General features: G+C 36.2%; 6 protein-coding genes across 11 annotated transcripts; 2 read left to right on the top strand and 4 right to left on the bottom strand.

The window, feature by feature from the left end:
- The first annotated feature begins 16855 nt into the window (after positions 1-16855).
- Positions 16856-18824, top strand: LOC121250929. 3 transcript variants are annotated; one of them, XM_041150191.1, is made up of 2 exons: positions 16856-17083; positions 17489-18824. In XM_041150191.1, the coding sequence occupies exon 2, from the start codon at positions 17515-17517 to the stop codon at positions 18739-18741; it is 1227 nt and encodes a 408-aa protein (XP_041006125.1). In that variant the 5' UTR covers positions 16856-17083; positions 17489-17514; the 3' UTR covers positions 18742-18824. The 3 variants fall into 3 exon arrangements, with proteins under 3 accessions (XP_041006125.1, XP_041006124.1, XP_041006123.1); XM_041150190.1 differs by having other exon boundaries at positions 16857-17083; positions 17483-18824; XM_041150189.1 differs by lacking the exon at positions 16856-17083 and having other exon boundaries at positions 17091-18824.
- A 4253-nt stretch (positions 18825-23077) lies between these two features.
- Positions 23078-30925, bottom strand: LOC121248986 (purple acid phosphatase 15). 3 transcript variants are annotated; one of them, XM_041147623.1, is made up of 7 exons: positions 30415-30922; positions 28666-28809; positions 26365-26698; positions 26027-26244; positions 25524-25714; positions 24141-24425; positions 23078-23671 (listed from the first exon to the last, which is right to left on the bottom strand). In XM_041147623.1, exons 1-7 carry the CDS (start codon positions 30743-30745, stop codon positions 23525-23527), a joined length of 1650 nt encoding a protein of 549 aa, XP_041003557.1. In that variant the 5' UTR covers positions 30746-30922; the 3' UTR covers positions 23078-23524. The 3 variants fall into 3 exon arrangements, with proteins under 3 accessions (XP_041003557.1, XP_041003558.1, XP_041003559.1); XM_041147624.1 differs by having other exon boundaries at positions 28618-28809; positions 30415-30919; XM_041147625.1 differs by lacking the exon at positions 23078-23671 and having other exon boundaries at positions 24293-24672; positions 28618-28809; positions 30415-30925.
- Positions 30926-33588: 2663 nt separating this feature from the next.
- On the bottom strand, positions 33589-37297 carry LOC121248988 (protein SICKLE-like). 2 transcript variants are annotated; one of them, XM_041147627.1, is made up of 4 exons: positions 37111-37297; positions 35304-35615; positions 34201-34501; positions 33589-34149 (listed from the first exon to the last, which is right to left on the bottom strand). In XM_041147627.1, the coding sequence occupies exons 2-4, from the start codon at positions 35608-35610 to the stop codon at positions 33759-33761; spliced, it is 999 nt and encodes a 332-aa protein (XP_041003561.1). In that variant the 5' UTR covers positions 35611-35615; positions 37111-37297; the 3' UTR covers positions 33589-33758. The 2 variants fall into 2 exon arrangements, with proteins under 2 accessions (XP_041003561.1, XP_041003560.1); XM_041147626.1 differs by having other exon boundaries at positions 33589-34501; positions 37111-37296.
- A 3812-nt stretch (positions 37298-41109) lies between these two features.
- LOC121248989 (protein XRI1-like) lies at positions 41110-44944 on the bottom strand. Its single transcript, XM_041147628.1, is given in 10 exon segments — positions 41110-41698; positions 42070-42153; positions 42272-42309; positions 42389-42491; positions 42578-42641; positions 43184-43323; positions 43576-43662; positions 43665-43694; positions 43788-43846; positions 44577-44944. Coding segments are annotated over 10 exon segments (903 nt in total). The 5' UTR covers positions 44597-44944; the 3' UTR covers positions 41110-41420.
- A 6580-nt stretch (positions 44945-51524) lies between these two features.
- Positions 51525-59914, top strand: LOC121249912 (ER lumen protein-retaining receptor). Its single transcript, XM_041148767.1, has 6 exons — positions 51525-51924; positions 55446-55711; positions 55996-56111; positions 58446-58519; positions 59392-59455; positions 59557-59914. Exons 1-6 carry the CDS (start codon positions 51834-51836, stop codon positions 59591-59593), a joined length of 648 nt encoding a protein of 215 aa, XP_041004701.1. The 5' UTR covers positions 51525-51833; the 3' UTR covers positions 59594-59914.
- A 1519-nt stretch (positions 59915-61433) lies between these two features.
- Positions 61434-67396, bottom strand: LOC121249913 (small ubiquitin-related modifier 1-like). Its single transcript, XM_041148768.1, has 3 exons — positions 67154-67396; positions 62158-62307; positions 61434-61813 (listed from the first exon to the last, which is right to left on the bottom strand). The coding sequence occupies exons 1-3, from the start codon at positions 67244-67246 to the stop codon at positions 61745-61747; spliced, it is 312 nt and encodes a 103-aa protein (XP_041004702.1). The 5' UTR covers positions 67247-67396; the 3' UTR covers positions 61434-61744.
- Positions 67397-71149: the final 3753 nt, after the last annotated feature.

Below are 71149 nucleotides of genomic sequence, written 5' to 3'. Positions count from 1 at the left end.
GGCTGGCGCTCTTGTAGTCATCCTCTTGGGTTGACTAGTGGTAGTCTTTCTGGATTGCAAGCCCCAGTTGGTCAAATCGAAGGCCCGGGGCTTTCGTAGGGGCTTTTTCCCTCCTGTTGTCGTGTGACCCCTTCTCCAACTTCTCGCCAACCTTGCCTTTGGTCGTCGCCTTGGCCTTTTTCTCCGCATGTTCCGGTTATCTCCTCCTCGGCTCTGTTAAGGCTCAAAGTGTATCTTTGACATTGATATAGTTGTCGGCTTGGACTATGAAGTCTCGCAAGGTGGTGGGAGCTCTTCTTGCCATCTCTGCCATGAACTGGGATCGAGGTCACACTCCTCCCAAGAGGGCCGTCATCGTTATCTTCTCATTCTGCTTGTCCGTAGTCATCCACTCTTTGTTAAACCTGGATAGGTATGCCTTCAGACTGATGGGAACCAAGGTGGGCCTAGTCTTAAAAATCCTTTGCAACTTCCAGACTGATGGGAACCAAGGTTGGCATTTGAAACGAGTTCTCATCGGGTCTAGATTTTCCATCCATTGACTTGATTTTGACTTTCTTGGAGAGTTTTCAAATTAATTGTGGGTTCAAGGGATTCCATTCTTGCAAGTTCATATCACAGACTCTCGTATTCCCCCTGCTTGATGGTGAGGAGGTATGTGTGGGGCGTCTCCTTCTTCGGCTCACCATAAACTATGTGAGGAATAGACGAGCCCGCTCTCCAAAGCTGTCTATGGACTTGGGTGCCAAATTGGCGCCCTTAACCCCCACGTGTTATTTTTGTAGAGTTCGTGGCACCAGGATGATGACCACACAGATCACGCACCCCAACGACCAATGCTCAGAGTGTGTACAACATGCAATAAGTGTAAAAAATAATATTCGCAGTGGAGAAATAAAAAGGTATTCCTTTATTAAGTATCAGAATTGTTCAAAAATAGTAAAATATTATTACAAGATTTATACAGTCATCCGACAAATAATTTAAAGAAAACAAATAACATAAGGGAAACAAATCCCAAAACGCTGAACAACATATTAGCAAGTCAAGCCTTTGGTGGAGCTGATCCCTCGGGCTCTACGTTAGAATCTACGACACTATAAGACGGAACCGTAGTGAAAACACCGCAATGAGATTATGATATCTCAGCAAGTAATAAACTGAAACAGCATCCAAGAGATTTACAACACATTAATACAATCACACGTACCCATAGAGATAAAATGAAGGAAACAAACCCACATTTCATTTTTTCCAAAATTACACTTTTAATCACTCACGTCAAAAATCCCATTTGGCCCAATCATAAACATTATTTTATTATGCAGGCACCACAGTCTCCCCTATGGACCGTCTACACACCCTGGCTCTCATTGTCACACCACGGGTAACGTCCGTGTATGAGACTTCGTAATGAGCGATACCCAGTTTCGCGCCCAGCGCGTACATGGCCAAGCATCATCTAACCTCGCCAGCCAAAAGGTCACAGAATCGGTACAAGAGCGTTACCGTCTCGTCTGTTCCTGTTGTCACCCTGCGACAACTCAGGGGATGTCACGTCAGTCTGTTACACTCCCGAGTGACCAAAGAAGCTCTACCGAGATAATGCCCTATCTCGGCTTGGGGTCATGATACACACGCACCCACATAATCAGTCTCAATTTTTAAAACAGACAACGTGACTTCATAGCACAATTTATTTAAGATGATAAATGTGCATGATAACAATTATTGGATGACATATTAAATCTCATTTACATAAAATCTCAACAATTTACAAATATACAGTTTCACAACCAACTACAAGCATAATCCAATCCTCCAATCCAGCCCAAGGCCCAAATCTAACATCAACTGCAATTTAATCCCAACACTTCAACGGCCCAAGGCCCAATTCCAACAAACCAACAGTTTACAAATAAAAGACAATTATAACAACGTTATAAATAACTCATGGATTGCGTTGGAAAATTACATACACAAGATGGAAAATTTTTGCAAGATCGCGTGAAAGAAAGTGTTGCCAAAGGTGGCGGCACAGCGGCGACACATGGTGGTTCAAGAGTAAAACAGTGGCTTTTTTGGTGAGTTTCTCTCAAGGAAAAATTCGGTTTAGGAAAATGGATGGAAAACTCAACTCACGACAAGTTAATAATTTTACCAAGAAACCGAGTGAAATTCACAATTTTAGAACAAAATAGAGCACGGAAAAACTTCTCAAGCTCTCGGATTAACAACCAAAAATTCTCAGAACAACACATTAAACACTTAGATATGTAAAAGGCTTATATGAGAGAGAGAGAGAGAGAGAGGAAGAGAAACTAAAAGGATTTAATTGAGGAACTCGTGGCCTATTTATAGGCCAAGTATGGCGGTTCCAATAGCAGATGACTAACACGGTTCACAAGCTGTGGAAGAGACGTGTGACAGTGAAGATGGCGTGGTGAAGTAGCAGATTAACAGCAATAGAGGGATGGCGTTGCCGAACGACACGAGGGCAACCAATAAAGCTCGAGGTAGAAGTGAAGGTGGCCGTGTGTCACTCGAGTAGAGAAGACAAAAAGGGCAGAGCAAGCCGTGGAGGAGAAGAAGGAATGTAGCGTGGACGTGTGGTGCGGCGGCTGGCAACGCATCTCGGAGTCCACTACCGGTCGACACGGAGCTGCTCACGGAAGAATGAGGTGGATGGTGGGAGGTAGTGACTCACGGCAGCAAGTGGAAGGAGAAAAAAGTCTGAAAGAAGGTAGAAGAAAGGAGAAGAAACCAGAAAAGTAGAAGAAAAGAATAAGAAGGAGGAAGAAGATGCACGGTGCAAGGAAAGAAATTATGAAACCTTAAGGGGTTCTCATCAAAACAGCGCCTTTGCAATTGAAGGGAGGGTTGGGTTCTTCACAACCGCAAGGGCTGGGCCACAGGTGCACACGGGTTGGGCCATCAATCACACAAGTTGGGCTTCAACACAACACACACGACTGGGTTCACATAACAACACATGGGCTGGGTTATAAACTCACACACGGCCTAATTAAAAACACACACACAACCAAACAAAATAAAAACACTACAAATAAATAAATAAAACAAATCGAAAACACCACAAATAAAATAACATATTTAAATAAATAGTAAGGAATTAAAACCTATGAAAATTAGAGATCTCACACCAAAGACTCGAACCATACTCTTGCCAGCCCCTTCAAAGTCAGCGGGAGCACCCTGCAGACCACTTCTCTCTAAAACATGCAGAGTCATGTGGGCTTTGAAGGTTTCCAGGTGTTCGAGGGGATCTCTAGTCCCATCGTACATGTCTATGAGGGGCAATCGAAACTTTGGTGGTAGAGGCACGACCATCACCTCCTCGCTGTATGGGAGACCTATGCTGGCGACCAATTGATCTATCGGTGACAATGTGCCCATCTTCCATGCCATCTCTTCGTACTTTCCTTTGAGGTTACACAGCTCGTCTTGCACATTTTTCTGTCTTCCTTTGCGTCGCCTCCTTCTCCTGCTTTCCTGGATCCCACGTACTCGCTGTTGCTTGGTTCCGCTTCATTTTCTGGCTCGTTGGTGGCCGTTTCAAGTGTCTAGTTTTCATTCCGAAGGGTCTCCACCTTGGTAGTCAGTTTTCCCACCAGTTGTTCCTTTGCAGCGAGCCTCGCTTCCATGTTTGTTGACGTTGTTTCTTCCTCTCCTCGAGTAGTTTGAGAACTGGTTGTCGCAGGCATACGAAGGACACGTGAAGTCTATAGAGATCCCACAGATGGCGCCACTGTTAACATTGTGTTTTGTATGCCTGTGGGCCAGATTTCAACAACTCGGGTCTTAAGTCTTTCACCTGCATAATTAAGAAAACACGAAGAGATGGGGGCTTCGGTGGAGGCTAGGGAGTCTCCAATGCCAAAGTCAGTATATCTTCTTAGTAGTTCGTGTGTGAGCTTAGAGGAATCAAAGATAGTTCTTCGTATTTGGGGATTGAATTTTATAAGAAGTTTTTCAAATGGGACACCCCGTCCTTGACTTTGAGGATCATATGTCATTTCCATTGTTCGTTTGTCAATAGCCTTTAATGCAGCGTGGAGTCCAAGTAATGGTGTCATTAATGTGGCGTGACTTCCTGATTTACTATATTCTTCGAGCATTCTTCGTTAAACCTCTCCATGCTTGTTTGTCAAGAGATCAAGGATTTTTCACATTTCCCGCCTACCTACTTGTGTAGGTTTCAGAAGGTAGGGTATCATTTGGGCAGTGTCAGGGTGGCGAGCCTTATCAGTTCCTTTCCGTCCATTTTTTTCTGTATGTGGATCGCTTCTGGGGTGGGCCTTGCTCGTGGGTCGGGTACCCTGAAGGGGCCCACTAACTCCCTTTGAGGAAGATCGTTAACCCAGCCTGACTCTCTGACTTACTTCCTAGTGGCCCCCCGGGGGCCGATAGGGGGAAAAATCCCTTACATAAGGGCTGGAGGCCTCTGCAATCACTCCAAAAATTTTTAAGGTAGTTGCTAGCTAGTCAAAGAAGCGTAGAAAGAAAATATAGGGAAGAGAATTTGAGACTAACGGAGTAGCCCAGGTCTTATGCTCTTTTGGCTAATAGACTACAACATGGTTCAAGAGAAAACCAACCATAAAAGTGTTTTTTGTATGCAGTCCTTGAAAAGGTTTGCCCAAGATTTCCATTACATCCCTGGGAGGCTGTCGTATATGAGTTGTACTAGATTTGGATCAACTGAAGAAGGTCTTCGCTTTGTACTCCATATACCTGGGATATGAGAGTACGTCGATTATAAGTTTTAGGAAAAACCATAAGGTAGCATGGGAATAAATGATCGACTAGATTACAGCTTTGCAGGCATCTATATAAGAAGCACATATATCTAATCTTGAATGAAGGATTGCCCTACGCATCGACTGTAGAGGGGCGTGGATGACCAAATCTTAAAAGTATGAGATACAGGAATCCAATGCAGCAATGGGTGCGTGCGACGTTTAGAGTTTCGACAATGGTAGCATGCAAGGCACACTTGCCCATCGTTTTACAAAACATTTTTTTCCTTATTGTAGATTGGCGGCTTGGAAATCAGATAGTACAATGCGTGTAGCTCAAGAGTGAGCTTAAGGAGATTGCTCAACCATTTTCCATACCAAAGAAGAGTAAATACAAACATTTTACATCCACATCTTCTAAGCCATGAGAGAGGAAGTAGGAGGGGAGAGAGGAGGAGCCAGAGCTCCTTTCCCTATTAGAACGACTCATTTTGTAGATTGAGAGAGGGTACATGATTTAGCAAGAGAGGGCATTCTACCCGTTAGTATTATATATATATATATATATGAGTCCTTCTACACAACTGCCTAATTCTCCACGTACACCACACGAAGTCAGCTGACTTTTCTCTCTCTCTCCCTCTCTCCTGCCCAAAAACAATTTCACGCCATAGTTATTGTTTGAAAGTCTTCTCTCTCCTGCTGAAAAGGGCATTCAGACCAAAATAGTTGAAAGCATCCGACAACATTACAATGCGCTGAATGTATATACACTAATACAGAGTAAGTAGAGTGAATAAAATTTAAAAGACTTGAGAAAGAAAAAGACGCTTTAATTGTAACACCCCGCATTTTAGTGTATTTTTACTAAAGGATTATTTTTATTTATTTAAATTTTATTCTCGTATTTTTAAAATTGGTTGGATTTTTAATGAGTTTATTTCTATGATTTTAATTTGGTGGAAATTAATTTTTATGTGATTTCTTAATATTTATTTATTGTTGTGCATTTAAGTTATTTTTCATATTTAATTAATTACTGTGGGATTTAATTATTTCAATTTGACTTTACCATTACGTTTAAATTATTTTATTTAACTTGTGGTTTTAAAATCGTTTCCGTTGGATCATTTTCGTGACCCAAGTTATGAGGATTGGACCTCATTTCTTTTCCCTCTATTTTTCTTTTCCTTTTTTTTTTCTTTTCTTCTTTTCTTTTTTTTCTTTTCTTTTCTTTTTTCCTCCTGGTTTCCTCCCCGGTGCGCGACTCCCTCTCTCTCTCTCTCTCTCTCTCTCTCCGTCCGTTCTTCCTCACCGCCCAGCCCGCCGCCGTCGCGCTGCCGTGCGCGACACCGCCCGGCCGACCAGCTTCCCCTCCCTCCGGCGACCTCACTCCCCAAATCTCAGCCCCTACCTTGCCACCGTTAACCACCACGAAACCCACGAAGCCGCGGCACACTTTCCGCCGTTGCGTCGCCGTCGCACCGCCATTGGCCACCATCTTCCTACCACTTCATCCCCGGCCTCTTGGCAACCCATTGGACCCAACCCCAGCTCCAATCCGTCACCGGTGAAGCCCCACCAAGTCCATCTCCGATTTGCACATTTTTGGCCTAAAACCACCCATTGCGCCGCCACCCACGGCAAACCACCACCACCACTAGCTTCACCGACCTCCATAGGCCCTACCCTATCAATCTTGGGTCTTCGTTTGTCCTCGTTGAAAAGTTGGTATTTGTGACCCACGGCCACAGTGTATTTTACACTGTGGTGTTGCTCAAACGTCGCATTTTTCAACTTCGTGATCCTCGGGAAATTATTATATTGCACTGTAAGTATTTCTCCAAAGAACTTTCGTAATTTAAATGTATTTTTACACTAACCCATTTCACTGTGTTTTTGGCATGCCGGACTGAGTCCGAGGAGTTCGGGGGTCGGATGGATTTGTGATTGGAGTTGTTTGGTTGATTTGGTTGAATTGGATATTGGTTGTTGATGGATTGGTTGGATTTGTTGGTATTGTTCATTGATGGATGTTAGATATTGTGTTGGTACATGTGCATTTCATTATTTCATGCATGATCATGTTTGTAAAAGAATTCATGTTCATGTGCTTTGAAAAGCTATGATTTTATGTGATAATATTTTTGGTGCGTGTGTATCACGACCCCAAGCCGAGATGGGGCATTAACTCGGTGGAGCTCCTCTGGTTACTCGGGAGCGGAATATACTGAGTAACGTCCCCTGGATTGTCGCCGGGTGACAATGGGATCGGACGAGATGGTCTCGTGCCGACTCCGTGGTCCTTCTGCTGGCGGGGACTAGAGGATGTCTGGCCACGTACGCGCTGGGCGCGGAACTGGGCATCGCTCGTTGCGTAGTGTGGGTGCTTGGCCATGTACGCGCTGGGCGCGGAACTGAGCACCGCTGCGAAGCCAGGACGTGCGGATGGTCCATAGGGGAGGCCATGGCGCATATGGAAATAATGCATGGTGCATTTGGAATTAATGCACTATTTTCTGGGAAAATAGTGCGAGTTGAATTTTGGGTAAATCATTTTCTGGGAAAATGTTTTACGGATAATTTGGACCAAAATGGGATTTTGGTGTGTGTTGGAAAATTATCATTTTCGGGGAAAATGATGTTTTGTGGAAAAATGCATATTTTCATGTGCATGCATGTTAGTTGCATTTAATGCATTTTATATTACGTTGTTGTTTGGGTTATACTTACCTGCGATACCATTTTGTGGTAACGCAGATTTTGATGCTGAGAAGGAGGAGGGCGAGCCTGAGGAGACGGCTCCGCCTGAGGAGTGATCTGGGATCACTCGTTTGTTTATCTAAAAACTATTGTAAATTATTTTATGGATGACTGTATAACTGCTATTTAAATCTTTACTGATGTTTGATTGTAAATAAATTCTGGTACTTAGTTGACTATCCGCTGCGTTATTTTATTTGTACACTGTTGCATGTACACACACTGGCACTTCGTTGGGATGTGTGACCGTGTTGTCACCATCCTGGTGTCTCAATCCCTTTGTATTTTTATAAGGGGGATTGGGGGCGCCACATGTGGTATCAGAGCAGTTCGGCTCTGGGTAAAACCACATGTCCCTTAGGATAGTACCAGAAAATTATTTTTATTATTATTTTAAAATAATAAAATTTTTGTTTAAGTGGTGTAAGTTAAGTTATTTATTTTATATTATGAGTTTATTGCTATTTTATTTTATGTTAATTGATGTTATTTGATTTATTTGATTTTATTGCTTTAATTAGTGTTTACCTTTGGTTGAGTATGGTTTTATTGGATTTATTTATTTTATTGTATAATAATTCTGTTTTTTTATTTTATTGTATAATAATTTTGTTGTTTATTTATTTTATTGTATAATAATTTTTGGTGTTTATTTATTTTATTGTATAATAATTTTGTTGTTTATTTATTTATTTGTATGTCATTTTAATTTAATTGTTTTATTTTATGGCGGATTATTTTATTGTTATATTTATTTTATGGTGAACTACTTCATTGGTTTTATGCATTTTGTCGTATGTTATTTTATTTATGGAATTTTATTTTATTTTGTTTTGTTCGAAATTGAAAGGCGGGTTAAGGGATATGTTATGACAGGAAGATGGTACGACTGAGGAGGCCATTGTTAGGCTTAAACATTGGTATAGTAGGCCTGAACTCTTGGTGATTGGTTGTTTTAATATCAAGGCTTGAACATCAGGGTCTGGGTGAACTCTTTGGATTAGGTACTCAAGTTGCTGCTAAGGAGGGGAATAATTTTTAATTGCTTAGGATAATTGAGGATTTAGGTTCCGTAGAATTTAGGTAATGAGTCTTTGGGGTAGGAGGTTGTAAGTTCAACGAATGTCAATGTTAGATTTATGAGAAGTTCATCTAAGGTTTGTGGCCCCATAGTTTTTTAGAAAATAAGTTAATGGGATTTAAGCTGGTAGGTTCAACAAGCAATTAAGAGATTACTTAGACTAGAAGTTTTTGATCTTGCCGACCTCGATAGGCAATTTGATAACATTTGGGGTTTTAGAATTTACAAGTTTTATAAGGAGAATGTTTTAGATTTGAGTTCATCGATCTTGAGGATTTCAGGAAATGATTTATATCTGGGTTAAGGTTTTAGAATTGCAGAGTTGAACGGCTGAATTAAAATAGGATTGATCTGAGTTAAGTTACTGATATGAGAATTTTTAGGGGAGAAATTCTTTGGAGATGGAAGATATTGATCTAGTTCGGTTAATAATTATTTTTAGCATGAGGTTACAGTGTCAGGTTGAGGATTTAATTTATATCAATTTTAAGGATAATAGATGGTGACGATTAAAGAAATGATTCTTATTGATTTCGATGATATAGGTTTAGTGATGGAAATGGTAATGATGATCACCTGCACGTTTGGAGGATTATTGGTTTTGGCTAAGGGTGCGTAAGATTGATGTATAGTAGTGGTGAGTGGTTATGGATTTCAGAGAGTATAGGTCCTAGTCTCATTTGGTTTGGAAGAAGTGGTTTTGGTTGGTGTGGAAGAGGAGTCAACACAATAGTAGTAATTCAAGAGACCTTGGCTTGGAGTTTTTGGTGAGTCGATCGAAGTGTGCAATTGAAGTGGGTTACTCAATGAATCATGGTTGGGAATAGTTATTGTGATTATCTTCAGGAATTAATTGTGACTTGAGGTTACCTAGGAATTTAAATTTTTGAGGCTATACTTTCTTTTGGAGTTTGAGCATCTAGTTGGTTGAATGAAGGACATTGTTATTTAACTTGAAAAGAGATTGATGGGATGTCATGTATGGTATATGAAAAGATATTCGAAGTTGAAGCTTAGGCATCAACAGTGGATAATATGATCAAGTTTGTGGGGGTAATAAAGCATTAGGATCCTTGGGTGCTTTGCAATGGCTTTTGGTAGATTGAAGATTTGATCAGTATGGTTTGCCCTGAGGTTTAATAGTGATGTGCTATTGAAGGAACTAGTTGTGTTAATACTAGCTTATTGGAGTAGAAATAGGTGGGCGAGTTACCAAAGATGTTTTGTTAATGTTTTGGTGAAGTCAATGGTGGTTCGTTGTGAGTTTAGTCACCGTTAGATTAGATGTTGTTTAGAATGTAGATGATGAGCTTTCGGATTTAGGTTGTTAGGTAGAAGTCTCTAGGCACTCTTCTTGATTCGCTAGGTTGGAATTGAGTCTTTTAAAGTATGTTCCTTATCGTAGATGAGACGGATGTATTTTGGGTTGAGGTTGCTTATTTTTAATTTGGGATGCTGAGGTTGGTTGATATTGGTTTTCTGTCAATGATCATGGATGTATTTTATAGAATTTGATTTTGATCAAGGCAGTAGAAATTAATTGAGGAATTTGAGTTAGAACTTGTGGTTTTGGGAGAGAGTATTTTTTTTCTACCAAATTGTGATAAGATTTTTGGTTAGTAGGAATGGAGCCACCTTGTACTCGATGGTGTTAGTTTCATGAGAACGTAAGTTTTATGCATGAGGCGAATATCAGAGTGCGCAGCAGAAGCGTGGTATTTTTGTTGTAGTCAGGAGTTCAAATTGTGCTGATTTGAAGAATTAATGGTGACTTGAATTTTGAGAAGATACTTGTGATTGGCGATTAATCATTTGGTTGTGCAAAATCTGTTACTGATGGTTAACATTGGAAGTGGCTATTAGGTTTCCGATAGTAGAATTCAATAAAGGTTTAGAAGTTGGAGCATAGGAGTTGATTGCAGTTGGCACATATTATTGTAAGGACTTTTGATCATTGGAATTTATTGGATGTTGTATTAAGGTTCTCGAGGAAATGAGATTTTTTGGATAGCAGTCACTCTAAGAGTACTGGTCGTGATGTGTCATTGGGGGACTAAAATGAGTATGTTGGATAGTGCCATGTTCATTGAGGAATGTGCCACGTGCCGTCAAGTTAAGGCTAAGCATCAAAAGACCTACTGGTAGACTTCAACCTCTCCCTATTCCAGAGTGGAAGTGGGATGATATTTCTATGGATTTTGTTGTGGGTTTGCCGAGGACTCCTAGTGGGAAGAACTCTATTTGGGCGATTGTTGATTGGTTGATCAAGAGTGCTTATTTCTTGCCTATTATTAATACTGACTCGTTGGGTAAGTTGACTCGGTTATATGTCAAGGAGATAGTTCAAGGAATGAAGGATCAAGTTCAGTTTATAAGGACTAAAATGGCGGAAGCGCAAAATTGCCAGAAGAGTTATGCAGATACAAGAAGAAGAGACTTATCCTTTGAAGTAGGTGATTGAGTTTATCTTAAAGTCTCTCCTATGAAAGGCGTTAAGCGCTTTGGTAAGAAAGGAAAGCTTAGTCCAAGATATGTTGGCCATTTTCAGATCGTAGAGAAGGTTGGGTTTGTTGCTTATAGAGTGGCCTTGTCAGACTATTTTGGTGGTATGTTCTTAGTCTGCTCTTAGTTGAATCTTATTCCTGTCTTAGTCTTAATGTTGACCTTGCCAATTTCGAGGACGAAATTTTATTTAAGGGGGGGAGGATGTAACACCCCGCATTTTAGTGTATTTTTACTAAAGGATTATTTTTATTTATTTAAATTTTATTCTCGTATTTTTAAAATTGGTTGGATTTTTAATGAGTTTATTTCTATGATTTTAATTTGGTGGAAATTAATTTTTATGTGATTTCTTAATATTTATTTATTGTTGTGCATTTAAGTTGTTTTTCATATTTAATTAATTACTGTGGGATTTAATTATTTCAATTTGACTTTACCATTACGTTTAAATTATTTTATTTAACTTGTGGTTTTAAAATCGTTTCCGTTGGATCATTTTCGTGACCCAAGTTATGAGGATTGGACCTCATTTCTTTTCCCTCTATTTTTCTTTTCCTTTTCTTTTTCTTTTCTTCTTTTCTTTTTTTTTTTCTTTTCTTTTTTCCTCCTGGTTTCCTCCCCGGTGCGCGACTCCCTCTCTCTCTCTCTCTCTCTCTCTCTCTCTCCGTCCGTTCTTCCTCACCGCCCAGCCCGCCGCCATCGCGCCGCCGTGCGCGACACCGCCCGGCCGACCAGCTTCCCCTCCCTCCGGCGACCTCACTCCCCAAATCTCAGCCCCTACCTTGCCGCCGTTAACCACCACGAAGCCGCGGCACACTTTCCGCCGTTGCGCCGCCGTCGCACCGCCATTGGCCACCATCTTCCTACCACTTCATCCCCGGCCTCTTGGCAACCCATTGGACCCAACCCCAGCTCCGATCCGTCACCGGTGAAGCCCCACCAAGTCCATCTCCGATTTGCACATTTTTGGCCTAAAACCACCCATTGCGCCGCCACCCACGGCAAACCACCACCACCACTAGCTTCACCGACCTCCCTAGGCCCTACCCTATCAATCTTGGGTCTTCGTTTGTCCTTGTTGAAAAGTTGGTATTTGTGACCCACGGCCACAGTGTATTTTACACTGTGGTGTTGCTCAAACGTCGCATTTTTCAACTTCGTGATCCTCGGGAAATTATTATATTGCACTGTAAGTATTTCTCCAAAGAACTTTCGTAATTTAAATGTACTTTTGCACTAACCCATTTCACTGTGTTTTTGGCATGCCGGACTGAGTCCGAGGAGTTCGGGGGTCGGATGGATTTGTGATTGGAGTTGTTTGGTTGATTTGGTTGAATTGGATATTGGTTGTTGATGGGTTGGTTGGATTTGTTGGTATTGTTCATTGATGGATGTTAGATATTGTGTTGGTACATGTGCATTTCATTATTTCATGCATGATCATGTTTGTAAAAGAAAACTGGGTTTTCGTGTATTGCATTCATGTTCATGTGCTTTGAAAAGCTATGATTTTATGTGATAATATTTTTGGTGCGTGTGTATCACGACCCCAAGCCGAGATGGGGCATTAACTCGGTGGAGCTCCTCTGGTTACTCGGGAGCGGAATATACTGAGTAACGTCCCCTGGATTGTCGCCGGGCGACAATGGGATCGGACGAGATGGTCTCGTGCCGACTCCGTGGTCCTTCTGCTGGCGGGGACTAGAGGATGTCTGGCCACGTACGCGCTGGGCGCGGAACTGGGCATCGCTCGTTGCGTAGTGTGGGTGCTTGGCCATGTACGCGCTGGGCGCGGAACTGAGCACCGCTGCGAAGCCAGGACGTGCGGATGGTCCATAGGGGAGGCCATGGCGCATATGGAAATAATGCATAGTGCATTTGGAATTAATGCACTATTTTCTGGGAAAATAGTGCGAGTTGAATTTTGGGTAAATCATTTTCTGGGAAAATGTTTTACGGATAATTTGGACCAAAATGGGATTTTGGTGTGTGTTGGAAAATTATCATTTTCGGGGAAAATGATGTTTTGTGGAAAAATGCATATTTTCATGTGCATGCATGTTAGTTGCATTTAATGCATTTTATATTACGTTGTTGTTTGGGTTATACTTACCTACGATACCATTTTGTGGTAACGCAGATTTTGATGCTGAGGAGGAGGAGGGCGAGCCTGAGGAGACGGCTCCGCCTGAGGAGTGATCTGGGATCACTCGTTTGTTTATCTAAAAACTATTGTAAATTATTTTATAGATGACTATATAACTGCTATTTAAATCTTTACTGATGTTTGATTGTAAATAAATTCTGGTACTTAGTTGACTATCCGCTGCGTTATTTTATTTGTACACTGTTGCATGTACACACACTGGCACTTCGTTGGGATGTATGACCGTGTTGTCACCATCCTGGTGTCTCAATCCCTGTGTATTTTTATAAGGGGGATTGGGGGCGCCACATTAATTTAAACAGCAAATCCACCATTCACCAGAATGATCTGGCCATCAATTCACTCCCCAGCATCACTCGCCAAAAATCCCATAACCTGACTCACTTCCTTGGGTTCCTCGAGTCAGTCGAGAGGATAGCCATCCACGAACCTCTTGATCGTTTCCTCGGTTTTACCCGCAAATAACAACTCGGCGGTTGCTACAGGCCCTGGTGCTACAAAATTCGCAGTTATTCCCGTTCCCTTCACTTCCTTAGCCACTATCTTCGTCATCGTCTCTACAGCTGCCTTGGAGGCTTCGTACGCTGCATAAGAGTGGGAACTTGGGACGAGAGAGGGAGAGTCGAGAGAGGGAAACGAGAGATACAAATATTCTGTTTTCCTTAATGCGTGATTCAGGAGACGAGAGAGGGAGAGTCAAGCTTCAGGAGACGAGATAGAGAGGAGACGTGGGTTTCGTATGGACCGGAGTTATTGTTGGACCGGTTTGCCACGTAAGTTTCGTGTGGCGTGTGATATGAAAACCGGATAAAGAGTAGATTTTTCCTATATATATATACACACATGGATATAAATCAATCAATTATTTAGATACTTTGGATCATTTTTCTCACAAATCTTCGAAGTCTTGCCTATCAATTGCTTTAATCATGTTCTTATTTGGAACGGAGGTTTCGTGGAAGAAAAGTAGGTACCTGTTTCGTTAAAAGAAAACATATGTAGTTTCACAAAAAACAAAGGAGCCATACCTAAACTAAAAAAATAAGGCAATTCTATATGGGTAAAGGCGAAAAGGCAGGTAGAAATATTGTGCAACAACAATATCTACTTTGGCCCGTCTAAAAGTGGAGATTACGGATACGTTCGGAATTTGAACCGAATTTATCTCAATTTAATCTAATTATAAATTAAATTTTATATCTGAATATTTAACTTTTAAATTATTAAATTCATCTCAATTTAAAATCTCTTTACACATAAACTCACAGTCTTTTTCAACTCAAATATCTTTACACTCAGGACCCATAACATTTTTTAACTTTTTATAAATATATTGAAACTCATCTTAACATCTAAACACATATAAACTCAATTTAAATAGACCTCACAAAACTCACTCAACTATTTTAACTCAAATAAACACGATTGGAGGGATCACAAAATAAATAAATAAAAGTGATCCATAAAAGTGCTTAGAGTAATAATGATAATACATGCGAGATCATCATCAATCAATATGAGAATAAAAAGAACCATTTAATTTTTTTAAAATTAAAAAACAAATAATACTATGCTTTTTTTGACTTATCCTAACCAACTTATCCCAATAATTAGATGCTAATGTCACATCAAAACCGTCCAAAATCCATCATCCCAATGAACTTAACATCATATTTTATTTAACATGGGAAGAAATTAGTGTTTAGGAAATAAAGCGATGGGTTTAGTTGAACTGCTGGGAAGAGGGAACCAATTGCTAAGCCGGCAAACCCCTACTTTTTTTGGCTTCTAAATTCCTATCTCCAAACCTCTATTCGGTTCAACAACTACCCAACTGTTTTTTTTTCATATAATAATAAAAAAAATTAATACGAGATTTATTAAAAATCATAAGAGATGCAGTCAAAATACATAAAATGTGAATAAGAACGAAGCTAATCTATAGAGCGAAATTGATACAAGAATATAAATTAAATAAATTTAGTATTTATCTAAACTTGTTCATACATAGTTAAATAAATTATGCATTCATTTGCTTGAATAAGAACTTGGATTTACAAAAAATAAAAATAAAATAAAACTGTGGGGTTTAATGCCTGAATTGCAGGCCTACAAGGAAGTGATTTGGTGCCAAATGTAAAGGGGTTATTGTGTCATTGTGGGTGGACCAAGGCATCTTCTATCTATCTTCATCGTTCGTCGTTTTTTTTGTCCAACATGTATATAATTGTCTTATATTTTGTTCATTTTGTCTTATTTTACTAAATCAACCCCAACATTATTTTGTTTTTCTTCTAACATTTGTACAATTGAGGGGGAAGGGGAGGTTTGGATAAAAAAAATATATATATATTTCAACTCGTCTCATTTCATCTAATCATTACAATTTTATTAAATTTTTAAACAAAATATAATAAACAATTCAACTTTTTTAAATATCAAAGTAATAATAATATTAAAAAATAGTAATATTTAATTCAATTTTTAATTTTCATCTCATTTCTACTCACTATCAAAATCTTCTCTAAATAAATATTAACTCTGACGTAAATAATCAAAGAAACTTTCAACACAACAAAAAAATTATGAAGCGAATTAAATTGTCTTTGCATGGTTAAAGATAATAAAATCCAAAATGAAAACTAGTATTAGACCTTAATAATTTAATCAAAATAATAGTTTTTAAGCCGAATGATTTTGTATTTTGATTTAAAATAAGAGGATTTTCGTAAGAGTTGGAAAGGCTTTAATGGAGCAGAATCTGATTGAAGGGGTCTTGTTCTTGCTCGATGGCAACAGAACTAACACGTATACTCATTTTTTTTAATTTATTTACACGATATTGGTTGGGAAAATGGGGTTCGTTGCAAAAATTAAACTGAAATAAACACCTTTTAAAAGTAAAATCAAACTCCCTCGTTGGAACAAGAAAAATAAAATCCACTCCAATTTTTCAAAAATTATCAATGCATTTAAAATCAGTGAGCGTGTATAATACACTTAATAAAATATTTGCATGACATAATTTAATCTGGAAGAAAAGTTTTAAAACTTGAATATTACAAATCAAATTTTATTATTTAAATAATGTGGATGATATATTCTATACACCAACTTGATAATATAATAACTCTATATATATATATATATATATAAAAGACCAAGATGTGATAATATTTGATATCCTGTAAATTAAAAATTGCTAAAAACAAAAAAGTTGTTAGATATTGAGACGTGGATAGAGTAAAATAACGGTAAAACAATAATGAATTTTTTAAGGTTAATTGGTTGAATATAAATGGAGGAGGGAGAAATGAAGAAGATTTAAAAAAAAAAAAAAAAACCATTTACACTCCCTCCTGAATTATACATATACAAATAAATATTAGTTTTTCTTTCTTAAAAAAAAACACTCATAAAATATCTGCTAATCATTGGTGCAGAATAAAGGTGAGGAAGGCGACGTGTTGCAACAGAACTCTGAACTCCTCCCTTCGTCTCCTTTTATTTTTAAGCGTCTATAACTTCCAAAAATTAAAATAAATAAATAAAAAGAGAGAAAAAGAGGAAAGAAACGCTGAGGCAGCCATTATGATAATGATTTATTCTGATATCTTTATATCACTTAGTCCCTCGCTTTCCTCTCTCATTCTCTCATTGATCATCTGCTTCAATTCTCTCTTTCTTTCGTGGTTTGTCTGTGGGAATTAAAGGAAGAAATACTGCCCAAAATATCAGATCTCGCCCTCTCCTTGGAGTGTACTTATTCAAAAGCAGCCATCTCTGACCCCCTTAATCTTTATTAAGGTATCCAATGTCTTCTCACTATCTCTCTCTTTCTTGTTCATTTACGCTCTGTAAATCCCATATTTCTCATTCGGATTCTCGATTCCTTTCTCGGATAGTGGATTTCCCTCCCCGGAGGTGGAAGGATTTTCTTATTTGCTTTTAATTTTATTTTCCTTGGTTCTTCTGTCCATCAATTTTGTACCAACATTCTCGTCTCACGACAAAAGTAGCGCCAAGGCTTCCTTCTTTACTTCTTGTTTTCTTTCCCGAGAAAATTTCAGATCCATATATGTTTCCCCCATCTCCAAATCCATACCATACACGCTTACCAATTATTTTAGTCTTCATAATTATTATTTCTCTCTCACATTCATTGAATTTCTAATTTTCGTTGTGATATTTTTGGGACTATGGAAGGCGCAGGGCGGACGCTAACACTGCGAGATCAAATGTCGGCGGTGGACGGCGGCATTCGAGAGCCGGTGGCCGGTTTGACTCTGGGCGATTTATTGGGCACGGCTGAGAAGCGAACCGCGTTGGCTCCTCCAGTTCCTCTACCTCGAGATCAAAGCGCGCCGGCAACTCGGCTTCGGCCTCAGCCTCAGCCTCAGCTCAGTAACCGTACCCTCCTGGATGTGATCCAAGAGCATGATCCGGATGCCGGGCTGTCCTTCAAGGATCTCATTGGCGACCACCACAACAACAGGGACAATAACTCTTGGAAAAACTTCAGAGACAGGCTCTCTCTCAAGCGCGCTGGGGCGAATTGGACCTCTCGTATCCCAGCATCGGTTATCCCTATCCAGAATGGCAACGATTCTGTCAATAGTAGCGCGTCACGCGAACTTTCGTTTTCTATGACCAACTCGGTTTGTTTCCAGCACACGGCCGAGTCCACTCAGTTGGAGGACGACTCGACTTCTTTCGATATGTGCGGAGGCCATTCCTCCTCGTCGAGTCCGTGTACCAGGCCGCAGATGTCTAGTCGTAGCTCGACCCGGTTGGGCCCGTCGGTTCAGATTGAGTCCAGGTCAACTCCACCCGGCGACTCAGACTTTTACGACGCACCTCCTCCATCACAGGCTCAGGGTTTCGGACGTCAAATATCGCGGCACAATTCAACGCGCTACCTAGGGACTCAGAGCCAGAACTCGATGCACAACAGGGACGTCGCCGATTTAACATCAACAGAAGACGGCTACGCCGAATGCGATGGTGACGAAGCCTCGCTACGGGCGCCCAGGCGCCGCCTCTCAACAGTATTGGCAGAGGAGAGAGCTCTCTCAGAACGAGAAGCCGTGGCAGCACGGGAAGCGGCGGAGGCGGTGGCGGTGGCAGCAGCCGAGAGAGAACAAGCGGAGACGGAGGATTCTGAGGCGGCGGAACCTCCGGCGAGGATGTCACTGATGGACTTGATGGACTACAACATAGGGGAGGAGGAAGAGGAAGAAGCGAAAGCGGAGGAGGGGGAGGTGGTGGCGGGCGGAGGGGAAGGGGAAGGGGAAGGGGAAGGTGTAGAGCATAAATGCTGCGTGTGCATGGTGAGGCATAAAGGTGCGGCGTTTATACCCTGTGGCCACACTTTTTGCAGGCTGTGTTCAAGGGAGCTTATGGTCGGTAGGGGTAACTGCCCCCTCTGCAACCGCTTCATACTGGAAATCCTCGACATTTTCTGATCTGATCTTTCTTTGTTCCCCCTAATTTCTTTCTTTCCTTTCTCTCTTTATAAAGACATTTTTATAAGGGAATAAGCTCTGAGAATATTAGTAATAGACTCAACAAAATTTTATCAAAATTTAGTTAAAAGTTTATTTTTATAAATTTAGCTAGTAATTTTTTAAGAATATCAAATAACACTCTTTAAATTTATTATTATTCTATAAAAGTATTGATTTTGAATTTTTTATTTATTTTAATTTTAATTGTAAATTAAATATTTATCCATTATTAAAAAATAAAAATTAATTTTCTAACATTTATATTAGATTTTAAAGGAAAAAATTGGTATCAATTAATCATAATATTACAAAATTAGAACTTGAAGCACTCCAACAAGTTGATGCCACATCATTGAAATGATGATTGATGGAGACTAGTTGCCTTCTGCGGTGAGTATGGAATTTGGATGCTTCGTGCTTTTGAGAAGAAAATGAATTTCTAGAGTTGTGAACTCGTGCGAAACGAATAGCACGCAGAAGAAGGAATTTTATGCCAAAATAGTATTTGGCCAGCAACTTGGACTCAATAGATTTGACCCATCAAAATGATCAAAATTAAAAATATTGTAACTTTGTTGAGTTCACTACTGTGAGTTTTTATGTAATCTAGTTAAAGTTTGGCCAAAATATAATTTTGTTGAGTTCATTATTAGTACTTGAGCAATTAGTCCATTAAAAGGCTAAAAACAGCCAATAATGTAGGGCTGCAACCCGACCCGGTAAAGCCGGGTTTGTGCCCGAGCCGACCTGAAAAGCTCCATCAAAGGCGCCAAGCAGAACCGACTCGACCCGAACCAAATCAAACCGGGTCAAATCCGTATGACCCGACCTTTAAAAACAAGGTCGTTTTCATGCTTCCAGAAACGAAAACCGATTCAATTAGGGAAAAAAAAATGAAAATCGATTCAATGATTTACAAACCACGGGAGAGGAAGAGAGAGAAGGGGTCTTGGGATCGAATGAGAAGATCTCAAGCTGAGGTGAGGCATCCCCAAGCCTCAACCTGCCTAGTACCAGCAGCTGCAACGGCAACAACAAATATGCAAACGACGGTGTTTAGTTCAAGCAAAGTTACACTGAAGGCAGACAACCAGATCTGTAAACGGCATGCTGAATTTGATCAGGGGGAGACCCGCCTTCGTGGAAGAATTTTTCTTGGTATCTCTAACTAGTTTCTTTTCTTTCTCCCAATTCATCTCTGGTTTTCGTCTCGTAAATTTTCTGTATGGTGAGCTTGCATGTGGGCTGTGTGGGCAACTAGTGGTTTGGGTTTGAGGAATCAAATGTTCTAAATAATGATATTTGTTCAAACCTAAGAGGAGAAACAGTGCTAGAAAAATAGACGAAACACATTCTGAAGAGTTTTTTCTCTATAGCGTTTTAATGGAGTCTTTGCCATGAGAGAAAAGGTTTTTAATGCAAAAAAGAAAGAAATTGGAAGATATGAGTATAAAGCGTGCAAAGGCAACGGAGAGGGGAGAGAGAGAGAGAGAGAGTAAAAGGCAAAGGATGAACATGAACCTTCAGAACTTGTGCTTCTCGAGGGATATCAACAGCTAGAAATGATGAAGCTTTACAGGAGATGTAAAGTTGGTGCCAGAGCCAATAAAAAAAAGTTGCGGGAATCACTCATACACATTAACTTCCATGGCAAGTTTTAAATTTATAGTCGGTGGAATTAACACCCGAAGAACAAATCCGACATTAGGCGGGTTGAGAACTAATTTGTAATGACCCGTCATATTATCGGACGGATCCGATTGAATAAATTGGGCCAATCGGTTTGTCGGCCCATGTGCACAGGCCCACTACAATGTGCTTCTGCCACGTAGCCACCCATTAGACCTAGAATGGGACCGCACGGCACCACATTGAACCCAGCTCCCTCACCCTTTGAAACCCAGATCATTGGTTGAACCTCGTCTCTCTCTCATCAAGGACATAAAAAAATCCCCCGCCCCTCAACGTTGTGAACATCTCTCCCATCGACGCTATGAACATCTTCACCCATCAATGCTGCGTTCTATGGTCATTGATGCCGGATTCCCAGATCCCATCGACGCCACCCTCACAAGCTCCTATCTCCCATCGATTTGGGGCATGTGAAACGTAGGCTCGCCCCTTACCTTTGACGTCTCTTTACAAATTACTCTGATTTTTGTTTTATTGTTATCTTTAATTTATGTAAACAAATATTGTTGGGATCAATATGTATTCTTTCTATGGTTTATTGGCTCCGGGATTATCGTCTGAAAACAAGCCACAGAACGTACTAAAACAACACTAATGAATTTGAAGTTCAACTGCTTGAACAATACTATCAAACCAAAATGGAATTTTAGACGATTAGGTCCATCATGCCCATATGCTGCGGGAAGAAAAGCTCATCATGCAAATAGGAGAGCAGAGAACCCCTGGCATATTTTCCTCCAATATGTAGAAACAGGAAGATAATGCATCTTCAAACAAACCATGAAGACAAATCATGGAAGATGATGGTGGTGGCTACGTCGAACTGCGTGGTGGCTATGGGTGGCTGTGTTAGGTTGCTTGGCGTCAGACTGGCTGGTGGTGGCGGGTTGCATGGCATCAAACTAGTTGGTGGCGGCGACTGGTGGAGAATAACGAAGGGGCACAGGAGTCAAAACAAAGAGAAAAAAGTGAAAGAAAAATACATTTTAGGATATTTTAGGTAACAATCTGATGTACTCATCCTCCTGGTTTTATTTTGTACAATGCTGAGATGTGAGTTTATTATTTAGTGCTACTATAGGGCTCAAAACGGTCATAACCGCTCCAAAGTGGAATTGTTTTTAAAATCATAATCCACAATTTGACAAGTTTTTTTTAGTAAGAGGAATCAATCACATTAAGCGTTGCTTCAATTGGTGAACACTTTTTCCAAAATTTTATTTGCACATCCTTATAATATGATTTGATTAACAATCAGAATTTAAATATCTAAATCTCCTAAAAAAATTATGCCACTTCAATAATATAATTGATGTGTTTTTAAAATTATTCTATTTTCTTCACGTTACTTAAATGGTAAGATTTGATTTGTAATATTTAAATTTTAAAATTTACTTTCCAAATTAAATTATGCAATATAATTTTTTTTTTATAATGCAATATAAATATTTTATAGGTGGTACCACCCTAGCTTACAAATAGAATTTTTTGTACTTTTTATCTCACAAATTTGTGAGTACAAAGATTTTTTTTTTTTTTTTTTGAGTTATAGTATACAAGAGTTTATATTATTATTGTCTATCATAATTTAAAATATTATAAAATCACTTTAAGTGTCCACCTTTTGTAAAACTTTTAGTATATATTGTCTTTGAATTTTAAGAAAGTCATATTTTAATTCCTCAATTTTTTTTATTCGGCTTTTAAAAAGCGAATTACAGAATGACAGAAACACGTTGATGACTTGTAATATCTCTACACACCAATCCTTTAAAAGGTAATAAAACCAGTTTTAGAAATTAAAAATCAGTTAAAAACCCAAAAGTAAAGAAAAATAGAAAAATAACTAATAATTAAAAATAGCACAATAAAAAATTCTAAAATAAAAACAAAACAGTCCTATAAAAAAACTAAAACAAAATAAAGGGAGATATTTTTTTGTTAAAAAATAAAAACAAACTAACAAAACAAAAAATAAAAAAAAAACAGTTTTGTAAGTTTTTATTTTTGTTTTCACAATATTTCTCAACTCATCTTACCTTATTTCATCTAATCATTACAACTTTTATAAATTTTCACACAAAATGAAATAAACAATTCAGCTTTTTCAAATCCCAAAACAAAAATAATATTAAAAAAATCTATTCTAACAATATTTTATTCAACTTTTAACTTTTATCTTAACTCATCTCAACTCATATCATCTAATATGCAAAAACAAACCTAATGTCACTTTCCTCCTTCCTTTTGAAAGGATAAAGGTCCTGACATGGGGTTCAATCCCATGCAGCTATGCCTCTAAACAAGTCATCAAGAGAAAGAAAACAAAAGTAATGGTTCGAAGGATTAACAGACTAGCACTTGCTAAGAATTCTCATACATGGAAAAAATAATTTTTTTAACCATGAACTCCACTTTTTTTTAAAAAAATAAATGCGTGAAACTTGTACATCGTAAGATTGTATCTATTATTACTCAAAAAAAATTACTGCAAACAGTGCATCACAATATGCATGAAGAACTTTACTTTCATGCTATCAAAAGATCAAGAAATAAACCTCAATCCTACGTAATTGGGCTGAAAAGAGTTTTTTTTTTTTATATAATTAATAAGAGTTTTATTACCATAAATAGGCATAGCTCAAGTACACAGAAAGTATAGAAGAGGAAATACCTACATACAGAGACTAAAAAGATAGAAAAAACTAGAAAAACTCCAACACATTGACCATATTTCAATATTTCACTTCCTTTTTTTCGACTACGTAAATACATTTGACAATTTGATTTAGTTAAAAGACAACAGTGGCTTGTACACAACAATGTGTTTTACCATTTAAATACAGCTATGAACAAAATACATCTTTCAAGTGTATTTAGTTATATATTGGGTAGAAACCTGTCAACAATGACAAGATGCCATCCACCCCTATACTTTTTATCAGTCTTTATATCCATAATTTCTTGGCTTTAATCTATACAAAGGGTAAAAGCCAGTTGTAATGTTTTCGTCGATGAGAAGACCTCAGTGAGTTTTCTAGCAATGTAGTTAACTGGCTGCAAACCAATTAGTACGTATCTGTTGACAAACAGGGCACACACTAGGTTGCCTTACTATGTAGATTTGATCCCCAACTTCACTGTAAGAGTCCTGATTTCGGTACCATGTCCATAAGGCCCAAGTTTCATTCTTCACCTGCAACTCGAGTATTGAAACCTGTGGTCAGGTTGTAATTCTGGGGATGACTCTGACGTATGTTCATAGGAGCTCATCTATACTCTCAGGTTGGGCTAAGAAAGTGTGGAGTATGGACAAACAATTGGGGAACAACATGGTACTTCTATCACTTTATCAACACTTCATTTTGTAAGCAAAATAATTTTATAGAACTTTTTTCGAACACAAATATTAATGGTCATTATACTTATCCTAGAGGTAACAATAGTTTAAACATTAGAAGCCCTTTATTGGGTGTGCAAAGTAATGAAATCTGATACTAGCTAGCAATTTGACATCTTAAATCAATATTATCATTTGCAAATAGCCGCCACTTCTCAAATTCCAAGTGTAAATAGCATGGGTTATGCGATGGTACATGTAATTGAAGTTGAAATCCCAAGCATTTGATGTTTATAAAGCTTGTTGACAAAGAGAGAGACACTACCTCTAGGATACCATGGCCAAAGCTACTTTCTCTCAAGGCGCTGTATTCAGGTTGGCGGTCCCAACAGAACTTGCCAGCCGCTGGGCCAGATGTAAAATTTGTAGCACAAAAACCACCAATGTATTGGTCTGGAGTAGTCAACGGGTCTGGACAGTTGCCAGGATCATCAGCATGTTTAATTGCCATCTTTTCTCGATTACCCCCATCTCCAACTGTGATATATACCGGACCACATGGATCTAAGGTGTAGTTATACACTCGATTTGACCTCTCATAAGCATGTACCTGGTGATTACTTTTTATTTAACTTTCACTGAACTAAAAAAACAATAAATCTTCAGGTAAAATTGATGGCATCAACTCATTCTTAGGTTTGCAAATGAGTTGAGCCAATGAAGCTTAGCTTTGCCCTATTCAAGCCTGGCTTGTTAGAGATTATATAAGCTTGAGCATAATTTGAGCTCATTTCCAGACTTAAAACCTGAGCATGATTTCATTCAGCTTGACATTAGCTTGTCCAGATCATGAGCAGCTTAATGAGACCATGAAATTTACAGGGAAATAATAGTCAGCCCCCCAAATGATCAAATATTGTTTTTTCTATTTTTTTCAATTTTTGACTTTTTTAAAATTTTCTTAACTGATTTATGTAGCATGATCAAACTTAGATATTATGACCACTTAAGCACATGAACCAAAAAGTAAGGACTGCACTGAAATGCAGGCACGTTGAAGTTAGAAAACTGAAAGATCTTGAGCTGAATTTAAAAAGAATAGATATATTGTGAACCTTGTTTATGAACAAGATCACAAAACAACGAGCTGTGCTATGTGTTGCTCAAACTTGGTTGTCTGTTTAGCAAGCCTTAATATGGGACTTAAGCTTGTTTATATCTAGTAAACAAACACATACAAACAAGCTTTATAGCTGAGTTTCTAGCTACTCATGGATGGCTTGACTATTTAAGAGACACTTGAACGAGCTGTGCTTTGTGTTGCTCAAAATTGGTTCTCCATTAAATGAGCCTTAAAATGGGACTGGAGCTTGTTTATATTTAGTAAACAAGCTGTCATGGATGGCTTGACTATTTAAGAGACACAAGAATACCAAAAAGATACAAAACGATCCCACTTATTTCATGGCACAGTTACAAACAAGTCTTGTTCATCGCGTCTCTGGTACCGTTTTAGCAATTTATTAACCTACATGTTACTATTTCCTATTATTAGTTTCGCAAAGATCCACCTGAATGATATTACCGTTATCCCTAGAAATGTTTGATAATAAAATATCATCCCGTCCATATTCAAATGCATGACTATACACAAGTTATTTTTAACTGTAAAAAATGTTATAGAAGAAGAATGGTCATCATCACTTACATGTCCATTGAAGACTATGTCAACACCATAAGAGTAAAGTAACTCTTCCATTGCCACCCTCATACACTCTACCTCTCTATAATGAGCTTGATAGGAACTGTACCAAGGTGGGTGCCAAGCAGCTACCAGCCATGGAGTTATTGATCTGTCAACACTAGCCAAGTCCCTCTCTAGCCACTTGTACTGATCCGCTGTCAATAGACGCAAGCCTTATTAAAAAGATGCTATAATTGAAAGACAAAAAGGAGCTTGAAATAATTACATGCTTCATGTAGGAACAAATGATAGCCTCCAGATATTATATTATTTTGACCTACCCGACAATGTTACGCTTCCATAAACTCTCAATTCCCTCCATATGTTTTTCCCTGTTCTTCAGTTTTTTTTAGACCCATCTTCATCTTGACATGAGGAAAGGATATCCACATACATCCTAGACCTTAAGGCAACAACGTTGTTGGCTGGAAAAGAAAATAAAAGAGAAGAAAGGCAGGATATATTACCCGATCTATTGTAAGCAATATAGGCCCCAAGCATTACAAAATGTATCCCACCTACATTAAAGGAGTAATAGAATGTGGATGAAGATCCACTTTCTTCAGATGGGAATGCAAACCGAGAACTATAAGCAGAAAATGTCTGGCTTCCAGCTTGTGCTTCTATTTCATGGTTTCCTTCAACCACCATTATTGGAACTTTAGAAACTAAATTCTGCATGAACCTGAAAAGAGACATTCAGTGACAGATACATAAGCAACAAAATCCTATTAAGAAAAGGTTTATAATATCCACTTCACATGCTTGCAGAAAAGGATATACAAAAAAAAGCTGGGGATTTCACCTTCCCCAGTAATCCCAACGAGGCTGATATGTCTCATGTATGGGAGTTTGTGGAAATGAGCAAGAATAACAATCGGAGCCAGTCCCATTTGTGAGATATAGATTTGCATAAGTAACATCACCAACCAATAGAACAAGATCAGGTTTATTACTAATCAAGTGACTGATAGTGGTAGTTGTATTATATGTAAGACCAAGATCTCCAACAACTGCTATTTTGTCTGGATAACTCCTCGGATGAGAAGCTGGCATGGTCCTGAAGGAGTAGATTTTACTCATGGCTGGTAGAGATGGATCTCCACATCGATAATAGTATAGTGTGCTTGGTTTCAACCCTGCATTGAAAAATTAAGGACACAAACCATTCGCATCAAAAGTTCAACAAGTTTAAAAAAAAGAAAGAAATGTAACATGTTTTTAAGTCAGTTAGATGCTCTTTGTCAAAAGCTAATAGGCCTGGAAGACCATAAAATCCATTGATATGCCACTAATAAACTAATAGGACAAGCTTCATAAAGACACTTCCCACTATTATTCTTGATGATCCATGAAGTATCCTTCAAATATCAATTTGTTTCAGATCTCTTTTGTAACATACTAGATAAGCCAAACCCATAGTGGTAGCTCAAGAATTCAAGAAAATTAAGCTACAAAGTACCCTTCAGATAAATGAAACAATCTATTCAATTCCAATGATTTCCTACTTCATATTTTTAACAGGCAATAGGCATACCGGATCAAATCATCTAAGTACAATTTCCATATCATTTCCTGCTTCCAGTTAAAATTAATAGTGTCATCCATATGCAATTAAGGAAACAATAAATCTTGTTTTCGTTAAAGAAAGATCTCTAGCATTATTGAAACGGAATGTTGTGATTATTAGAAAAGGCTAAACAAAATCTTTTATCCCTAACATATAGACTAGATTCTAGTTTGATTCCTGGATTTAAAAAACTTTCAATTTCGTTCCTTGATTTTTTTTTTTCTATTTTAAACTTGAGCCTATCATCCTTCCATCCAAATTAATGTGATGCCTTTACATAAATTGACAGTGTGGCTTTCCAAAATTTTCAACACGTCATTAGTTTTTGTAAGGGAAATACCAATTTGGATTGAAGGACTACATGCTCACAATTGAAAATTTAAAATCGAAATTACTTAATAAAAAATTAAGAATGAAATTGAAGTTCAAGAATTAAAAACATATACATATTTTAGGAACCAGAAGTATAGTTTGCCATAGAGGAAACTGAAAAAATAATATTTTCATTTTATGATAACAAGTCCAGAGTTCACTTTGTTAAGATTTGGTTTCACAGTTGAGGTTAGGGCAGTTGCCAACTTTGTTAGATTAGGTCTTAAAAATAAAAACTTTTTGTTGTACCACCGCTTGATGAAAAAAGCAATGACTAAGTAGAATATTATAAATAAATGAAAAAAAGGCACTTTTATGTTTGCAAGCCAAATGGTTCTTCATTGTTTTTATGATCATATGAAGCAGGGATGTCTACAGAAAAGATTTGCCCTTTCTAACATAGGCAGTCACATACAATTCGGAATTGACCAACAAAAAGGTAACACCAGCTTTCCTCATTTCTGGAGAAGGTCATGAAACATTTATGTGTTGAGAAATTTGAATTAAAGATATCATGCCTAGATCTTTTTCATCGATCCCTTTTTATAACTTATTTTTAAAAGAATAACTTAACCGTCTAAGCAATTAACAAGGTAAGAGAACAAACACAGAATAAAAAACTAATGGAATAATACGCCACAAGATGTAACAATTTCTTTGGAGATGTTATCTTGGCCATTAATATACTAACAATGCAAATGAGCCACCAAGGAACAGACAATACTGACTTAATTAAAAAATTTAATGATCACCCACCATTATTTTGATCTATCAACATTATGTCCTACATTGGGAATATTATCTTTCTTTCTCGGAATTTATGGAAAAAAAAAAATCATGTTAAACAACCTTAAGAAGTTAAGAAGATGATTTAAAGCTTTTTCTTTCACTCTGTTGCAATCCCTAGCAAAAGAAAAGAATTTATTTATTCAATAAAAGAGAGCTAAAACTCAAAAAAATAAAAAGAAAAAGAAAACATATAATATTCTGCAAAAGTATGTGTCTTGGAGCTTCTTGACCATATAAAAAGTGCTTTATTGGAATTAAGCACCACTGTTATGTTTCCACAAATAAACAGAAACAATCCAAGTTATTTCAGTGAAACTGATATTAAACCTGTAAGACGAACATGATGGATGATTCCAGAGGTGTAATTTTGGAGACCTTCAAAAGGATAAAGCTGACTGTAAACCAGAGAATATCCTGTGGCTTCATGTATCAGTGGATATCTTAAGTTCCCATAACGAACAACACTCGAGACAGTTTTAGGGTCTAACGGCCTTATGTTGTAACCGATTTGTGATTCACCTGCAAAATCCCATGTCAATTCACTTAAGTGAATAAAAAGATTGCAAATGAGGTGCCCACTGGAATTTACAATAAAGTTCCAAGCGATGAAACAGCTCATGTTAAAGATAAAACTAAAGGATGATTTTAGAGATTAAACAGCTAGTAATTCCAGAATTATAGAGATTAAACAGCTAGATTACATACTTCACTCCCAACCATCCCAGAGGCGTTATTTTCTCTCTACCAAAGGGCCCAACCATCCCAGCCTCTCCACCCAGAGGGAGGAGCCGAAGCTCCTCCCTCCCTCCCCCTGTCTGGCCTACGCTGAAACTGTCCATAGGTTTTTTTTCCCCGTTTTCTTTAGTTTTCTGTCCATAGCATCAACATGTGCCGGTCTGCTGTCTATTGACCTCCTACGACTGCCATGTGCCCAACCATCAGATTCTACAGCTGTTGATCTGTCGGGCGGTAGAAGAAAATCGACCAACAGAGCGGCACGTATGTCTCACGTGCGGCTCACACCGTGCGTGAGTCTCAAGTGCCATCGCGCCACAGGGAGTCTAACGTTGCCACGCGTGGCACCATCGGGACCAGTGGTTTTGAATCTCTCAGATTCAACCTTTATCTTCTTTCCAAGAGTGGCACGTGAGCTACATGCGCCTCCACAGCCAGTGACGGTCATTCGTCGGCGAATTAACCCATTTTCCGGTTGCTATTTTCCTATGTTTCTGCTTTCCTTAACCAAGGATCAAGATGAAGTGGTCATGAAAGTCCCCTTCGGCCAGTTCAGACCAGCAAAATGCAACACACAACAATCCACTGCGACTTGTAGTCGTAGTGTTATAGTCTGTTTATCAGACTATGCTAAAATTACTTTAAGCGGCTTCCTCTTAGTGGAAAATGGGTGGGAGCCAAATTTTTTACTCCAAATCCCTCTTTTTCATTTTTCTTGTGCTGTTTTTGTTTGTTTTGGGATGACTGTTAGGGGCTCCCACTCCATTGAATCTAGTATCTTGTAACTACTTAGTTTATCGATGAAATGCTTGCTTAGAAAAAAAAAAAAAAAGATTAGATACTTCACTTTATTCCTTTTTATAAATATATCCATTCATCCTTAGCCAACAATGACAAAAAGGATGATTTCCAAATAAAAAATAACTAAAACCCACTCTTTACGCATTGATTCTATTACCTGTTACCTGGGCAACGAGGAAGATTATGAAGCGCAATATAACTAGTCAATAGCAAATTTTCACTTTTTCCTCTGTTATTTCTTAGTAATCCAAAAAAGCATGTACCAGAACAAAAACACAAATTCGAATAAAATTTGAACGAATTTTTGTTTTGAAAAAAAAGGAGATTCGAACATAAAGTTGAAGAAGAAAAATATTATTATGTTCGCCTATGAACTAAACTCATCACAATAAAGTTTTTTTTTTTTTTTTTATAAGTTTTAAACTCATCACAATAAATTTTTTTTTACAAGTTTGTCACAATAAAAACGCAAAACTTTAAGAGTGGAAAAGGAAAAATTGCAGAGGCAGAATAAGTTTTAGCATTGGATCTATGAAAAAAAAAAAAAAAACAGTCGAACGTTGGAAATCCAAAGGAAGAGGAGGTAACCTGTGATCCAGGAGATCCAGACGGAGTCGTAGTGGGAGGAGAGGGAGACCGAAATCTGCTCGGGCTCGAACCCCTTGACGCGGCGCTGAACCCTGGGATCCGATTCCGGCAAATCAACCGCATTGCCACGCAGATTAGCATCGAACGGCACCGTCACGGGCTCGAACGGGCCATCCAGAGTCGACGGAATCTTTGTCCCGCTGGTGACGGCATGCAAAAGGAAAATCGCAACCGAGACGAGCGAGAGAACAAAAGGCTTGGGGAAAGCCATTATTAGTGAATCTCCATTAGAACAGAGAGAGAAGAAAGAAAGAAATAGATTGGGAAACATACGAAGATCCAAAACACTTTCAATTCAAAGCATTACAGGGGTTGGTGAACAGTTAGTAACCGTTGGGATTGTCGTGGGAAAGCGATTAGGTCTGAAGCAACAAACCGAATATTTATTGTTTTGTCCATTTGCTCATGGCTGCTAGTACTACAAAACTAAAACCACCACAAGTGTTGCTTCCAGGTAGGCCACACTTCCACCAAACCCGTGGATCCGCCATTTTTATTGTTTTTTTATGATCAAGATTTCATTAAAAAAAAAAAAAAAAGGCAAAATGTGGTAGTGAGAGCCTCCAACAAAATAATTACAACCGCCGACAACAACAAAAATCCGACACGTACAATAAAAGAGTCAAAACATTTTAAAAACTAAAAAAGGCTATGGAATCAAAACATTCTAGAAATAAAAAAACAATAGATTCATGTAGGAATGTTAGTAACAAACACCAAATAGTGCTGACTTTTTATTATAAAAGTTAATCTATAAAAAAATAAATTAAATTTTCACATTTTTTCTTAATAAAATTTATTTTTTTATAAAAATTCTGTGCGAAACTTATACCTTTAAAATTTATATGAGATTTGAAATCTAAGATCTCTTCTATTTTTATATATAAGATGAGATGAGATGAGATGAATTAAGATAAAAATTAAAAGTTAAATAAAATATTATTAAAATATATTTTTTTAATATTAATTTTGTTGAGATTTAAAAAAATTAAATTATTTATTTTATTTTATATAAAAATTTTAAAAAATTATAATGGTTAAAAACAATCGGTCTGCACCCATGCTTCTCGAACAGAATAAAATGAGCACCCAAAGGAGGTTTTGAATGTAAAACCAGTGACCATAAAGGATTTGCATTACTACTGTTAAATACAAGAGCAGTGCAACAGTCATTGAAATGGTGCCTTGAATAGTATATTTTAATTTCTTATTTTTCTTTTCTCTTTTTATGTATTTTTTAATTATTATAAATATTTTAAAAAATAAAAAATTTATAATATTATTAAAAAATATTTTTTTAATCACTAAATTAAAAAAAAAAAAATTATTGGAGACATTATTTAAATCCCGAATTCGGGACCCATTTCTGTAAATACAAGTGCACCGTGATTGATTGATTCATGACATTAGCTACAACTTTCCACGTCTAATCAGAATTGGAAATAAGGAATCATGTCTTTTTTTTCTTTTTCTTTTTTTCTCTTCCATTTTTCTAAAGATAAGAAATCATGTCTAAAAGAGCGAACGTACGTGGGGTCCCTTTTTGAAGCTGAAATTAGATTGCATTTGCACGTACATAAAATTCTTTTAAGATGTGCATTAATCTCCCCTGATGATGTTCGGTTGAAATCTGCTTGTCGGATCCAGTCTGAAAAGATTCCACTCCCACGTCAGTGATTATTGTGCATGAATAGGAAGACAGACCATCACAACCGAGGCAGCAAAGTGTGGCATCGGCGAGTCTGTCATTAAGGATTATATCCAAAGCAGTCCACTTCCATTGTATTTGTATATAGACCAGATAAAGAGATTCAAGTTGTGCCACCTCCATCCTTGAATGGAGTTTGTGGAGGATAAAATAGCCGGCTTGTTGAAGGGTATACATAGCCCACCAAGTCACATTAGAGGACAAAATGAAGAGGAATGGAGTATGAGACAATAAGTGACTATAGGTACTGAAGATGTAAGAGGAAAGAGTTAGAAGGAAGTGGGAAAAGGAAGGGATGCTCAAACACGCCAAGGGTCAAACCTCACCTCTGTTGACAGACACACAAAAGAACTGGTCACATCATGGCAGGCAGGCACGCAAAATGAGGGTGAGATAAAAACAAGAGACCAGATAACTAATCGGGCTCTCTTTTCTTCTTCAACCTCTCGAGGGAGAGTTCCAGGGAGACATCTTCTCCAGCAAGAAGATCTCTAACTTTCTTTATACAGTGATAAATGAAAAGCCATGAGAGACTATAAACAAGTATATTATAATAGATTTTCCCTCCTCAAATGCCCGTGGATGTAGGCAATATGCTGAATCACATAAATCTGTATCTCTTTATCTTATTTTCTTTGCACTTGTTTTCCATTCACCGCCATTGACATACGCATTGATACCGTGCAGTCGCACTGAAACACTGTCGGGGGCTCCAAACAACACCAATCAAGGCTCAAGTCGACTAGTGGGCCGGGAATGACTCTCCCTCCTTTCGGCCTGTTATGCGATTTTTCCCACATCAACAGAGTTATTTCTGCAAAGTTTCTCTCTATTGCACATTGGGGTATTGATTTTAGTTTGTGGCATTAATGCTGGAATTAGGGAATTTTATGTGCATGGTTGGCTTTTACCGCCAAAAGGGGAGGAGGAGGATATATTTGACTTCTTGAAGCCCATATAAATGTCTTTTTGATGTTAATATTATCTCATACCATAAAACGTAACCCTAGTATAGACAGTTCTCCCAGCATCAGATAATAGGAGTTTGCAACAATGTCAAATTTTGCTTTCAGTGTGGCTTTGGTTTATGCCTACCCCTCAAAGCCCTAAACCATGGATCAATATTCATACCACTAAGCACAAGGCTACAAAGTCAGGCGACGTAAAGCTTTTTGCTTCAAATTTTCCACTTGAAAATATAGAGGCTTCTGATCGTGTTTGGCAAGCCAGAGAATCAGTAGACGTAGAGTTGGGTCCAAGAGAAGAAGTAATCGAGTACAAAAAAGAAGCTCATTGCATTTGCAACTTTACCAGGTATTTTACATAAAATTAAAAGCTTTAGTAGCTTTTGATACTTTTTTTTTTTTTTTTTTTGATAGGTTTTCCGTTTTAGTAGCTTTTGATACTTGTCGTTGGGAGAACTGGCGATTAGACACGGACAACTTCTGGCGCCTTCAACTGTCCAGAGATCTAATAAACATCTTGTCTGCCTTCCTACTACTACTCCTTCTAGTTAGCCATCCTGAGAGTAGGGCATAAGTGGAGCAAACGGCACTAATGGAAGCCAAAGCAAGTGTCATGTACTTGCTCCGTCATCAACAGCTTCTTTAAATGAGGCGGCCAAGTACTCTGCTAAGCTTGGTTGATGACTTGACTTGTTCAAAGCTTCTGAAACTCTTGCTTTCTTTGAGCTATGAGATTTTGTAGTCCAGGAATTGGACGAGTCAGGGCTGTTCAAGTAATTCACAGAAGCATACATGCTCTTCCATATAACAGGTTTTGTAAACTTCCATGGGTCTTCCAACATGGACTCATTGTAAAACTGCTCAGGACCCAGTGCTCTTCCCGGTGCCGAGAAACGAGCATGAGAACCCCCCCGCCCTCGTCCACTACTCTGTCCCAAACCAGGGCTCATGCTGCTGCCATACTGGCGGCTCCCACTGCTTCCCAAAGTAGGGTGAGGAATGTGGCTGACCCAGTGACCCCTGCCGCCTTGCCAAGTATTTGAATAAGGCCTACCTCTTGGTCCAAAGCCAGGGCTTGGAAGATGGCCCCCTCTAGATGGATTAGATGAAAAGCTATGACTAGTAGGGCCGGTGGATCCATTCCAGGCTTCAGGAGTTTGTGGATGCATAGAGAAAGGGCTGACTATTCCTACGGGACTTTGATGAGGACTGGCCATTCCTACTAGATTTCGATGAGGACTGGCCATTCCTACTGAACTTTGATGAGGACTGGCCATACCTTGTGGTTGATACATTATCTGGTTGGGTGACCAACTACTCTGAATTTGATGAGCAAGAGATGGATTCCTTGGTCCTGATTAATCAAAGTAAATGAAAACTAACAGGGGAGGGAAAAGATAACTCGCTATAATCATACAAAATTCTGGGCATTATTGGACCATTAATATTAATTGAATTACACTACAAGAATCCCATTTTTTCTTTTCATTGGCAACTAAAGAATTAGCCCTACATACATAATACCTACATATATCAAATGAACTTCAAAATAAGATAAAAGGTTTGCGGCACGCATGTCTATACAATATTTGCACCATGGCATACATTAAGTCAGTGATTGGGATTAAGTTGCCCAAGGTTTTCAGATTTCAAATGTTTTCCAACTCCTACGTCCCAACTGATGGTATGCTCTAATAACCCATGTTTCATCTCTAAAAATGGCTCCTAAACTATCCCATCAAATACTTGAAGCACCAGGGAAAAAAAAAAACCATAGAATGAAAATGGTTCATTTCCCCTAATCATCAAATGCTCCAAGCACCAGAAAAAAAATATGTTAAAAATGAAAATGGCTTCATTCTTTCTTAATACAAGTGGATCCCATCATGTCATCTCACTCAATAATACAATTTCATGGATCAGAAAACAATAATAAGAAGAAAGACATGCATAGCTATAAAATATGCATATATCCTCTAAAAGCTCCAACGCCCACGCCAGACATGGACTGAACTATCTCACGATGTTTTGAACCAGCTCACGTACCTCTTTAACGGGCTTGCACTCGTCAAACCAGGAAAGGTCTTTTTTATATGGAGTAATCTGATATCATTCTATGACTATAAGAGAGGACAAATAGTTACAAAACAAATTACCTGGAAGAGATGGTGAAAACCGTGCCATAGGAGAACCACTATTACTTGGAGAAGTGAAACAATCTGGTCTGATCTGATTACCAGCTTTGTTGCTCTTCTTGCTATCAGAAAATGCTGACATTGGGTCTGTGTAAAAATCAAACCTTGGAGCACATGACTCCTGCACCGCCATAGTTGCAGTTTCAATCAATGGATTGGACAGGCAACCAGGCATCCCAGTGCTTTCAGAATTATTAGGAACTTCAGCCTGATCAGCTTGCATACGCATTGCTTTCAGCCTTTCTCTTCTCTTTGCTGAATCCTCCATTTAACCTGGCAATCAAAATAGTGGTCACAGCTCATTTATTGGAAGATATTGAACGAAACTAACATGTAGTTATCCAGCTTGATGAAACACTTTGTGCTCTATGTTTTATCACAATAACCTCAATAGGTGATTAATCCCTTGCTACACTTGAACAAGCTCAAAACTTATTGGAGTGGATAAATCTGGAAAATAGAAACAAGTAAACTGATATCAAAGTTTACGAGTTAGCAAGCATGGTTTAACACATGCTTCACTTACAGCCCCATGGCCCTACTTGTGGTGGTGGTGTTGTTTTTTTTCTTTTTTTTTTTTTTTTTTTTTTTTTTTGGGGGGGGGGGGGGGGGTTGAATCTGGAACTGGCCAAGCAGAATAAAGGAAAAAAAAAAGGCGGGTGGAGGGTAGGTGTCGTCTATGCGTGGCATAGGAAAGAACTACGACAAACGAGTGAAATATAGGATAATTCAAAGCACCTAACCACCTTGTCTATCAAACACGGTGAAGATGACCGACATGAAAATTCTCAAGAGGAAAAAGAATCCCCTACATTTAACACTCAATGATTAAGCTTCTAATTCACCACAGATATGACTATTTTCTCCCATATTTTAACCAAGGGGCACACTAAGTAGCAACAAATACATACCATCCCTGAAAAATGAAAAATACCTTTGTTGAAAGTTAGTTTAGCTATAGCTACAACCCCTTATTCAAAAATACAAATGTTCATCCCTCATACAACATCTTATATTAGTATCATGGAGTCATACCTAACAGATACTACATCAGATGTCATGGTTATCTTGGATGTGAAATATTTCCAAACCCAAACCCATAGATCCATAGCTACCATAAATGGTCAAATGCCAACTTGACTGATTCATTGTGGATATATCAGCCAATAGAGGTATCGTATTTGCATCCACCGTCAATATCATGTAATATCAATATCATACCTCCAAATAATTGGATAGAAATCAAAAGATTAGGGACTAACTGCATCGTATACTTACAACTCAAAAGACAGAACACCTTAGGTAGCGCATTGGATCTTAGTTTCCTAGTTGGAATATAAGCAATATAAGGATGATCAAATAATTTTTTTTTTTTTTTTGATAAGTTAGATAGCTAACACAGTTACCAAAAAAAAAAGATAAGACAGGAGTAAAATAACATAAACAGCAACATATTGCATATGGGTGACGAAGCTAACAATATGAACCCTATATAAAAAAAAAAAAAAACCCAATTAAAGCATTCAAACACACAAAAAAAACCCACCACAGTTTGCATGAAGAAACCCTAATGACTGGTCCAATTGTTCGCCAGTACAAATTCAAACTAAATACTAAACAGCTATGCGACAAGTGAAACTGTAAGGATTGGAGAAATCAATATTAAGAAGAAAGGATTCAGAGTATAGAACCAAGAAATAGAGAATCGCTGGAGAAAAGTTGGAAAAGCCGCGGATGAAGATGGGAGGATCTTTAAGCGATAGCGTACCTTGAAGATAGTATAAAGTTTGAGCTGGAGTTGGATACGAATGTGCTGGATTTCTCGGTTTATAGTTTATGCTCTCGTATAGGTAGCACAGGAGCATTCATGGAGGGGGAAACGGAGGAACTCGCCCCTTTTGGAACCGTTGCCTAAGAAAAGAGCAAAATAAAATGTAGTCCGAGGAATTTGACCCTCCATTTGCTTTTTAACATCCAAAAGCATTTTAATCATTGTTACATTCTATTTCTTAGAGGTAAATGATTTAGCCATTAAATAATTTTTTAAAAATAAATTTATTAATAACGTAATTTTATATTATACATGAAATTATAAAATTATTTTTATTATAAAGTAGATCTACTGTATCATATAAAGTTATGTCAGTTTATAAATTTATTTTGTGAAATTTAAGAGTGTATCTAGTCCGATTCAGTCTAATTTTGGACATTTTTTAGAACTGAACCAGTATACGTGAGTTTTGAAAATTTAAGAACCGATACCGAACCGATTCATGACCAAAACCGAAATAGGTCTAATTCGGTCCCATTTTTCTAGTTTTACAGATAAATAAAATAATACTCCAACAAATCTTTAATAAGTAATTGACCCATATCCTGTTAAATTAATTTTATGTTATAAAATTAAAATTATATGTTATATTGAAATTCAAATGTTATATTTTGAATCATAAGATTAATTTACGTTATATCATAATCAAATGTTATATTAAGATTTATAAGATTGATTTCATGTTATATCAAATGTTATATTAATTTTATGTTATAAAATTAATAGACATGAATAATAAGATTTTAAAATTTTAAGTTATATTAATTAGCAATTTAGCATATAATATATATATAATATAATATACAAAATCATATAAAAATATTTTATATATAATATAACAAATTAAAAATAATATATATGTACTAGTCCAGACTTCCAGTTCGGTTCGAGCCGGTATTCTAAAATCTAAAATAGGAACCGGATCAATTTTTAACCGGTTTTACTAAGTAGGAACCGGTACCAGGCTGAACCAGTTCACCAATTTTTCCATTTTTTTTTTTTTTTTTTTTTTACAATTCTAGGGAAATCTTTTGTAGCTGTAGTAATCATCTTCCTTCTAAAATTAATTGAGCTTCAAATCTCAATATCACAAATTCAACACTACAAATAACATAATAATAATTTATTATCACTTTATTAATACAACTAGTAATTAATAATTCTTCATTTTAAACAAAACTAACAAATTTTACGACAGATAAATTGAAAAACCTATTTCTCACTATTTCATTGTACAAGAGGTTATTTTCGAAAAAAAAAATATACAAAGATCGAATCCTAAGTATCTAATGTCATGAAATTGTTTGATCAAAATTTTCTAAAAGAAATAAAATATATATTAATCTGCATTTTCCTAAATTCATTTTCGGGATAAATATAAAAAAATCCGCTTAAATTATCACTGGATTTGCAATCATCCACAAACTAATAATTTTGACAATTATCACCTAAAACTACCAAAAACCACAACATTTTCCACTATAAATCTCTTGTTGATGTAGTATAATTGAGAAGCTTACACCTGCAAAGATTGTTGAGGGAGGGCTCAAGAAATATTGAAGTCTCCATGGGCTAACAAAATGGTCTATTCTGAAGAAGAAGTGATCAATCTTTAAAGTGGCTTGACAATGTTAGATCTAGGGGTGTAATCCAGTCGGTTTGGACCGGAGAAACCGACCGGACTAAAAAAATGCATGGTCTAGTCCGGTCCAATAAATAGAAAAATTTCGATCTTCGGTCCGGTCCCAGGGTGGAGATTTCTCGGACCAGACCGACCGAATAAAAATATATATATATTATATATAATTATTGTACAATTAACAATATAAAATTTTAAATATGTTATTAATACTTGTTAATATTCTATAAATTTAACAATATTTTATATATATCTTCATCTAACCTATCACTATTAACAATATAAAATTTTAAATATGTTATTAACACTTGTTAATATTCTATGATTTAACTAATATATAATATCAATTAGTTAATTATACAGTAATTATATAAATTAATAATGTAATTTTCATCTAATTTATTATCATTGACCATATAAAATATTTTTTTATTGAGTTTGTTACATAATCCACATTAATAAATCACTTAATTTAATTTAGTATTTTCAATAAATTTTTTTTATTGATTGATTTTAAAAAATAAAAAAAGAAAAAAAAATTAGGCTGAACTGATTGGACCGGACTGGACCGATAGTTATCGGTCCAGTCTGGTCCCTATGGGTATTCGGTCCGGTCCGGTCCGATCCGGCGATGGACCGGACCGAACCGACCGGCTTACACCCCTAGTTAGATCCACCAAATTATCAATGCTATAACGATGAACACAACTTAAATATATGAATCTTTTCATATGTCTAGACATTGGAAACGGATATAAGAAGAATATGTTAAATGCCTGTATCCTGATTGGCATAACCTCCAGCTTCTAAAATGGAGGTATAGAGTTCGAAACCTCCCTCCCCCAATAAAATATATATATATATATATATATATATATATATATATATAAAAGAAGAATATGAAAACAAGAATGGCAGGAGTAATGGGTTTATTGGTCATGGTGCTTCGTGTAAATTTTACAAAACTAAGCACGAAATGAATGCTTTCTCCAATTGTGAAGAAGAATATGAAAACAATAATTTAAAGAGAAATGCTATATACCATCTTTTTTGCCATCATACTTTCAGCATTCTCTAATGCGGCATTAAATGATTGTAAGACTATTTATCATTCATTACTTATCATCTAATTATTGGATGCCAAATAAGAAGATGGCGAAGAATGATAACTAAGAGTATAGATTTTTTCATAATTCCTGGTACGGTAGTGTGAGGCTTTGTGGAATGAATTGAGGTTTTTTTTTTCTCTTTTTTTTTTTTTTTGGGGGGGGGGGGGGGGGGGGGGGGGGGGGGGGGGTGGTTTTGCGCAGTGCGCACCCCTAGCACGACACTCAGCTTGGCTCTTCGGGTTTCTACTTTCTCTGTACTCTACTCCCACGCAAGGATAGAGCTGTTGGGACCAAAACAACTTGAGTGTCATCATACCAAAAACAGCCTTTTATATTCTCAACAACTAAAGGCATAGGAAAAGATGAAAGCATGTGAACGCAATTAAGAAAATACATATATGTAGTAGACATTGGAAGTTTGAACCTGCTTTTGCTTTACTTCTGGCGTGTTTGTTTACCTTATCTTAACCACTTCTGGTTCTCAAGCGAAAACCAAGGAAGGAAATTTGGAAAACAAAGCAAAACAAAACACATAAAATTATGGGTTAATTGTAGACATCCATCCTAAGGTAAGGGATCAGCTATAATGCATGTCCTTAACCACAGATTCTTCTAACTAACATCTTATTTCATAATCTAATTTGAAATGTTTCCTCCGTTGCATTAGGGATGGTCCACCTCATCACTCAATCAGCTTGTTAATTTGTCAAACTTTATTACTAATCATTAATGATGCTGTCTCATTATTCTATGGTCTACAGATAAAAGGAAGATGGAGATGAAGTGCATGAAATTTGAAAGGATGCACACATGAACTTATAGTAAGATGCAAATCATCTATCAGAGGACGATATCCACCCAACCCACAAATACTAATCTAATCCATGATATATGTAGTTGATTAATCTCAAAGGGTGAAGTAAAATGTATAACAAAAATATCAGAAACTGTTCACAAACTCACCGCATCATTATGTAATGAAAAGACATCATATTCAAATAGAGCTAAAATACGATTTGATGCGACGATTTCAAATGATCCGATTCCCAAAATATGGTCCATAAAAAAAAAGACTGATGTTAATGGTCTATAGGGCATGCATATATGAAGTGTTCTCTTTCCACTCCATCTCCAATGCACAACCTAGATATAAAATTCCAGTATCTAAGCTTTCTTCACCATAAGAAATTCAGTGAAAGATTTAACATTGCTTTTCTGAAGCACTAACAAAAAGATATCATAGACATCAAGATTCTAATTACAATCTTAGCTCAAAGTCACCATGTATTGAGCTATTCAACCCCTACAACACAACTAGTAAAAGGTACTTTGATGATATAATTTATGAATTCCAAGAAGCAGTCCAACAAAAAAGCAAAGTACCAACTTCTATACTTGTGGGCCACAGAATATTACAGCAAAAATCAACCCCAGGTCATACTGGGGAAAGATAGAAGGGCAAGAAACGTTGAAGTCCGGAAGAATGCTTATCTATTCATTCAACCTTTGGTTCTCATAATTGTGATGCTTCCTTTTCCTCCTTCAGTGCGAATTTTTGTTTTTCCAACCACCGGCTTCCCAGAGAAAGCTGAAGTGGGGTAAGAAATGACAGGATCTTCAGTACCTTGCTCGGATTTTGAAGGAGGTGGTGTACGGATCCGCTGGTTTATCTCTTTCAAAGTTACATCTCCATGGGCCCCACTGGGTTTAATGAAGGCAAATGGATAGGCAACCGAAGCAACCAACTTAGTTGGAGTACTTATGAAAGATTTCCTACCTATGCAGGCAAAACAGATTCTGAACCAGTTAGTTTCTATTTTAGTTATTTCATAGTGCATATCTACATTGACCCCAGGCATAACAATCTTGCGGCACTTGATAGATAATGTTGTAACCTCAAGCTCAAGTACATGAAAAGAACATTAATTTTGAGACCATAGTGTTTAACATCTCTCATAACCTTTATTTTTTATTTTTTACTATGATAGCATGGCTCTCGCAACAAAAGATTATGGTACCATATCCAATTGTCTCCAGAGAATGGTTGCGACATTGACATGGAGAAAATAACTAGTATAAAGCGGATCCATAGATCTTTTGACTACAATAAACACAAGCAACAAACAAAGATTGAGAACGGAGAAAAACCTTTAAAAACAATTTTTTGAGGAGTTTGAGTAACAGTCTTCTGAACCATGTTAGCTTCATACTCGGGTGGCATGTCGCACAACTCTACAAGATAAAACTAACTAAAATGTATCAACACTGATGCTGCATGCAGGAAGTATAGAAAGAAAATCGTGAAGAAACAATAGTAAATAATATATAAAGCAAAAACAATCACATGTACCTGTGATATCGAACAGTTCGGATGCCCCAGAAAAATTCCTGAGTCTCACATTGTAAAGAAATCAGATTGATGTAATTTAGTGGTTACTCTAAAAAGATAAAGTCCAAAGAACCATACAAATAATCATGGTTGAAATCCATCTCAGTATCATTTAAGCATTCTGCAATCCACTCTTCAGATGATTGATCCAGGCTCTCATTAGTGAAGGCAGATGCATTTCCTGAGATATATCGCATTTCCATTAAAAAATAACAAGAAAAAAAAAGTGCATAATCATATCGGTGAAGAATAATTCGAGATACAAACCCGGAGGCCCAGAATCCCAATGTGATGATTCAGGAAAAAACTCCTCAAGTGAATCCTCCCTCTCCTAAACATAGAAAAGCAACAATGTTGATGATAGTTCAGAACAATATCCACGTCAAATGTGAATCTCTGTTCTTGCATTGGGATGCCATGAAACTGGTATTGAACTAATCTTCCAACACGCATTTTGGTTCCAGAGATAGCAAATTGTGAAATTCATGTAGAAAATAATAGAAAAATAATTAGAGGTCAAGAAGGCGCAAAGACATAATGGGCTAAAGCCTGGAGGCAAGTTCTCGATATACTGAATAGCAATAACATCTTTATTTCATGAGTCGGATAATTCACACCGCTATATGACATAGAAACCAAACAGGAAGTGCGAAGCAATATTATCTGGATAATAGTCTTTTCTAATTGAGAACATTGATATTCTATTGAAATAGAATTATGAATAAGCAAACATTTTTAAGCATCATCAATGCCGTCTAATACGTGCATTTGAGATTATTCCACATCATACAAAACCCAATCCATAATATGGCTTTTGATCCATGCGAAATAATTTTGATATGACAGTTCAAACAAGAGTTATCAAACACTTACATGTGATTTTAGGAATGCAGATGACCTCTCTTCACTAATATGGGAAGGATCCATAGGTTGGATGTTGAACTGTAGCATCCTGCGCCTCTTTGCTTGGGAAGAAGTCTCTCTACATTCTTCTGGTTCCTTGTTCATATTCCCTGAAACGCACACTTTCAAGTTATCATGACAAAGAAAAGACACTATCCACTAGTATAGTGTCTAGTGGATAGTGTCTACTAGATTTTTTGGGAGAACAATGGAGCAACTAGATTTTTTTTTAATGTAAAATGAATTACTTATAAAAAAAGAAAAAGAAAAGAAGACACTATCCACTGAACTGCACGAATAAGCAAGATTATGTCAAAGAATATTGGGAAAGGAAAGGACGGTGGAAGGAAAAAAAAGCATACCACTATGAGACACGTGGCAAGTCAATTCCCTGCAATCTTTGACAGGGGTTGTTTCATCGAACATGTAGGAATGATCTTCTTTGTTCTGGGCACTCCATTCCATAGGCATTCAGATATGTCTGCTAAAAAAAAACATTATCGACATAGACATCACGCACTTCATTCAAGTACATCACTTGATGAGAAAACTAAGAACCAGAAAGAGTACTTACCGCAATTGGGATCCTTTTGGAGACAATGTTCCTCTCTGCGCCAATCCCATGACTCACTACTACAGTTGCATACAAAGAAGGAAAACCCATCTTCAGACATTTCAAAAGCTAAACAAAGCAAATGCAAAACCGCAAAAATTCAAGTTCATCCAGTGCCAATGTGGAAAATTTTCATAATGCGGTCGAGAACTTCCGGCTCCAAATTACATTTAATGATAGTTGGTAATGTCTACATTGATAACCTTTTCCATTTAAGGGTCAAAAGAGAATGCAATTAGACAAGTACAATGGCAACATTGGAAAACCGTTCGGCCGAAAAATACTCAATCAGTAAACAGAAAAAGTAAAATGGAAGCATTGGGTCTAGTCTAATTCTAGAGTCCGGAAAGAACATCAAATAAAGAATGAAGGGATGCGTGCGTAATCTGGATCTAAACACAGACAGAGTGCTGGAGTAAAAGGAATCATAATCAGCAATATCATCCAACAGATAAACACAAAAAAAGCAAAAGGAAAAAGTGGAGAAAATAATTATGACCCACCAATTAAATCAGAGCCCACATACTCTTTGTAAGTTATAACCCTTAAAAATAAACCAAACAGCCCAAAAAAGGCGAATATAAGTATAAAAGATAAATCAATCAAAGACGATTTCATAAAATGCTGAGATGAAGAAACCCATCTAAAAAAATCCAGAATTCCACTCAAAAAACAAAATTAAGAAAAAAAACACAATAAAAACCTACATTTCCATGACAAAACCAGGGAGTGAGGGGAAGAAAGATTTACTTGTCATTTCTGCAATCCATTACTATAGCAGCAGCTACCAAACCAAAAACCACAGAGTCCTTCTACCTAAGCACCATAAGAAGTAGCCGTTACTAAGCGATCGATTAGCTCACACGCTCACAACACTCTATATATAAATTATCTGCCGTCTATCGTTTCAGGCAGTCCACAGTCACACTGTCTGCAGCTTGTGATTTGGGCTGTTTGGTGACCGAGAAAAAGAGCCGGCTGTGTCTTTTCCTCTCTCACTATCTATTTTTTCATATATGTCTGTCTCACGTTCTCTCCCTTTTTTTTTTTTTTGTTTATTTTTCACTTCAAATATCGAAAAGAGGGAGGGGGGAGGCTCACGCAAGAGAGAGAAATTCGAAGGGAGGAACGGTGAGGTCCATGACCACGACCAGTACAGAGCACGCTTTTACTCCCTGGGACCCACCACTGACTCCCGTTACTATATAGATAATTTATTTGGGATTAACTTCAAACAGAACTATATGAATAAAGGAATTTTACACCCTCCAATTAAAATTTTACACGTGAGCATTTTAAGAGAAGAACAATAGAACCACTCACAGGCAAATCCCACTTTCTCTTTCCCCCTTCTCCCCATCCCCCCTCGTTCTCTCTCTTTCTCCCCCTCTCCTCTCTCTCTCTCTCTTTTTTCCAATGACGACTGACTTTTGGCATATACATCCAAATTTTTGTGCTTTTCTTTATGAATTTGAAAATGTTCATGGATAAACAACAAAAACCCAAAAAGATTGAAGCACCAACAAATGCCCAAACCCATCGTCACGGATTAACCCTCTTCTTTTTCTTCCTCAAAGAAGCTATTTATAAAGCTGTTATGTTCTACTCCCAGCAAGAAAAAAAAAAAAAAAAACAAGAATTCGCACTGCTATAAATGTTCTACTCCCAGCAATAAAAGAAAAAAAACGAAGAATTTACACTGCTGTATTCTACTCGCAGCAATAAGAGAGAGAAAAAAAAAAAAAAAAAAACCTTAGCAATGGCAGAGCGAGGAGAGAGAGAGCACTAGAAAGAAGAGAGAGAGATAGGGAAAGAGAGAGAGAGCGACAAGAGGAAAGAGAGATGTGAAAAAGGAAAGGAAAAGGAGATTTACTTCCATGTTTGTAGTTCTATTGTTATTCTCTTGTAATACTTATTTGTTAAATTTCTATTACATAGTGTAAAAGTCCATAATTCACCCGTCCGGCCCCTACTCTCTCCCAATTTATTTTTGTTAAGAGATCCCTTAAATTTATTTTTCATTTCTACCCCTTTTGATTAAAAAATAAAGAGTTTTTCTATCCGCAATTGTTCAACTATGCCTCATACATGACGTGGATGAATTTTTTTTTTTTTTTTTTTTCTTTTCTGAATACCCCTCTTAGGCTCGACCCATTTTTTCTTTTTTTTTAAATGAAAAATGATAAACACACAACACTTTATACAATAATATTTTAAAATGAGGAGTATTTTGATAAAATATCTTATAAAACTAACATCATTTTACAAAAATACCCTTATTTTATAATGTGTTGTAAAAAGTGTTGTGTAAAGTATTGTGTGTTTATCACTACTCTTTTTGAATACCCATCTGCATCCCCCTGTCTCCCGTTGCCTAACACCCTCAAGCGTCGATGTTCCAATGGTCGTCTAGCACCGACGACTCGTCAGAAGACCTCTGCCCATTGCCACCCACCTATTTTCCCCACAAACCATTTCGCCACCCCACCTATTCATGGGAACCCTGTGTCGGCCTCCCTCCACTAGCGCCACCTTGCGACGCACCCTCAACTCGTCGCCCAGTACTTGCAACTCGTTAGCCTTCCCTCTATCCATTGCCGCCCAACACCCGCGACTCCTAACTCTGTTTCGCTACCCTTCGGAAAGGAACAAGCGAGGCATTTGTTCATGAGCTTCAGGGGGGATCTGTTCTGCATCTTTGCAGAGGATGGGTGACGCGGGGGTAGGGGAGAGGATGGGTGACGAGGCTCAAAGAATTTGAGAAGGGTGTGTGAGAGAGAAACGTACGAAGGAGGGAAAAAACTAAAAAAAAAAAATGATACTTTCCACGTAAGGTGTGCAACAGATAATGAGCAACAGTGGCTGATGAAAAGCTTTTTCCAAATATAAATCCTCCCATTTTTGTTTTAGGAAATGTCTCCCACTAAGTTTACGAAAAAATGAGGCAAGTTTTATTCCTTTCTAGTTAAAATGTAGCCTATTAAGATATTATTCAATGTTTTTCTTTTCTGAATTTTAGAATCCAAGATGGATGTCATTTGCTTTTAACTGTAAATATTATGTCTTCCATGCACCACATGTTCTAGAGTTTATACAACATAATCAACATTTCCTAAAATTATTATTCAAATTTTGAGGCTTAAAGTGAAGACAGATAAATACCTAAAATGGGATCCACAACACTTATTATTGAGTTTATAAATTGTAAATAAATATTTCAAAAGCCAATTTATATGTTTTTCTCTCGTTCTAAGTGTTTACAGTTCTTATAAGAATGTTAGAAGATCCAAATGCTATGTCAACATATTATTATTGAGATTTTAACTCTGCTAGAATTCTAAAGCCTCAAATTTTTTTCTTTTGAAATCAATACTTCATTCATTCATTAACAACTCAAGTAGGTTGATTTCAAACAACATCATTGTAGTTTATGAAGCAATGCACACCATGAACAGCAGCTTATCAAGAAAATCAGGTTATATGGCCTTGAAGTTTGACATGAGCAAGACATATGATCGTGTTGAATGAAATTTCTTAAGAACAATATTGAGAAATATGGGATTCAGTCAGAGATGGACTGAACTGGTGATGAAGTTTGTTGAGTCTTTTACTTATTCTATACTTATCAATGGTAGTCCTCAATGCCTATTCAAACCCTCTAGAGGAATTAGGCAAGTTGGTCCCTTATCACCTTATCTATTCATCCTATATGCTGAAGCATTAAGCTCTCTACTGGATGGTGCTAAAAAATTGAGAGCAATCTCAGGGATCCCTTTAGCTAAAGGAAATATTCACATTAACCATCTATTTTTCGCAGATAACAACTTAGGAGTTGTTTAGATTCAGAGATGAGTTGAGATAGTTTGTAAATAGTAGAATAAAAGTTGAATTGTTTATTATATTTTGTGTGGAAATTTGAAAAAATTGTTTTGAGATTTGAAAAAGTTGAATTGTTTATTATATTTTGTGTGAAAATTTTAAAAAATTGTAATGATGAGATGAGATGAGTTAAGGTGAATTTTGAAATCAAACGAGACCTTATTCTTTTTGTAAAGTCAATTCATTGGACTGGAGTAGATTGATAAGCATTTTGGGTTGTTATGAGAATGCCTCTAGAAAAAAGATGAATATGGAGAAAACTTCAATACAATTTAGCAAGAATACCCTGAGGGACACAAAAAATCATATTGCGCATTGCAGGCATAAGATCCACATTATCATATGAAAAGTATCTTGGATTACCGGCCCTTATTGGCAGATCTTGAGCAAGTTCCTTCAAAAGCATCCTAGACAAAGTTCGACAAAGGATAAGCAACTACAAAATGAAATTCTTCTCTCAAGTAGGGAAAGAAAACCTGCTCAAAGCAGTATTGCAATCCTTACCCACTTACAATATGGGAGTGTTCAAGCTTCTAGTATGTCTGCTAAGAGATATAAAAAGAGTAATGCACAACTATTGGTGGGTCAGCAAGAGAATGCAAGAAAAATCCATTGGATCTATTGGAGTAAAATGGAAAAATCCAAACCAGTTGGTGGTCTTCGGTTTAGTGACTTGGAAAGCTTTAATCTGGCTATGTTAGCTAAATAAGGATGAAGATTGATTCAGAACCCTAATTCCTTAGCAGTTCAAGTGTTAAAATAGAAATATTTTCCTACACAGTCATTTTTTCGAGCCAAGTTTAGCAATAAACCGTCAGGAGAAGTATCCTAGCAACAAGGAATTTACTGAAGAAAGGAACGTTTTGGAGAGGGAATGACACGACAAGTGGATCCCAAAACCTACTTTATTTAAGATACAAAGTGTAGTTAGAATCCTGGATAAGAACTAAAAGTGAAAGAGAGAATCGACTATAAGTGTAGCTAAATTATTAAAATAATATTTTTAATATCTTTTTGCTATTTTCTTCTTTAGCACATCTACTGGCCATGTTTTTAAAATCTAATTGTCATATTTGTAATTTTATTTAAAATATTTTTATTTACGATTATTTATTTTAAGTGTGATTTTTAGTTAACCATCTTCTAATCTAGGAGTGGTTTTAATTCAATAGTTAGCAAATGTTTCGTTTGAATGCTAAACTCATCTCAACTCATTATTATAATTTTTTCAAATTTCAACATAAAATATAAGAAACAATTCAACTTTTTCAAATATCAAAATAATAATAATATTAAAAAATAATATTCTAACAATATTTAATCATATCAATTCATCTCAATTCAACTCAGTTTAACATCTAAACGTAACCAAAATCTAGATTATTATCTAATGGTATTTAACTATTGAATATATATAAATAAATTCAACTTTTTCTCAAATAATTATGGAGCCACAAACTTCAATATAATATGTTTTGTCTACAATAATGTAAAAAATAATATAATATGTTTTAGCTGAAGTTATAGTATCTCATATATTTATCTGAGTATCCCAGCAAAAACTAGTTTTAGACGGCATTTGAGTAATTCAATGCAAGTAAATCATGTGACATTAATTATTTTTCGAACATCTCAATAGCTAGAATTAAACGATAATAATTTATATGAACAGTTATCGATAGTTGAATCATGTTACATTAACTTTGATAATTTGAGGTGAAAATATAAAACATTCTGCATAAATTTTAAAATGGGACATACAACCCGAGAATAAATTCCATGGTGTTAACCCCTTGGGGTTGGCTAAGTGTTAAAAAGCCTTGGTTTTTGTGATATGCTCATTTCAAGGTTCAAGATTCGAATTTTATTAGGTGTAAATAATCTCTTGAGGCTATTGAATTGAGAGATTTTCACTTTTAATTATCCGATGTCACTTACAGGAACCTTCTTATCAAGGGTATGTGCACTCTTAATATTAGTTGGGACATTGTTCCCAAACATCCAGTGACAATAAGAAAATGTGCTGTTAAAAAAAAATTCATTGAATTTGATAAGGATGGTGGTACTCGAAACAAGTGGTGGTTATTAAGACAGGGCTTGAAAGATGAAACGGTGTCGCGTGACTAGGCCTTTTTTATTTTTATATCTATTCTTAATTCATTTCATCTTATTTAATTATTATAACGTTCTCAATTTTTTTACATAATATAAAATAAACAATTCAATTTTTTAAAATTTTTAAATAAAAATAATATTAAAAAAATATATTCTAACAATATTTTATTTAATTTTTAACTTTTATCTTCTCTCATCTACAAAAATAAACGAGACTAAAGTTTGGTTACTAAATTCATCTCAATTTATCATTACAATTTTTTTAAATTTTAATATAAAATATAATAAATAATTCTATTTTTTCAAATCTTAAAATAATAATAATATTAAAAAATAATATCCTAACAATATTTTATCATCTCAATTCAACTCAATTCAACCCAATTTAACATTCAAACATAATTTAAAAGTTCATGGGCGCCTACTATACATGCTGCCTTTTGGGCTGCTCGTCCATTTACGTGTATGGAGTGCGTCATCCGTACTCCTTGTGACCTGCCAATTTATTTGGAAAAATATTTAGAATTATTTTATAAATTGATATAATTTTATATGATATATTATAATATATAATTATTTATATAAGATACATATAATGTATTATATAAAATTATATTAATTTTTAAGATCTTTTTATTTTTTTGTGATATTTTTCTGCAAACCAAATTCTTCTTTATAAATAATTTAATTAAGTTGGGCATATTTCTCCTTTTTATCTTATTTAGTCTCTAAACTGTCAATGATAATTTCTTCTATATGGATTAATAGAGTTATTTTAAGATTTATATGAGATTTTAAATCTAAAAAAGTTATTGCAGATGCAATAAAAATCGCATATATGAAATTTGAAATAATAATTGAGTTTTAAATAAATTAAATTCTCCAATAAATTTACTAAAAATATAGGGTATATTCGTCCATATTTGGTTGCATGTTATAATTAAGAAAAATACTATATAATACACCATTGTTCACTATTGTATTAATGTGATGTTATCTATAAATTGCTAATTTTGTTATTTGGAATATCAAAAATTTAATTCAATAGTCGAGGAGTAAAAGCAAATTGCCACAGCGTGATAAGAATAAGACGAGATTATTGTATATAAAATAACTAAGAATGATAATTCCATAATTTATAATCCTACTATTTTTTTATATATATTTTTAATGAATTAATAAAAATGATTTTTAATATTAAAAAATTAGATAAAGGCCCGCTTAGATAGTGAGATGAGATGAGATTGTTTTAAATCAAAGTTAAAAGTTAAATAAAATATTGTTAAGAATATTATTTTTTAATATTATTATTATTTTAAAATTTGAAAAAATTAAATTATTTATTACATTTTATATGAAAATTTAAAAAGTTATAATAATGAAATGAGTTAAAATGAAATAAGATAAAACATTTTTGTTATCTAAACGCATGCCTAAATTTCATTAGAAAAATGATAGGTTTGGATAGTGAGATGAAAAGTTTTAGTTTTATATGAAAGTTAAAATATTATTTTTTAATATTATTATTATTTTAAAATTTGAAAAAATTGAATTGAGATTTAAAAAAATTAAATTATTTATTATATTTTATGTATAAATTTTAAAAAATTATAGTGATAAAATGAGTTAAATTGAGAATTTTACATAATGATAAAATTATAACGATAAAAAAAATTATAATGATAAAATTATCTCGCAGGACAAAGTCCGTGAGTGGCCGATGAAACGTAAACCGGTCCCCCCTGCGAAGTAGAGCGATAACCGACCGAACTTCTTTTCTATATTTCTTAGATCTGACTCTCGCCCCTTACCTTTTTAAGCACGCTACAAGAAAAACAAGCAGCGAAGAGCTGCTCCAACCAAGCTCCTCTCTCTCGCGCGTACAGAGAGGGAGTTAAATCTCAGCAATAAAAGGACGCGCAAGAACTTTCTGGGGGGTGAAAGAGAGAGAGAGAGAGAGAGAGAGAGATCCGGGGGAACAGTTTTCTGGTCGATCCGTCCGTCGAATCGAAGATGAATATATTCAGATTGGCTGGTGACATGACCCATTTAGCCAGCGTCCTCGTCTTGCTCCTCAAGATCCACACTATCAAATCCTGCGCTGGTATATATGCTGAATCCTACGTATTCATTTCTTACATTATACGTATATATAATTATATACATGTATCGCTGGTATGGCATAATTTTTGCGATTTGGGGTTTCTGGATTTATGTTACTAATGTGTTTTTGTGGGCTAATTATTCTGGTTGTTATGTGAATATCGTCGGGTCTTGTTGCAAAATTAACAAATTACAGAATGTGTTAACTGATTAAGCTTAGAAGAGGTTATTTAATTTAAGCCCATAACTATAGGTACAACGAAGTCTACCCGCATGAAATTAGGATATTAGAGTTAAATCGGCCTAAGAGGAAGATTCGGCCAACGTAGGCAAGGGGCATACGGTATCTTTTTGGTCGACGTTGATTTTGGATGTCTAGAAGCTTGCGTAGGTAAAAGTTGAGTAATGTTGCGAATAATCTGTGTGGAGATCGGCTAACGGCTGCTTATGAGGAGAACCCAATCTTGGAGATGGCATTGGAATTGTTGAGTGGCTTGACTTCCTTCACGTGAGAAAGTAATCGAGTTATGTTATATATTGTTCTTTCACGCTGTGCTGATGTGATGTTATCCATCAACTATTAAATCTGTTATGATTTTTAGATGAAAAATCCAATAGTTTACGGATAATGCTACATCATCGCAATAAGATAGTTTTATTTTTTATTTTTTATAAGTAAACGGTAGTATTAATAATGATAGGCATCACAATAAGATAGTAAATGGATGATAATGTAGCATATAGCATTTTCTGGAAGCAATTTGCTTTCTTTGAAGGTGATAAATGCATGCATTGTTTTTCAACCGAATTGCCAAAACTATGATTCCTAGCCATGTGAAATTTTTTTTGTCTATCCAATTTAATGCTTCTCACATTTTTTCTCTTGTATCTAAAAATCCGTACACTAGCTCTTAAATAAAAGCATGTATCTTAAATTGAGCGAGAGTGGAAGACAAACTCACAAATCACAGATTTGTTGTTTTTTGTTTCAGTTCAGTTTTGTATAGTCTCTACGATGAGAGTGTGAAACTTAGGTATATGGGAGTTTTGGGTTTGAGTGATTTGTTGCCACTCTCTTGTACTATATCTTTGTGATTAGTAAATTTCTTTGCGATCGTCTCCGCCAGTTGATGTAGGTTTTTTTTAAGCTGACCCATGTAAATCTTGGTGTCTTGTGTCTCATTTGGTATAGTTCTTGTGTACATGGGCATTGCCTAGTTTCATTTGATTCAATAAAGATTCTTACTTATAAAAAATAAAATAAAAACAAAAATAAAAATCTTGGTGTCTTGTGTGATTGTTGAAATTTATTCTAACCTTTTCTACTTCTTCATAATCTTAAAATCACCATTTGTCACAAATCACTTTTGGCTGGGCCAAGTTATTTATGCATTGATTTGTAGACTAAAACCACATGATCTTGATGAGCTGCCATTTCCATCACAAATTGTAGATGTTATCCCATTAGAACAGGTCTATCTTATGGAAAGATCAAAAAGTTAACGAGTAACCAACGGGCACAGAGAAGCTATTTACCTAAGAAAAACAATGCTTTTATGTTTATGTCCAGCAACCATGGTTTGACAAAATTCAATAGAATAAAGAGGAAATGGAACTTGCTAGCTTGTAAGATGATGTTCCCTAAAGCAGGATAACGCTTCTTAAGATTGTGTTGCTGCTTTAAGATTTATCATAAAGACCAGTGATGGCAGGTCAGCCGGTCAGGCAGGAGACAACCCACACTTAATATGAACAAAATTAGCTTTAAGCATTTATTCTGACTTCACCTTTTCAAAGAAATTGTTTACCTCTCAAGATTTTTGAAGAAATTGTTCTCTCTCTCTAATCCTCACTTGTGAACTTAAAATATTCTGTGGAAGGGTCTGACGGTCTGTAGTCGTGAAAAAAAGTTGTATCTATATGCTCTTTGAAAAGCACTAAAAAACCTTTATGTTAGAATTCAGGATATCATTTCACGGCTTGAATAATCTTGGTTAAGTACAATTCTCAGATCTGTTTCGCACAAGAGTCTTAAGGTATAAAATCCAAAGTTTTAGCTACCATTCGAATGGTCCTAGGTTTTTGCTTAAATGGTCCAGGTTAAAAGACAAGTTTTTAGATCTGTCCTTCTCATGATCTACCTATAAAAAACAATCTTTCTCATGATCTTCCCAAGACATTCTTGGAATGAGATCATAAAACCATTATTATTTGACCGATCTTCAAATATGCTTCCCAAAAATCATTCTTCATCCTGAATGCATTAGAGGAACCATTTAAACACCTTTTGACTGTTTGTAACATTTGATTTTTGTAAAGTATTACTCACAGTTTATGGCCTTATAATATTAACCTTGTTGATAAGTCATGACACTTTAACCTTAGGATTTGTTTGATCCTTCGTGGGTTAAATTCCTAGGTCGTTAAATTTCTATCATTCTCAGTTTTTTAAATGTCAACCTGTGTAAGTCACTTACCATTTTAAATTTTTTGAGATCAATTCATTACTTTGGATGACGATTCCATTATACATTGGTTATGACCAAACTCTTACCATTGTTTGTTTTAGGGATATGCTAACACAACTTTAGATCTATCAGGTTGATACTTGCTAAAAAAAAGATTGCTAGTTGTTCACTTGTTCTTCTATGGATGTGCTTAATGAGATTCATATTATATTGCTTCCATTTCTTCTTCCGAGATAGGTGTTACCTCTAGTATACCATTTTGTGTACTTGGGCAATGCCTATTCTTATTAATACAATTGTTTGCTTATAAAAAAAAAGATTCATATTATATTGCTCCTTTCTTGATTCTTATAGATCGTCCTCTCAAATTGGTCGCATTATTTTCTGAAAATGCTTTTTAGTACTTGCTCCTACCTGTAAAATTTTGAAAATCACTCCCAAAATTATCACTAGGGAGATGAACTATTTTTGGAAGAATAGTCTCTCTGTAACAAAAATATATTATCGGAAATACTCTCTGCCTGTATGTATAGACATTGTTGAAAGTTTACAACCCAACCCCGGCCAATCACTGATCATACCTGCCGTTGGTGGCCTTTCTGTCCACCATCAACTGACACCTTCAATTGGTCAGAGATCACAGGTGGTCAGAAGTCAATTGGGAATGGACAAAGTGCCCCTTAGTCCTAAATTTTTAATAGCCACAAAGTAACAAGCTCGACTGTAAAGGTCTTACAAAGATTCTTATAATTTTTAGTATGATGTTCTGGTGTGAATTCTACTTCTTTTGTGTACGTAAGGGCACACATGTATATGCAAGGAGATCTCCATATTACATCCACACTTTTTTTATTTGTAATGTCATGGAATTTGTGTTTGAGGCTTTATCTTTTATTTATTTATTTCTTCTTCTTCTTCTTTTTATTTTTTTGCATGACATTCTTTGGCCATATTATCTATGTTTCTTGTCTAGTATCTTACATTTTAAAAATAAGTTTTGTACTTTGGAACATGCTAAATTTTTTTCATCTTTAATATGTTTCATGATGTATAGGTATTTCCTTGAAGACGCAAGAGCTCTATGCTATTGTTTTTGTTACCCGGTACTTGGATATTTTTACTAGCTTTGTATCCCTTTATAATACCTTCATGAAGTTAATATTCTTGGGGAGCTCGTTTTCAATTGTTTGGTATATGAGGCGCCACAAGATTGTTCGTAGATCCTATGACAAAGACCATGATACATTCCGCCATTATTTCCTTGCACTGCCTTGCTTACTCTTGGCCCTACTTATCCATGAGAAGTTCACCTTACAGGAGGTCTGTTTGCAACTTTCCATCTTCTTTTAGTTGTTAATTTTTCGAACATCCTGCATATGATAGTTATAATTTTAAGCTGGTTAGGTGTTCCTCTTATATGGTACCCGTTTACTTGGGCCATGCCTTTCAACTTTTACTGAAATACTTGATTACAGATTACTTATAAAAAATAATTTCAAGCTGATTGACCATCATTACATCCTTTATAGAACTTTGTGCCTAAAGATGTTTGTCTTCCTTTTCTTGTATTTTCTTTCTCATTCGGTTAAAAATAAAATGGACAGGTCATGTGGACATTTTCCTTATATTTAGAAGCTGTGGCCATACTTCCTCAGCTCATATTGCTACAGAGGACTAGGAATATTGACAACCTGACCGGACAATACGTATTTCTTCTTGGGTATGCTAATTCTTTTTCCAAATTTATAAAATGGTGTAGATATTGTTGATTTCTGGCTTAGTCATATTCCTTCATAGTAGAATAGTGCCTTTCCCTTCCAAATTGGTATGTGTTAGAACAATGGAAAATATCAATGCTTGTTAATCATTGGGTGACACTTGCACACTCATGTTTAGATTCTTCTTTGCTTGAATGCTAATAACCTATAATGGGCTTTCATGCAGTTCAAATCGGTTTCTGTTGGTGCTAATATGATTTTAAGTGAGGTTCAATGGTTGCATCACTCTCACTCAAATGCTTAGGATGGTGCCCAGCACCTTAGGTGTATAGAATCCCAGTGCCTTGATGGCACCTTTTATTTTTAATCTACTCTATGATATCCCTACTTTTTTGACTGTGAAGTTCCAATTTTCACTAGTGGAATGGAAATAGTTGATTATATAAGTACAATTCTAACATATTAAAAAAAAGTACATTCTAACTTCATATCTGCAAAATTTGGATGAAAACCGATGGCTATTTAATTATATAATGAAGTAGCCTTGGTTCACCCTCTTATATTCCAAAATGTTATGGATCTCAAGTTATGATGAGTTCTTGAGCTTTCATTTTTTTGTTATAACAAGTAATAAGTTCTTGAGCTTGCTAGGAATGTTATGCATATTTCTTCTGGTATCTCATACTCATTCATATTAATAGCAAGAGAAGTAAAGTGATGCGTGTGAAAGAAATCTCCATATTCAGGTTTTGATTCCAGTGACGCATCGAAGTTTTGATCTTTCTAAATTTCCACCAAAAGATGCAATCACAGTATTTTCTTTGGGCAATTGGAATTAATTGCCATTGTGCAGAACATGATTCTCCTGGGCATCTTTCAGAGATGCTATAGGGTCAGATGTTATTTACGATGGGAGAGGAGATAATTGGTTTCTCAAACATTTTCTGCAGCAGTGCCATTTAGGCCCCGTTTGGATAGTGAGATGAGATGAGATGGTTTTAGATGAAAGTTGAATAAAATATTGTTAGAATGTTATTTTTTAATATTATTATTATTTTGGGATTTGAAAAAGTTGAATTTTTTATTATATTTTGTGTGAGATTTTGAAAAAGTTGTAATAATGAGATGAGATGTGATGAAACCGTTTCTGTATCCAAATGAGGCCTTAATATTAGGGTGGGCAGAGGGGTGCTGCCCCGCCCCGCTTCCACTCCGCCCCCGCATGGCGGGGCTGGCAACCCCACTCTGCCCATGCGGGGGAGGGTGGTGGGGAGGGCCCAACTCCGCCCCGCATTTCCCCTTCCCCGCTTATATTTATATATATTATATACATATATATAAATATAAATATATATTTATATTTTACAAATTGTGTATATATAAATATATATTATAATTTGTTAGACTTATTCACAAAATATGCATTGGTAAATTTAAAAATTACTTAGTTTAAAAACTAATACACTACAATTTACACAAAATATGCACTAACAAATTTAAAAATTACATAGTTTTTAAATTATAGTCATTTACAAAATTTAAATTTATAATTTGGGTCTAAAAATGTATTTTTAATTATTTTTGCACTTAGAAATAATTTTTAAATCAAATAAAATGTAATATTTTTTTTTAAGTAGAAGGAGGCGAGGCGGATTGAGAATCCTCCCTGAAGGGGGTGAAAACCCCACCCCCTGCCCCATGCGGGGCGGGGTGCGGGGCACCCCAATCCGCCCCGACGGGGGTGAAAACCCCACCCCCCGCCCCCTGCGGGGCGGGGTGTGGAGAAGGGGTGCCCCTGCCCTGTAGGGGATGGGTAGCACCCCTACTTAATATTATTCCCTCCCTCCCTCCCTCCCTACCCGTCTGTCTGTCTCTGTGATCTCTTCTTCCTTACCTGTAATGTTTTAATGCCAAAACTGAAAAAGTTTAACTCTCATAGTAGGATCGCTTGGAAATGGTTCAATTATATAGATGCACATGTTTATAGGCTAATTTGAGGATTTGGATCCTTTAGTGTTCCTACCCAAGCTCTAGGGCCTAGACTAGGAGAAATTAACATACGAAGTGAATGCAATAACATTTATAGCTAATTGAGTGAATTTCTCGGGCAGGATTAAATGCTCAATAAATGTTGTAGGGCTCATTTCATGTGTCTCTCTCTCACTCTATGCCTTAAGAGTTTGGGTAGGAACTCAAGAGGATCTAGATTCCTAATTTGACCATGTTGTATCCTGATTCTTGATTTATGTTGTAATGCGACTATTTTGTACTTGCCAAAGAAATTTCTGTCTGTCTAATATACTTTTACGTGCTCAATTCCTGCCTGTCTAATGCAGTGCTTATCGGGCACTCTACATTCTCAACTGGATTTATCGCTACTTCACTGAGCCACACTATGTTCATTGGATAAGTATGATCCTCTCTCCCTGTTATGAATTTCTGTCTTCCTGCAGGTTTGCTGGTGTTTTCTGAGTCTCGGTTTTAGTCACACGTGTCTGTACACATGCACTGGATACATGTATAGTAGACTTCTTGCATACTTTTATTTTCTTTTTCTTCTTTTGGTGACAACATTTTCTATTCATATAAGAGAAAGTGTGTGTGTGTGCAAGTGGGCGTCTATATATATATATATTGGTCGCAAATTTGTGTTTATGTACCTATCTGGTATAATTAATAAAGACATGCATATTGATGCTGCCTATAATGTAGACATGGAACTGTGAACCATTACATAAACACGTCACCTTGGCATGTAACGCCTTATGCAGTGTGTTTTATGAGATTGTGTTGCATAAAGTTTCTGTCTCATAGTACACAATTTCTGCAATGGTGCCAATGATTCCTCTTGATTAGAAAGACATGAAAATAGTGTATGAGTCAACATATGAAAGTCATGCAGAGTAATATGCCTGTAAAGTGAGATTTAGATATGTCTTAAATTCCCACCATTTTTTATCATGTTAACATGACTTTTCATTGCAATTTTACTGTTTTTTTTGGTCAATATATATTTTTTCAAGTGGCTTTTTTAGCATTAAACCTAATACTTTGAGATTCTAACTCTTTCATGCATAAGGCCAATACTTTACATTTTCGTTCAATGAATGATGTTTGAAATCGACCACGGCATATATTGTTGGAAGGCAGCTGATATTTAGAATCCCCCGTTTTCAAAATATAACGTTTTAGGTCTTGCATTGAATTGTATGTATATTTGTTTTCATTGAACAATTGAGTTCATTGTTAATTTTTCTTGTTTCTATTGTCTGGATATTGCAGCTTGGGTCTCCGGGCTTGTTCAAACATTGCTTTATGCTGATTTCTTCTATTATTATTTTGATAGGTATATGGTCCTGCCTTTTCTTTCTTTCGTTTTTTGGTTAGTAATTGGTATTCAGCTCAAGGCTTCTTGTCTTTTGTGTATGTCTGAAATTTGGATTGCAGCTGGAAGAACAGCAAGAAGCTTCAATTGCCAGCTTGAATTCTTCCTCCCTCTTTTGCTGGGAACTAAAGATGTCATGTAATGCACAAGATATGCAGAGGTTGCCACCCAATAGCTCAGAGATATGTCACTTTTTTACATTAAACTTTCATGAGGCCAAAAAAGGGACCAAAGAGAATTTTTTTGGGATTATGTTAAGGTAGCAGTCATGGCAAACAATGTGCATCAGCACTAGGGAGGAAACAAGCTACTCTTGTACCTAATTTTAGTAAATTTTGTGAAGGATGAAATGGTCAAAAACCTGTGTTGTAAACCACCCCCCGGCAAAATAAAAGACTGTAATATGATATGTGATTGCTATTTGCTAGCGTGACTTAATTTTTTTTTCTTTGCCATTTCATTGTGTATATTCCGAGAAACTTCTAGCGTGGTCTCTACTCGCCATTGCCCCGTTTTGGGCTTTGGGTTTTGAGTGCTCTCTGTGTGTTCGATCTGTCATCTGTGTGTTGCTTATCGAAGATGAAGGAAAGACACGTATATATGGATCAAATAAGTAGAAAAAGTCTATAACTAGGGTATTTTATTGTTATTTTGAAAAAATAAATTAATATTTCTTTTTCCACTTATTTAAATATTTTTCTACACATGCCTTCAATTTCTTTATTATGAACTTAAGAGGAATAAAACTGAAATGAAAAAAACCCCTGGTTTTGAATTGATAAGGAGTAGAAAGTTTCAGAGGCCTCGGGTTAGACTGGCAGCCTGTATAATCCTTTCTTCATGAGAATTATGGGAATGGTAATAAAATTAGTAGAAAGTTTCAGAGGCCTCGGGTTAGACTGGCAGCCTTTATAATCCTTTCTTCATGAGAATTATGGGAATGGTAATAAAATTGTTTGTAAATAATAGTGAAAGGGTATAGGTTAAGAAATTTTATCGAGTTTTAAAAAATGAAATAAAAAAGTTGAATAAAAATATTATAAAGTTAAAATATTGTTATAATATAATTTTTGTTTTGAAATTAAAAAAGTAGTATTGTTTTTTGTGTTTTGTTTAAAAATTTAGAAAAATTGTAATGATTAAATGAAAAAGTTGAAGAATTAAAATTAAAAAGTGTTTGTATTTAATTAATGATTATGAAGGAAATTATGAAATTTTTGAGATGAAATGAGATCGTCTCACTTTTCAAAACAAACCTGGAGGAATAAAACTGATAAATGAATGAAAATGTATTCTACTCATCATTCTTATACCACACACCTATTTTGATTTTTTAATCTTCTTATTTATTTATTTTTTTTATCTAAACAAGTATATGATGTAAAGATGATAAGTAGAAGAACTTAACTAATTTAGTAGGAATAAAATTAAAAAAAATTAAAACATATATGGCATGTGGTATAGGAGAAGTATGTAGCAAAACTCTTATATTTATGATCCAGTGTGTAGAGGCACTATCCATCAAATCGCTGATATGACGAAACTTGGTTTAAAAATTTAAATTTTAAAAATTTCGTAGTCATTAATTGTGTAAAATGTTTCCTTTTCATAGGCTTGCATATGAAATTTTTCATGAATGAAACCCTATGATTTTGGCTTGATAAAGAGCAGGAAGGTTAGACTGACAGCCTTATGATAGAACTTTAGTCCAATGAAGGATGTAAAACAGGAAAAATATTTCCTAATCCATTCCAGAATTTTTAAAATCCGAAGTAATTGAAAATTGTAAAGGAGGGAAGATAACAAAGAAAATATTCAGGTTAATACCACTTCCTAATGACAGTTGCGGATTAAGACAGTTCCAACAGCAATTTCAGACTACAACAAAGCAGGATAGAAGAACAATATGGAAGTAAACAGAAGAACAATATATAGTCTCTTACCATCAGAAATCAAAGTTCTGCATTAACACATCAAAGAGGGGAGAACCCTGAACACCTTGGAACGAATAAACAATGTGAGCTCACACACAGAAAGCATATTGGAGGACCCAGGGTCAATAACCATGCATTAAAAGTCTGAAGTATCACTGGTACCCAATACCTCAACTTAACCTTTTCAATTCTTTCATTAGATTCATTTCCAATTACATTAATAATAGTTCCATAGATAAAGCAAAACAAGATCTTTGCATTTCACACAAACTCTCCTTGCCACGGCTTCCACGTCTCTGTGCAGAGCGATTTGAAGTTAAGGGTAGTTCCCACCTCCAGTTTGGTGAAGCATCGCATCAATCTCATCACCGTCCTCCATCTCAAGCTAACCCCAAGTCAAAGTTTTGTGCATGATGCAAACAAAACAGAAAAAACAGCATGTAAGATGATGCAAATACAGTTTGGGATGTCATAATAATCCATGGCTTGACATTTAGTTTATCAGCTCAACCATGAAGTCTCTTGACAGGGACAGCATAGCCAAGAATAATGCAGTTAACCCACATAAAAATGATGAGCATATGAGTTCTAAACATTTCAAATGGTCAGACGCCAATTATTATGATGTATAATAGCAAAATATGACTACTAAATTTTGAACCCCTTCCAAAATATTTCAAAGTAAAAAAAAAAAAGTATGCATAATACTTTGAATAATAATAATCTTACCTCATCTGGAGTCTGTTCTGCTCGAAGTCTGCGCCCATCAAACAAGAATGCAATAGAGTTGAACTCTACAGATTGACGATCACAGTATGCAGTCATGAGTTTCCGCAACTGGGTGCTTCTTTTAATCCTAAAGAACACCTCATTACCATCCTACAATCAGACAAAAGCTGAGGAGATTTTTAAGAGGAAAACAATGGAAAAGGAGGCAGCACACGTCATTCCTGCACACAACATTTTTTTTTTCCTTGAAGTTAACTCAAACAAAAGAATAAATTGATGGGATCTGCTATAAAAGACAGTGCAGTGTACCCATACATGATTTCTAGGAGCAGAAGCTAGGACTACAAGTTTGGAATAGTTGGATAAATGGGACAAGGCTTCTGTTGTTTGGGTTACTAATTCCCCAGCCAAAATAAACTTGACAATCAATTTCAAAAGTATTCAATGGAGCGCACGGGCACACAAGCATATAACAATATCCTATAAAATAGACAATATGATTTGATCAAGAAGTTCCAATTTTTTGGTTCCAAAGATCCAACCAAATAATGGGGTGAAAAACCCACAACAAATTCAAAATTCAAAAGGGTTAAGTTCATGAAACAGGTAGCATGTTTTTAGCTCCGAGTTAGTCCAGAATAGTAAAACAATTTTGCTTACGATTCCAGCATTTTTCAATGTAGACATTCTTACATGGTTAAATGTAAAGGTTTGACCAATAATTTATTCCAACTAATTAGTCAGTCATAACATGCACAACATCTTTCAGAAAAGGATTTGTGTTTAAAGTTCTCAAAAAGGGGTCAGGATTGACCGTAATCTTATTTGATCAGTGTGAGGCTCAATCCCACCCATATTTATCAATGCATTTTTTGAGATCGTTTAAATGAAGTATGCACCTACACTAAGAAAAGTTTTCAATCAATGGTCACTTGCATTTACATAGCTACTTCAGTTGGAAAAAAGACAACAAAATAAGACAGAGTTCTCTAAAATGACCATACAATGTATGCATTGTACAGCACAAAATGTAACACTCAGGCCCATGCCCATGGAGGAGCCCAACCCGCCTGTAAAACGACTTTGTTTTAATAAGTGAATTTAATTGCTCTTTTCCCACTCCTCCTTCCCGAACCGTTTATCAGTTTCTCTCCTCCCCGTCAGTTCTCTTTCTCACCATTTCTCCCACTCCCCACGAACTCCCTCAGTCTCTCCCGTCTACTACAAACCACCAATTCCTTTTGTTTTTCTCCATGCCAACAACGCCGTCCCTGCATGCACAAATAGCCAGTCCACGCTCTAGGAGCAAACTAGCCACCGTCATGAACCACCTTTCACCTCCAGACCATGCAGAACGCGCGACGGAATCCATTAGTCGTGCCTAGCTCCAGCATCGTGGACGTACTGTTCTCATAAGCCTAGTGATGGCAAGGTCAACCCCCATTGTCGCGGTTCATCCTCCACGATGGAACCTTCACGACCGCAAACCACCCAACCAACAGCCAACCCAGTCACACCTTCCCTTTGACTCCACACCACGCACCACGCACCACGCTTCACAGCAAAACAAAAAACTGCACGCCCAGCCACCGTAGCTTCCATCATCAACTTGCCTCCCTCAGCCCTTCTATCACCTAGGTCTAAGACACACCACCATAGTGCTGGTTGCACCACCATGGAGACCACCGTAAGCCTTGGATGTCCTTTACAACAAGCTGAGTTAGACCACACCAAAATCAAACTGAGCTTGTCACGTATGCATGACCCAATTGAGTTCCTCACGAGGCAACCCACCAGACACCACCATCCAACCAAAGCCCCAGTTCCTCCACACACCAACCCCGCAATCCCCCATACTCCTCTATTTTAACCATCCAAAAACAAAACACGTATGATCCACCCGTGAACCACCAAGAAAAACACTAAGAAGCCCCTCCAGCAATCATTATACGTACACCATGCAATGCGGCATTGCAAAACATGTACCCGCCACCAACGGCGGTTCTGCAATACTTAGACTAGAGCCACCTCATGCACCTCAAAAAAACGCTGCACGTAGACAACCCCATGTTGCATGGCTTCACACCAACCCTCACGAAAACCACCACCACCACTGAGGCTGGCACCACTCCAATTCACCAAATACATACCACGTGTATGGCATCGGTAGCATGTAAATCGCAGCACTGTGAATCACCATAAGTTCTCTCTCTCTCTCTCTCTCTCTCTCTCTCTCTCTCTCTCATTTTCATGTTCTACCGGCTTGGACAGCCACCATCGCTCATCCACACAGGAAGTTGACGGGTAAACCCACGACCAAGATGCATGGTTACTTTGTCGTAAGCCATTTTCCTCCACTTCACTAGTTAAAACACATCTTGGGTTAAATCCCTTAGAAATTTAAATTTACATATATGCCCCTAGTAAGTGCTTCAGTGTTTATTAATTATATGATAATATTATTCAAAGAATTCAGATGTTTGGAAGTTGGAGATATTTTAGAGTTTAATCACATGATCACTTGGAGAAATTATGTGACAAATAAAATATTTTGGAGAGTAACGATATTTTAAGTTTTGAGGAATTAAAATAGGTTATTTAAGTATTTCAGATATTAATTACGAATTACGTGTTCGTTTGAAAATTTAAATAAGTTATGTGTATTTTATAAGTGACGATTGATATTTATTCGGCATAGTTGTGGAAAAATTCAAAAAAGTTAAAGAATCCAGGTAAGCGGAGTTCCTATGCTACACTTTGTATAAAAAGAAAATGAACTGAAGTTGATTTTATAAAAAAATGTGCATGATATGTTTTGAAAAGAAATGTAAAAACATCAGTTATGTGTTCTGCATTACTCATGAAATCTGTGTGTTTTCAAACATGACTAGTGTAGACATGATCACTATTTTGACATGTTTTTGAAATGTGCAAAAGAGCAAATATGAAATTTGTAAATTTCGTACATGTTATATGAAGATGTTTTGAATCCGTTTCGATCATGTGAAAATGATATGAAAATGTTCAATACTCTATTTGATATGATATGGCATCTAAAAAATCTTTAGCATGATTTTTTGATTCTGTATCTGATTCTGATTCTGTTTTTGGTTATGATACGATGGTTCTGATTCTGTTATATGGTTGGTACCAACATTTCTGATATGAGCGCACCCACTTTAAAAACAAAATGGTTTTTCTGCATGTTCTTTCATGTGTGCACACTCGGGCTCCGAGAATGAATAAGGGAAAGTTTCACATTCTGATACTGCCTGGTTTGGCCACCGTAGATAGCACAACCCTACCACGAGGGTTAAACATGGTATATGATATGATATGATATGATTATATGATACGATACAATAAGATAGGATATGATAAGATGAAGATCTTCAGTCATGTTATGCCTAAGGTCTTTGAATGTGAACGATTGATTTTTGAATATGAACATGTGAAATGTCGCTCTGATTTTCTGATAACACGTTTTGAGATCTACATATTGAAATTGAAATGTTTTGTTTCTGCATTCTGAACTCTCTGAAAAGGCTCAAGTTTACATACTAGTATATGTTCTCTACTTACTAAGCTGGTGATAACTCACCCCTTATCTCAACAATATTTTCAAATGTTTTAGATGTTTCAGCTGAAGATCAAGAGTTGAAAGCGTGTATAAGGCTATGTGATCATAATGGATTAAGTACAAAGAGGGTACTTTAGTTATTGGATAAGTTTATTCAATAGTTTTGTTTTGTTTAGTCGACTTGGTATTTTGGAAGGTTGATGTTTATTTTGAGACTTTGTGGGTGTTTAGATTAATCATATTGGAATAATTGAACTGAAACAGTGAATTCAATGCGTCATTGAAAATTGGGAGTCTACGACTGTCTAGTTGAGATATGATTTTAAGTGACAAGAAGTAATTCTCCGACCCATTCGAGACCGGGACGTTACACAAAACTCAAATAAATATAATAAGGATTTTTTTTAGTGGAGAAAAGGAATTTTCTAGCACACAATTGGGATAAATTTAATAGGACCCAATTATGTTTCACACAGCACAAAGGTATATGAAGAATCCAACTACATATGCTAGTAATCTAAAATCAAATAGTATTGCAGCCTTCACAGAATAAATATCATTGCAACATATACTAGCAACACACCATATTAACAATTTGAGTTAACATAAAACCATGTTTCTTTTGGTAAGTAATATTAAACCATCTTTTCAATATAAAATCACATTCTTTCACGCACTTACTTGGCTAAGGTGTAGATTCAGACATATTGTGTACCTGGGGCTTACTCCCTAAGAGTGGGTTTAAAGGGCCAGATCCCAAGTCATAAAGGTTAGAGTTGACAAGCTAACAGAAATAATATAACTGCACAGCCAATTTCTCTCCTGTTTTTTTTTTTTTTTTTTTTTTTAAATCGGTAAAAATATAAATCAGAAAGAAGAATTTCTCTCTTCTGTTATCGCCATAAATTTTTATTAGAACCCATCAATGCAGTTAAAGAGCCTTTCCTGTCCAAAATCCTCTCTCACATGGTTAATCCAACTAGGTACTCGAGTATAGTACACTTGCTCTCTCTCTCTCTCTCTCTATCACACACACACACACACACAAAGGCATAATATTTATCACAGCACCATCTGAATTTTACAGCTTCCGATTGCATGGGAAGAACCAGAAAAATCAAAATCTCAAATCACACCTCCTTTCAATAGAAATGATCCCTCAACCAAAATCCAAAACACAAATTGAGCCTCACACGCGCTTAAACAACTTCATTAAACATAAACATTTGCAAAGTTTCAAACTTCATCACAACCAAAACACACATTCAAAACAACATCCATAGTTCCACTCAATTCCCAGATAGCGACAAAACAAATCAAACAACTAAACCCCATAAAAATTTAAAAGAAAACAAAAAAGAAAGCACAAAAGTTTATATAATGAAGACAGTATCCTTTAGTTTTACGAAGATATACCTGGCCCTTGACTTTGAGATTAATGTGCTGGTCCATGGGCTTCTTGTCCTCCTCTTGACCACCACTACCACCACCCCCACCTGCTGCAGACATCTTAACCACAACTCTTGTAATCCACCAAATTCTCTCTCTCAAGTTCTCTCTCTCTGTGTGCGCGCGTTTTTAAGGTTTTTTCAGCCAACGGAAACAGAAATGCCAACGGTGAGGGGAGAAAGAAAAAGTGCGAATTGACACTAAAAGAGCACGTTGGACTAAGCGTCAGATACACGCTTCTTTCTGTGTCAAACCCACTCGCGGAAGTGGCACTACGGTTATTTAGAAACGGCCAAATTACTTTTATGGCCTCATTACGGTGACGCGTCTGCTGAGACCGAGCGAGTACCATGTTTCGGATTATTGTTGAGGATGGGGGGGAAACTGGATAAACTGAAATTGAGAAGAATTTGGATTCCGGTTTTTGGGGAGGAGAGGCGAGGGGAGGGGACGGAATCAGATAAAGACGAACAGGTAATGTTTAAATGAACGGTTGATATTGAAGGAGAGAATACTCGGACTCTATTGGTTGAAGTAGCATTTTTTAAAAAAAATATGCCACTATTTGCCTATTTGTCACGTAAATTATATGTAGTAATTTAAATAGAGTAATGCTGTTTATCATTTTAATTTTATTATTATTTTATAATTTTATTATATGTTATTAGAAGATTAAAAATTATTTATTATATTTTACTTGTGAATCTATTATCAAATATCACATCATGAGATGATGAGAGAATGATAAAAAAATAGATGATGAATATATTTTTTCATTTAAATATAATTATTCTTTAAAAATTTCTATTTATCATCTTTTATGTCATATATCAATATATGATCTGTTATTTTTATTATTTTATTTAAATATATATATTTATAAACCGACATGTATGATATAAAATCGATGAATAACATTTTTTTTTATTCATTTATTTAATATCTTATTCTTCTTCCTCTTCTAAATGATGTGGATAGTCGAGATGCATGGATAAATGCAAACATCTTTACAACATACACGATTAAACAAAAACAAGCCATCAATAAACTAGCAAATTTTGGAAAATTTTTCCAAGGGAACAACCATTTCGACAACCATGTCCTTGTTGGAGCAAAACCTATTGTATGGTACGTCCAGTTCAATGGCATTCCGATTTTATTATGGGTCAAATAGATAAATCTTATATAAATTATTTGTAAAAAAATAAATTTTACTAATAAAGAATAATTTTTTTTTTTTTACTTTTTTTAGATGAGATCTTTTTTTTTTTTTATATGAACTTATATGAGATTTGTGTAAATCATTTCTCTTGTATTTTTGCTCCCATGATTAGTGAAAGTTCAACCACAAGTTTGGATAAGTGGATGTTAGGAGTTTTTATAAATAGTATTAAAAATATTTATAAATATGTCTGTCTCAATATAAAAAATTTCTAGAGACCTTTTTATCTTCTTCCTTTTTTTTTTTTTTTTTTTTTTTTTATAGACGTTCTAATAAATAATTTAAAATTTCAATATATATATAGAAAAAATCTATTCATTATTTATTTTCTCATCATCTCATGATGTGACATTAGATGATAGGTTTACAAGTGAAATATAATAAATAGTTTCCAATCATCTAATATCATATCATGGGATGATGAGAATTGAGATGATGAGTAGCATTACTTGTGTGTGTGTGTGATTGCTACCGTAGAATGACCGTCACAGGAAGCCGTGCGCTAAGGAAAGTTCCGGCTAAGATTAATACAACAACACTCTCAATCATTCTCATTTCATCTCATCTCATCATTACAATTTTTTTAAATTTTCATACAAAATATAATAAATAATTTAATTTTTTCAAATCTCAAAACAATAATAATATTAAAAAATAATATTTTAATAATATTTTATTCAACTCATTTAAAACCATCTTATCTCATTATCCAAACGAGCCATAATAGTGGTTAGAAAATGCTTGGGCTACCTCTTGATGGCTAGAACATTGCCTTTATGGTAGTGGCATATGGGCAATTTATTTAGAGTAATAATTTGTACAAGTTGTACTAAATAGACATATTTTGTATAGAATTCTTTTGTAAAAAAAGTGGATTCCATTATAAAAAAATATATAAAAAATAAATAAAAACCTATTATTTATTAGTGATGTTTTGGACGTGTTTCGTACGTACCGGGAGGACTCTTCAGATAGCTAAGAGGTGGACCAAAAGATCTACAAACATACAAATAAAGAAGAGAGCTCGAGGGTGATCAGGGGACCCTCAAATGCTTAAATTAATTTTCCCTTTTAGGAAATGTTTACTTTGCTTTAAAATTCTGTGAATTTGAATGTACCTTGAGTTGGCTTTTATCCTAGGTTTGGAGTGTTGTTGGCTTCCATTTTTGAGGAGCCGTCCCATCATGCCCCATGCTTCAAACACGTGATTCAGTTACCCTGAAGGAAATGATTAATGTGGCGCGGGGCTCTAACTTACATCTCCGTGCCGTCTTAGCCAGGGCTGACGAGTCTCATATCTCTATCTCTTCACGGAGTGAACCAGGATTGTTCTTTCGGCACACATTCTCACAGCTGTTGTTTCACTGCCATCATTTTGGTGGCTTCTCAGCTTGCTACAGCGGCACCCACCTTTCTTTCCCCAGTGTATGAGTCATGGTTACCTCTCACGCATACTTCCTAGCAGTTGTTTTCTAGGGCCTTGAGGAGTTTGCATCCCCTCAGCCTGTCCTGGTGGCGCCCACCTTCCTTTTCCCAGGTGAATGGTGGTTATAGCTTCTCCCACACGGTTCATGGTAGCCACGTGCTGGTGATGATTCAAGGTGCCTGATAGGTCGACATATGCCACCCCTGACCACCTCTCTTAGTGTCTCATTACTCTTAGGCTGAGACAAACAAGCCTCTCACTTGGTGGGATACGCTCACCGCATGCTATTATCTTTACTTTGCCATTGGTTTGTATTGTTATGATAATAATGCTCTGGTGGTCATTGGTTTGTATTGTTGGAAGGGATATGTAGATCCCTTGGTAATAAATCCACAACTAGTGGTCAGGTTCAGCTTATGGGCCCAAGACTGGAGGACGCACTGTCCAAGAGCCCATAAGCCCATTGTCCAAGAGCTCATGTGACCCATGGGCTTAACCATGTGATATGATAACACCGATAGATCAAGATGGTTATCTCGTCCGCTTATTACAGAATAACTAGTGCTTATCTATGTCCTTAACACCTCTATAAATAACGCCTAAAGGTAACACTAAACGCTAACTTTTGCTTATATACGCACATTGAGATCACATTTCTCTAACTTAGGCCTCGTTTGTTTTCAGAAATGAGATGAGAAGAGTTGAGATTAAAGTTAAAAAGTTGAATAAAATATTGTTAGAATATATTTTTTAATATTATTTTTGTTTTGAGATTTGAAAAAATTGAATTGTTTATTTTATTTTGTGTGAAAATTTGAAAAAGTTGTAATGATGAGATAAGAGATTTTCAAAATTTTGAGTTTTACTCTTGAAAACAAACCAGCCCGAGCTCCCCTGGGCGACCAGTGTCGTCCTTTCATTTGTTGCAGGTCATCCAAGCAATTGGTGGTGTAAAACACATCCTTTATAATGGCACCATCTGTGAGATCTCTACAGACTTCAACGTGATTTTGACATGCCAACTACTACACAATCTCAAGCAACCCGTAATCAAGAGATGAATGCGACGGACGGAGATAGAAACGAGGCTGGCAGAAGCCGAGCAGAAGTTGAGAGAGGCTGTGATGGTAGTGGAGCAATTACAGAAGGAGGATGAAGAATTGAAGCAACAGAATTCTGCTACACCACCTGTCCAAAATGGGCAAGTGGAAGGAGATGAACACAGTGCGGGAGGCATGAACAGTGAAGAGCTAGAAAATAAGAGGTTATATGACGAACTGTGTAGCCTCATTGACAAGTATCAAGAGATGGCAAG

The sequence above is a fragment of the Juglans microcarpa x Juglans regia genome, chromosome 2D (genome assembly GCF_004785595.1).
Source record: "Juglans microcarpa x Juglans regia isolate MS1-56 chromosome 2D, Jm3101_v1.0, whole genome shotgun sequence".
Lineage (NCBI taxonomy): Eukaryota > Viridiplantae > Streptophyta > Magnoliopsida > Fagales > Juglandaceae > Juglans > Juglans microcarpa x Juglans regia.
This window is presented reverse-complemented; position numbering and strand designations above follow the sequence as displayed.

What these genes read in the sequence shown, in the direction of transcription:
- LOC121250929 (XM_041150189.1), top strand. Translation starts at nt 17,476, where the DNA reads ATGGAAGGCGCAGGGCGGACGCTAACACTGCGAGATCAAATGTCGGCG.
- LOC121248986 (XM_041147624.1), bottom strand. Translation starts at nt 30,745, where the DNA reads ATGTTTCCCAATCTATTTCTTTCTTTCTTCTCTCTCTGTTCTAATGGA. An exon ending in ACATAGTCTTCAATGGACAT is followed by an intron (nt 24,426 to 25,523) that starts GTAAGTGATGAT and finishes AGTAATCACCAG; the next exon opens with GTACATGCTTATGAGAGGTC. An exon ending in TTGGCCATGGTATCCTAGAG is followed by an intron (nt 23,672 to 24,140) that starts GTAGTGTCTCTC and finishes CTCGAGTTGCAG; the next exon opens with GTGAAGAATGAAACTTGGGC.
- LOC121248988 (XM_041147626.1), bottom strand. Translation starts at nt 35,610, where the DNA reads ATGGAGGATTCAGCAAAGAGAAGAGAAAGGCTGAAAGCAATGCGTATG. An exon ending in GTTTTCACCATCTCTTCCAG is followed by an intron (nt 34,502 to 35,303) that starts GTAATTTGTTTT and finishes TTGATTAATCAG; the next exon opens with GACCAAGGAATCCATCTCTT.
- LOC121249912 (XM_041148767.1), top strand. Translation starts at nt 51,834, where the DNA reads ATGAATATATTCAGATTGGCTGGTGACATGACCCATTTAGCCAGCGTC. An exon ending in CACTATCAAATCCTGCGCTG is followed by an intron (nt 51,925 to 55,445) that starts GTATATATGCTG and finishes CATGATGTATAG; the next exon opens with GTATTTCCTTGAAGACGCAA. An exon ending in ACACTATGTTCATTGGATAA is followed by an intron (nt 58,520 to 59,391) that starts GTATGATCCTCT and finishes TGGATATTGCAG; the next exon opens with CTTGGGTCTCCGGGCTTGTT.
- LOC121249913 (XM_041148768.1), bottom strand. Translation starts at nt 67,246, where the DNA reads ATGTCTGCAGCAGGTGGGGGTGGTGGTAGTGGTGGTCAAGAGGAGGAC. An exon ending in ATCTCAAAGTCAAGGGCCAG is followed by an intron (nt 62,308 to 67,153) that starts GTATATCTTCGT and finishes GTCTGATTGTAG; the next exon opens with GATGGTAATGAGGTGTTCTT. An exon ending in CAGAACAGACTCCAGATGAG is followed by an intron (nt 61,814 to 62,157) that starts GTAAGATTATTA and finishes ACTTGGGGTTAG; the next exon opens with CTTGAGATGGAGGACGGTGA.